Source organism: Myotis nattereri (genome assembly GCF_964212035.1).
Source record: "Myotis nattereri genome assembly, contig: HAP1_SCAFFOLD_119, whole genome shotgun sequence".
NCBI lineage: Eukaryota > Metazoa > Chordata > Mammalia > Chiroptera > Vespertilionidae > Myotis > Myotis nattereri.
In genome coordinates this window covers 63,589-132,260 of record NW_027669660.1, presented here as the reverse complement: position 1 = coordinate 132,260, position 68,672 = coordinate 63,589, and the positions used below count along the sequence as shown (strand labels likewise).

General features: G+C 61.4%; 3 protein-coding genes across 3 annotated transcripts in view; 1 reads left to right on the top strand and 2 right to left on the bottom strand.

Annotated features, from left to right (window-relative positions):
• SHISAL1 (shisa like 1) overlaps window positions 1-8,071 on the top strand; it is a gene marked incomplete at both ends in the record, with an annotated part of 11,406 nt that extends 3,335 nt beyond the window's left edge. The window contains one exon of the mRNA XM_081115489.1: window positions 7,753-8,071. Coding sequence (XP_080971615.1) covers window positions 7,753-8,071 — 319 coding nt within the window. The remainder of the gene's footprint in view (window positions 1-7,752) is intronic.
• Window positions 8,072-37,398: 29,327 nt separating this feature from the next.
• Window positions 37,399-60,613, bottom strand: PARVG (parvin gamma). The gene is made up of 13 exons (XM_081115488.1): window positions 60,293-60,613; window positions 58,518-58,597; window positions 55,708-55,772; window positions 54,521-54,623; window positions 53,604-53,738; window positions 52,523-52,638; window positions 50,641-50,696; window positions 48,635-48,657; window positions 46,547-46,605; window positions 46,269-46,337; window positions 45,321-45,422; window positions 40,035-40,107; window positions 37,399-39,585 (listed from the first exon to the last, which is right to left on the bottom strand). The coding sequence occupies exons 2-13, from the start codon at window positions 58,582-58,584 to the stop codon at window positions 39,476-39,478; spliced, it is 978 nt and encodes a 325-aa protein (XP_080971614.1). The 5' UTR covers window positions 58,585-58,597; window positions 60,293-60,613; the 3' UTR covers window positions 37,399-39,475.
• A 4,819-nt stretch (window positions 60,614-65,432) lies between these two features.
• The window catches only part of PARVB (parvin beta), a 65,957-nt gene continuing 62,717 nt past the window's right edge, over window positions 65,433-68,672 (bottom strand). The window contains exon 13 of the mRNA XM_081115487.1: window positions 65,433-68,040. Coding sequence (XP_080971613.1) covers window positions 67,964-68,040 — 77 coding nt within the window. The 3' untranslated portion in view covers window positions 65,433-67,963. The remainder of the gene's footprint in view (window positions 68,041-68,672) is intronic.

The window sequence follows — 68,672 nt, the reverse complement described above, 5'->3', positions numbered from 1 at the left end:
GAAGGAAATATGCATTATAAATATTTTCTCAATGTGTCTGACTTTGTGATGTTTTTTTTTTCTTCTTGACTAATTTTTAATTGTTATGTAATCAAATTGTATCTAATTTTGTTTTCTTTTTTTTATGTCTTCTGGGTTTTATGTTGTACTGAGAAAGGCTTTCTCTACTCTGAGATTATTAAAATTTTTCTTTTTTACTTCTTTTATGTTTTACTTTTTTGCCTTCAAATCTTTTTTCTGTTTGTTTTGTTAATTCTCACCAGAGGATATTTTTTTCCATTGCTTTTCAGAGAGAGTGGAGGGAGGGAGGGACAGAGAGAGAGAGAGAGAGAGAGAGAGAGAGAGAGAGAGAGAGAGAAACATCGATGTGAGAGAGACACATTGACTGGTTGCCTCCCGCACACACTCCAACTGGAACTTGAACCTGCAATGTAGGTATGTGCCCTGACCGGGAATTGAACTCGTAGCCTTTTGGTGTGCGGGCTGATGCTCCAACCAACTGAGCCACCCAGCCAGGGCCCATTAATACGTTTTAAAGTCTTCCTGGTTTACTTCCCATGGCTCTTTTGTTACGGGAACTCTAGGATTAGCTTGTGTAGTACCCCTGACCGCCCCCCAAAAAATTCAGTTAGTATTTTTTACTGAGATTGTATTGAATTCATAGATTAATTCAAGGAGAATTGACTTTTCATGATGCTGAATATGCTTATCCAAGAACATGGTATGTTTCCCCATTTGTTCAAATTTTCTTTCATAGTGTTTTGGAATTTTCTTCATATAGATAATATATATAGGGTGTCTCAAAATTCATGCAAGAAGTAATTTTGATAGAAAACACAGGTTTATAATTAAAAATTGTAAATTTTTTATTGATTCATAAAGTATACAGTATAGGGTTATGTATAGAGTAGCATATCGGATAAATGACCTCCACGGCTTTACTGGCACATACACAAAGCCATGGTCTTCATTGGTCTTCATTGTCCCTGCTCCTGGGCCATAATTGGTACTTGGTAATGCTTATCAAATTGAAGGGATTGAAACCAAAGGGCAACAGATATTAGAATCTGATTCAATAAACCAAGTAAAATTAGGCTTTTATTTTTTGTTGTTGTTGTTGTTAATGCTCATGCAAAATTCAGATCTTACGTGAATTTTGGGACACTATATATATATATATATATATATATATATATATATATATATATATCTTTTGCATTTATTCCTACATATTTCTTCTTATGCTATTATAAATGGGGTCTTTACTTCCACGACATCTTGTAAGCGACTGCTGTTTCGATGAAAAGACCTAAGGATTACTATATGTGAGCTTTATACTCAGCCACCTTACTAAAGTTCCTTGACTGTGTAATACTTTTCCAGTTCTTTCTCTGAGGTTTAACTATGACGTTTACAAACAATGGTAACTGTTTCCTGCTTGCCCATTTTGGTGCCTCACTTCTTTTTTCTTGCGCAGTCGTGTTGGCGAGTATCTCTAAAACAGTCTTTGAAATTGTCAGGCATTTTTGTCATCTTTCTCAGTTTAATGGGGATGCTTCACATATTTTCCTAATAACTCTGAGGCTGATTCTCGGGGTGGATATATATGTTTTCATGGTAAGGGAACATCCACTTGGAAGGAGTGTTCATTGAGGGACCCTTGAAGACATTAGTGGCTCCATTGGGAAGTGGTGGGAGAGAGGTGTGAGTCCCACTCTCTCTGTGTGCTGTTGGGGCCTGAAGGCTTTGCCACCACACCATGCCTACTCGGGGAAGCCGCCCGTCCCCTTTGGTCAGGCAGGAGATTTAACGCTCTTCCATCCTCCCCTCCTCCCACGGTAGCCAGCCCCCCAACCCTCCTTCCTCGAATGCAGGGTGCATACCTTCCCATCTGCTCAGGCCTTAGAATAATCCCGTGTGTGACGTCACTCAGCAAGGCCTGCCTGTCCCTAGGGCTGGAATCAGGCCGGGAATCTGACCAACGGCTGAGTCCCTGAGGGAAGAGGGCCCGGCCAGGATAGCGGTGAGGACCCCGAAGTGTTGCAGTTGCCGGCCACCCGCCAGACAGAGGACAGGCGCTTGGCCAGGCAGCCAGACTGCTCCGAGGTTCTGGCAACCCGGCCTGGGATCCGCTGCAAAGCCCCCAGGTCTCTGTAATCCGCGCATTCACGCGGGCTGCACGTGGAGCACTTTCTCGTCTCGGCGCAGGGGGCCCTGGCTGCCCCATGCAGAGCTGACCACAAACCTGCAGCCTTCCCCCGGGGGAAGGGCAATGCCAAGGGCAGAAGTTGAGCTCAGTTCTTAAGCTTGACGTGCGGCCGGCATTGCGGAGCGTGCAGCGAGGAGGAGGCTCGGAGAGGCTGAGTAACTTGCCTGATCGAGGCAGCCGGTCAGTGGGGGGCCAGGAGCCAGCTGAGGTCTGGAGGAGGCGGGTTTCAGCAGGAGAGGCCAAGGGTGGGGATCCCCACCGCAGCCGCATGGACGTCTGGGCTGAGCCCGCCCTGGGGGCTGCCTGTACATTCCGGGCCCGCCGCACCCTATGTGACAACCAAGCATGTCTCCTGGTGATGCCAAGTGTGGGTGCAGGATCACCCCAGGGGGAGGGCCTCCGCTCTGGAGGGACTCCTCCTTCCTGGTGCTCCACCGAGCCCCCCACTACCTCCCTCACCACGGAGGATGGAAGCCCAGTGGCGTGCACTGCCCTGTGGTGTGGTGAGTCCACTCCTCACCCGCTCGTCCTGTCACCAGGGCCCCCGTGCCCCAAGAGGGAGGCGTGTGCCCGACCCCATGCACACTGGAGTGCCTCCGAGGCTGAGCATGTCCAGGCGGAGAGGGTGAGGGGGACTATGGGGACAGGCAGTGGGGTCTGGGAGGGAGTGGGGCGAGCCGGGCCAGGCGCTTGGACTTTCTCCAGTGGGTGGCAAGGGGGCCTGAGGGCATGGGAGCCCTGAGGGCTTTAGGCTGGGATTGTGTCCGTGAACAGTGCATGGGACAAGGGCCTAGGACACCGCAGAAGCCATGATGACTTGGGCAAGATGGGGCCCTGCTGAGCGGGGGCAGGCTCACCCCGAGATGACCAGTCCAGAGTCCAGATCCGGCCCTGGAAGCCCCCACCCCGCTGCCTCATCTCGGGGACCCCGGGGAGAAGGCCCGAGCCCAGCGCCGGACCAGGGCCTGGTGTCCAGGTGGAGCACGAGGCACGGAGGGCAACGAGATGAGCAGTGGGGTGGGACACAGGGCCGAGTGGGTCAGTGAACCGGGCGCGACGGGGCCTGCAGGCTGGGAGGTCCAGGTGGCCCTGGGTGTGCGAGGGGCCAGGCAGAGGCCACCTCTGGACGGTGCGGCCCTTTGCGCCTCTGGATTGGTCATCTCCCAGGTGAGACACCTGCGTGTGTGGCTCATTCTCACAGCTGCTCTGAGGGAGAAGGAAGGGTGGGCCCAGGCTGGTGTGGTCACCTGTCCCAGCTCCGGCCAAGCCCCGAGGGCCATGGGGCCCTGCCTCCGGCCACTGGCTCTGCCACCCCCGTTGCATCTAGAGAGCCAGGCTTGGCCTGATGCCGGGGAACGCACCAGATCTCAGCCAAGAGGCCAGAGGTTCTGACATCGCAGACAGGGCAGCGCCCGCTGGCTGCCCACCTGGATGGACCAGCGCAGCCTGACCTGGTCGGCACTCTCTGAAGATGCGTGGGGTCCATTAGCAGCTAGGACCCCCCATCGGCCAGGAGGTGGCCTGGAGGCGGGAAAGGGGCCTCTGATGCGGAGTTAGCTGTGTTCCTGGAGGAGCAGAGGGTGTGTTTCGGCTCTGGCTGCTGGCGGGAGGCAGGGCGGGAGGGAAGCAGCCCGTCCAGCCCACTGCGGGCGAGGCGCCTGCCACCGGCACACCTAGGGGCCTGGTGCTCAGTCCGGTGTGCACGCGCCTCCCAGGCCGGCTCGGGCGGGAGGCGGGCAACGGCCCCCCCAGGGCCCTGCCCAAGCGTGGGAGTGTCTGTGCTGGGCTCGGGTGTGACGGGTGATGAGCCGGAGGGGTCTGCGGTCAGCGGCCCTGGGGACAGGGGTGTCTGGCACAGGTGGCATGGCGAGGGGTGTTTGCAGTGCGTGGGAGTTCCTGCACCGGGCAGATGGGGTGGGCGCGTGGGAGAGGGGCTAGGACGACAGAGAGCCCTCAGAGGGCAGGTGGATGGGTGGTCACTCCCCCGTCTGCACATGTCACCTCGTCCCTAAAGCCGTCCTTTCCCAGGCCCAGAGGCATTCCAGCCATGGGGTGGCCAGCGAGTGCAGTCGGCTGGGCCTGGGACCTGAGGACCGGGTGCTCCGGGCTCCCCCACCGGGCGGTCCTGCGGGCCTATCGTCCCCACCCAGCTCGCCCCAAGCTCCAGTCCAGCCGCTGAGCGGCTCCCTCCCATCGAGCCCTGTCAGGCACAGAACCTTCCGGAATCCATGTCGCCTACTCTGAATCCGCCCCCAGGTGTGGGGACGGGAGACAGTGGACAGTTGCGAGCACTTAGGGTGGCGTGAGGGGCCTCCCACCAACGCCATTCGTCCGAGTAGCGCTGTTGCCTGTAAAGGAGGTTCCGCTGGGACAGTGACGGCGAACCTTCTGAGCATTTTGAAAAGCCCTAACTTAACTCTGGTGCCGTGCCACAGATAGAAATTTTTTGGTATTTGCAACCGTCGTAAAACAAAGATTTATATTTTTGATATTTATTTTGTATATTTAAATGCCATTTAACAAAGAAAAATCAACCAAAAAAATGAGTTCGCGTGTCCCCTCTGACCCGCGTGTCCTAGGTTCGCCATCACTGCGCTAGGACCACCTCGCCGGGGCTGAGGCTCAGAGAGGGCGAGAGCCTGCGTGTGCTCACGCCGCACAGAGCCGGGCTGGAGCCGGGCTGGAGCCGGGCTGGTGCGACTGCTCTGGCCTTGGTGCTCCGCCTGCAGCTGGGAGGGTCAGGGGGCACGGGAGTGGGGTGCGGGGCGATGGCCGTAACGCCCCTCACGGTCTGAGTGTTGAGATGTGTGAGCCTTCAGAGCAATGCCCACCCGCGGCTGCTTTCATTCCTGTCACTGCTTCTCGGTCCTGGAGGCTCCAGGCCCAGCATGGCCCAGCGCCCCCCTGGCCCCTCCCCGCCCGCCCCCCACCGGTGTCACAGACTCCCTCTCTGCAGGGCCTGTCTGCAAACAGCTGCTCCTGCCTCCCCTCCCTGCTCGCCTCCCTCGGCCCCCGGGCTGCTGCCATGGGAACCGCTGAGGAAAGCTTGATGCTGAGAGCAACTCTGGGGGCCCATGGGCAGCTGGGAGAGGGTGCTGGGCAGAGCAGTGGTGCCAGGGCGGCGGCAGGCCCCCTCTGTCCTCGGATGTCCACCCCAGGACACCTGCCTCAGCGGCCAGGGCTATAGCTTGTGCCCTGGAGGAATTCCACACCCAGGTGCCAGGCGCATGGAGCTTCCCCGTGAAATGAGGCTGCTGGTGTTCATACTTCGGCCTGAACCAGCCCTGGGACCTGTGCCGGCCTCATGGAGGTGGGGGCGCAGGCGGGGCGCAGGAGGGCGGCTGTGATAGAGGCTGCCTGGCTGCTCCGTCCTCAAGCAGAGGCCCTGCCCCGAGCACCGGCAGTGCCCGCTCCACGCTGTGCCCCGCACATGCAGAGGCCGCTCCCTCCAGCCGGGGCCACCAGTGAGGGGAAGGAAGGCATTCCGGGCTGAGGGCACGTGAGCCACAGAGCATCCCTGGCCGGGGCCCCACCCCTGCAGGGGCCGGAGGAGGTAGAGGGGAGCAGCCCGTCTCACTGCCGAGGCCGAGGCTGGGCCGGGTGTGAACCGAGCCGGGAAGATCCGAGTCTGGAAACGGAGCCCAGGACGGGCGTCCCATCATCTCCAGGCCCAGAGACGTGCAGGGATTCTCCCAGGCCACACAGCAAAGCCGGGCCAGCAAGGAACCAGAGCCAGGCCTCCTGGCTCCTGGGCTCCAGAGGGACCTGCTGTGGGGACCAGGGCACGGAGGGTCCCCTCTGGCGAGAGCCGGGGTGGGTCCCTCCCTGTGGGGGGCGGGGCCACGAGGCCTCCTCTCTGTCGCCCACCAGCGCACACCCCCCTGACGGAGGCCGAGGCAGGAGCGGGTGGGGCAGCATTTGGGTGACCGGTACATCGGTTCCTTTAAACAGCCCGGCCCTGGCCAGCTCTGCCCGGCACAGCAGCCGAGCCGCAGCGGCAAGCCCGGCACCGGCCCTCCGGGCACAGGGACACTGGCCTGGCCTGGGCGGGGGGACAGACTCCACAGTCAGGCAGTGGGGGCTGGGCTCGAGGCCGGAGGAGGGGCCGACCCACCCCTGTAGGGGGAGCAGCAGGTCTGGTCTCAAAGAGAAGGTAGGAGCCAGGCCGGGGAGGAAGGAGGTGGGACAGAAGGCACAGCCCGTGCAAAGGCCGTGTGGGAGCGAGCGGGGCCTTCCGCGGTGAGGGGGAGCCAGGCTGCACAGAGGGGCTGCGCTCCTGCAGCGGAAAACCTCCCACCGCCCTGGCCGCGGGCTCCGAGGCGTCCGGCTCCATCCCCGGGAGGGGGCTTGCGGGAGGCGGTCTGTGTTTCTCTCTCATTGATGTTTCTCTCTCTTCCCTCCCTTCCTCTCTCTCTCAAATCAATAAATACATATATTTTTTTAAACCCAAACAAACAAAAAATTTTGAGGCGATAACTGCCTTTCTACAATAGAGTAGCATCTGGGCCACTTTCCTTCTGAAAAACAAACCAACACCCTCCGTCATTCTGCGTCTGGAGGGCGGAGCAGCCCTGGGGCGGGGGGAGGGGGTTGTTGGTGAATAAATAAGAAAAATGATGGAGGGACCCCAAGACCCCGGGCAGAACACAGTCTGGCGTTGCCCGGTGACAGGGGCCAAGTGAGGAGGGAATAGAGGGCGGGTCTGAGGGGCAGGTGCCAGGGAACAGCCAGGACCCGTGGCTGCTGCGTGGGGCATGGGGCGGTGGGGGGGGGGGGGGGGGGGACGTGAGACGTGGAGTGTGGGGAGGGCGGCCGAGCGGATGCCCTGTTTCCTGGGCTTCTGAGAAGCGGGGAGACCTGGGGCAGGCTGGAAGGGGGCTGGCCCAGGTGGGTGCCCGGCGAGTTCCAGGGCACGTGGGGGTGTGAGGTGGCCCAGTGTGGGTGCTGAGGGGCAGGGGGCACAGCTCTGGAACTTGGGTCGGTTTGTCCTAAGACAACAGATTTCCTGCACTTGCCCTGGGCCCAGTAAGATGGGGAGGAGCTGGTATCCCAGGTGGCGGGGATGGCATGAGCCAAGGCCCTGGGGTGGGCAAGCAAGGGGCACCCACAGAGACCGCTGGCAGGTCTGTGAGTGGCACCCATGTGGGGGCATGAGGGTGAAGGCAGGGGCCACCCCATCCTGGGAGCCCCAAATGGCAACTGAGGATTCCTTCCAAAGGGAAAATCAGACGGCCTCCCGGGTTTCCACACCCTGGTGGAAGGCTTCACAGTGCCTCTCCCCCCCGCTAAGGACTTGGGGTGTGGGGGGCTGTTCTGGCTGGGACAGGGCCCGGGGCAGAGGACCAGCATCTGGGAGGAGGCAGACAGGGCCGGTGGTGGAGAGGAGGTGGAGGGTGGGCATAAGGAGAGGAGCCAGGACGCCTCACGGCCCCTCCGCTCTGGGACCCCGAGATGGCCCCGTGCCGTGTTCTCTCACCAGCGCGGCCGATCACCTGGCCGAGCGACGGCCAGCTCCCCTCTCATCTCTCTCCGTCTCTCCCCAGCAACTACACCGCCCTCCTGGGCGTCTGGATCTACGGCTTCTTCGTGCTGACGCTGCTGGTCCTGGATCTCCTGTATTACTCGGCGATGAACTACGACATTTGCAAGGTTTACCTGACGCGGTGGGGCGTCCACGGACGGTGGATGAAACAGGACCCGCAGCGGTGGGGGAACCCTGCCCCGCCCCGGCCAGGGCAGCCGGCCCCGCAGCCCCCGCCTCCCCCCGGCCCCCTGCCACCAGCCCCCCAGGCCGTGCACACGCTGCAGGGAGACCCCCACAGCCCGCCGCTGGTGACCTTCCAGAGTTCGTCTGCCTGGTGAGTGCTTGCGATCGGGTCCCAGGCTGCCCTGGCTCACTTGTCTTTGGCCAGCGAGCTTGGGAAATGCCAGACCGTTGTTGCCACCCTGTTTGCCTTGTCAATTAATTACCTGATTATCTGCCAAGAAAGAGTTGAGGTTGTCCATGGCGGCCAGGTGTGCCTGCGCAGGAGAGTCCACGTGAGAGGTGGAGACGGAGTTTAGAAGCATCGCTTGCAGGTTTATCGCACTGAGAGCTGGTGTGAGAGTCATTGCTGCTGAGCGCTAAATGGTGTGGTGAGCTTCCTGGCTGCCAAGGCAAAAGGGGAAATTGGGTGGCTTTCCAACGTTTCACCATCTGGCCGAAGGAAGCAGATCAGTCTGTGATGGGCCAGGGGGGCGGTTTTCTCGGAATGAAGTTGGACTGTGAGCCTATCGGGGGCTCCGTGGTGCACAGGCTGAGTCACAGAAAGGCGTCTGAGGCAGGCCGAGCAGGCGGCTGCGCAGGAGGGAAGGGAGCCAACAGGAGGGGGGTCCCAGGGACCAGCGTTGTGGGGCGGCTGCCCCTGCAGCACCTGTCCATCCCGCTGAGCAGTGTGTTCCCATCCATCACCTCCACTGCGACTCTCGTGTCTGTGCAGCCCAGCGGGTGGAGGTAGGGAGTGAGCGCCGGGTCCCGGGCAGTGCAGGGTTGGGAGGAGGGCGGAGGTCTGTGCCTTTTGGAGCAGGGAGCCACCGCGCCGCTGGCCAGAGCCAGCCCCTGGCCGGAGCCAGGCTGCGTGCAGGTGCCCCAGTTCAGGGGTGGGGTGAGGGGTTCGACGCTCGGTGGGGGCTGAGCTGCAGCCGTGGGCTCAGTATCCCAGGACATCACCATGCTGAACCTCGGGTACAAGATTGAGGTGCAGCCCTAGCGGGCGTGGCTCGGGGGTGGGGCGTCGTCCCAGGCACTGGAGGTTGCTGGTCTGATTCCGGTCGGGGCGCGTCCTGGGTTGCGGGCTTGATCCCCGGCTGGGAGCATGCAGGAGGCAACTGATCGGAGTTTCTCTCTTCTCTCTTTCTAAAATATCACTAAGAATGTGAAAAACATGGAGGCGCAAAAACATACAGCACAGTGGTCACTGCCAAGTCCATACGTTTTCCAAGCAACCCGACCCGGGTTCAAGGCCCAGCTCTGCCGTTTCCCAGCCCGAAGCTTCAGGCAGGTCACTTCCCCCATAACCTCCCCACCCTTCTGCCCCGAGCTTGTTCTCAGGGTTAAGCGCCCGGCACATACTAGGTACTCAGTTCACCGGGGCTGCGTCCTCACAGGAGATGCCACCAAGCTAGTAGTGACCATTTAAGTGGTTAACCGGTAGCGACCTTTCAATAAGGAGTGACTTAAATAATTAATAAGGTGCGACTTAAATCAGCTTGTGCTTATTGATCCAATAATGGCCCCATCGATCACGCAGGAGACAAAGTCCTGGCCTTGCTCAGCCAAGTCTGACAAATGTCCGCGGAGCAGGGCCCCTGGGTGGGGGTCCCCTGCCGGCTCCCGGGGACGCGGAGATGGTGGCGGGAAGATGCACAGCCGGCCCAAAGCTGCAGACAACGAGAGGCCTGCTGCCTGGCCCCGGGGCGGGGGGGGGGGGGGGCAGGGGAGGGCATGTCTGAAACGTGGGCCTTAGGCAGCAACACGCTGGGCTGTTGGCCACCGAGAGCGAGCGTGTCACAGCCTCACAGTCAGGCCGGGAAAGGCCAAGGCGAGGCCAGGACGCTCACCAGGCACCGCGACGGGCTTCTGTCCCGCTGTGTCCCTTCAGGAGCCTCCCTCGACAGCGCTGCATCCTGGCCCCCTCTCTCACTTCCCTCTTCAGCCTCACGGCCTCTCTCTTCCCTCCCGTCCTGTCCTGCTCCGTGGTATGTGGGTGAGCCCAGCTTGTCCAGCTCCTGGAGGCCTCCCACCCCCCACCCCACCCCACCCCTGTACCCCATTTCCCTGTACAGAGGGAGCAGGGCACGAGAAAAGACCACGTGGCCCTTGAAGTCACATGACCCTTGCAGATTTCATGAGGCCCAAGAAAGAACCAGGCCTTGGCCCGGCTGTTCGCCCCCCCGCCCCCCCCCCCGCCCCCCGCCTTGTGGAGAACACCCTCCAGCTCTTTGCAGAACTCACCCGTGCCTCCCGCGGGCGCCTGAGTTCACCCCAGAACCCCCCTCCTGGTGGAACGCGGGCCCCTGTCTCCCCGGCAGTGGGCCAGGCCGGGGGCTGCTTTCTGCAGGGGGACACCCGCCAATAGCGAGGGAGTCCGGGGAGTTAGCAGACGTGCCCCCCAGAGAGTCTCCAGGTTAAAGCCTTCTCTCCTTTCTGTTCTGTCCCTGCCCCGAGGGCCCCCCTCACCTGACAGAGACCCCCTTTCCTTCGGGGCTGGGTGCCCAGGACACGCCCGTCCCCGGGGCCAAAGGAAAGGACCAGGTGCCCGGCCAGTGTTCTCCGTGTTCGAGGTCGGCCTGGAATGAAGGGTTTGCAGGCTCCATTCTGGCCCAGGGCGCGGTCCTCATCGCAGGCTCCATCCCCTGCCTGGTCAGGGCACATGCGGGAGGAAAACCAATCGGTATGTCTCTGTCACATCGATGTCTCTCTCTCTCTCTCTCTCTCTCTCTCTCTCTCTCTCTCTCTCTCTCTCCTTCCCTCCCTTCCACTCGCTCTAAAAATCCACGGGGAAAAATATCCTCAGGGGAGGATTAACCAAAAACAGGCAGGGCCCGGTGGCTTCCGGGGTGACCCAGGTCTGTGTCGGTGGATGTGCCCACTTGTACCTCGGAGTGACGGAGACCCTGGCAGAAGGAGCCCGGGCACCCGGAGTCTGAATCCCGCCAGAGTCCTTTGACCTGAGCAGGCCCTGCAGCATCTCAGCCCCTCCCCGCCCCAGAGGTTCAGGGTTCGGCGGGCGGGGCCGGAAGATGCGCCCAGAGAGGCCGGGAGGGGCCCGGCGCCTGGCGCCCCAGCTCAGAGGTCCTGATCGCTCGTCTTAATTACTCTCTCCCCGTCTTAGCTGCCTCCTCCCCGCAGCCGTCCACCAAGGAACAGTCACCGTTCCTTCTTCTTATGCCCAATTGTTCACCACAAAGTACCTGGCTCACCGAGGACCAGGAGAGCAGACACAGGCGGCCTCAGCTGAGCGCAGCTCCCGCCCTCCAGCTTCGTGCCGTTGGCTCCTTCCTTCACTTACAGCTGTTCCATCTGCACATAAATCGTGTGTCTGGGCTTTTAATTCAACATCACATCCTGGAGAGCTTCCGCACGACCAGGACGCTCCTGTGACCACTGCTCTCCTGGCTGGCTGCTGTCCCAGGGAGATGATGGACGGGTGTCCCTCAGTGACCCAGTGTCCTGGCTCGGCCACCTGGAGGCCTCTGCCCCCCACCTGCCCTGGTCCCCCTTCCGCCTCTCAGAGCATCGCCGGGTCCGGGACAGGGGGGTTTCCAGCTATCGGCCTTGAAACCCCCCATCCCTGGCCAGGCCAGGGCCGCCCAGTGGCCCCCCCTCGTCTTCCCCGAAGCCGAGCACCCGCCCTGGGACCACCCCGCCTGCCCCGTAGCTCTGTTTGTTCACAGGCAGGAGCAGAGGGGCAGGTGCAAAGGCTCTCAGAGGCTGAGCAGCCGGGGTTCAAGCCGCCCCCCTGGGGCTGGCAGCCAGAGGACCTCCAGCAGGCGGCTGAGCCGACCCCTCCCCCGGGGCGGGCAGGAGGCGGGAGGTGCTGTCTGGTTAGAGGAGAGGAGACGCGGGAAGACCTGGCAGGTGGGAACGGCTCCGCAGACGTCCCTCATCTCCCTGGGCCGAGGACCGTCTGGCCAGGGAACAGTCAGCGCCTGAAAAGGGTTTCCATGGGTGAGTAGGAGTTTTCTGGAAACGGGCAGTCTAGGCTGAGAGCAGCTCCGGCTCCCTCCTTCCAGCCCCCGCGGTGCCGGCCCGGGTGTCAGCAGATCAGAGGGGCCTTCCCGCCGAGGCTGTAAAGTAGCAACAGCCCCCACGCCCACCCCGCCCACTCCCCCATTCCCTGGTTTCCTCACGTGCTCACCGCCTGCAGTTGCGTTCGCTCTGTGGTCTGCTGTCTTCTCTGCGAGGCACCGGAGAGAGGGGTGGGTCTGTCTTGTGCTCCCCGCCCCCCCCCCCCCGCCCCCCGTACGCTCAGTGACGGCGTGTGGAGTGACCGTGTCCTCATGTGCCTGTGCCTGGCGCCTGTCAGCTTTAGGCGAGCTCCCCCCACGACACAACCCCCCACCCCAGGGAAGTGTCTATACAGCTGCCGGTTTGTTACGGTGACACACGATCTGCAGGGACACACTAAGGCGGCCACCAGCACCTGTGCTGGGCTGGGTGTCCTGGGCGAGTGGTTGCCTGGATAGATCCCAGGTGGGGGATTACTGAGTCAAGGGGCGGGCAGCTTCATGGCTCTGCCGCCAGCACCGCCCTGTGATCGCGCTTCCTCTGACTGTCGCACCCCTTCCCATCCATCTGGTAACTCCCGTGTCTCCTCTCCTGTGCGCTGCCCATTCATCTCACTGTGCCCCTGAGACAGGCGGGAACCGAGTCGTTTCCGCACAGCCCCGCGCACTTCCCGGACTCCGGCTCCCGGCGTTCCTCTCGGCTGCACAGCTCTCGCCCCCGCCGTTTGCTTAATACATTTTTAATGGACTTTCCATCGCGTCTCCTTCCGAGAGGACTGCGACTCGAGTTACGCCTTCGCTTCTCAGGTTGGAGAGTTAAACGCTCCCCAATGCCCGTGGAAACGGGGCCAGGAGCGGACTCGAGGGGTGCGGGGGCCACCTCGCCCCGGCCCCCAGGACCTGCGGGCTGGATTTGCAGGAATTTGGGGAGCCCGTTGTTAAACACAGCCACCGACAAAAATGAAATGATACCAACTTACAGTTAAATAAACTGTATAAACGCACAAGTAATAGACACGGAGACCCTTCCCTTCCTCAGCATGTTGCCACCTTTGCCACTCTCTCTGCGCCTGAGTGTGCACAACTATTGTGTCCGCGCGGTGAAAGCCTGGTGCGGTGGCTGCCCCGCATCCCCTCCCGACTCCCAGCCCAGTGACATCGCGGTGGCAGCATTTACACCAGCGAAATGGGCAGCAAGTGCTACAGATTAGGGCTTGTTTCCCGCTGGAGAACTGGTTGTCAAATGTTTGCCGCCAGCCACCCAACTGCCCATTCCGGCTCCAGCGCTCACATCTTCAGCCCCGTGAGAGGCCTGCCCGCTGTGGTGTGTGCACCCCGCTGTGGAGGAGCCCGCGTGCTTCATGCCCCTGTGAGAGCAGGAGCCAGTGTTCCAGGGACACACACAGGCGGGCAGCGGGCAGCGGGCAGCAGTAGCCGGGACAGTGGGCAAGGTGGTTCTGGAAGGGAGGGTTGTCCACCCTGTGCAGCTCCGGGTCCTTCTGAGCAAAGAGAGCAGGGGAGACAGAACGCGTGGTCAGACCTCCCTGCCACACCCCTGCCCGGGCCCCGTGGGCACGGCCGGCGTCAGCCCCTTTGCAGACCTCCAGCTCCATCCTGCTTCTCCTCCTCAGAAACTGTCCATTGCGAGGAAGCAGCTGGGCCGGCTGTGAATTCGCTGTCTTCACCAAGCACTTAGCAAGCATTGGCCATATCGTGTGGGTAAATGCTGAGAATAAAAGATAAGAAAAAATCAATGTATCAGCCACGGGCGAATGAATATACCTTAGAGAAGGTGTTGGAAAAGTCGCTTCGAAGATGCACTTCCAGGATCAACTAGACTGAGCGTGGCCGTCCCAGCCCCTTCCAGCCCAGGTGCCACTCTATCTGGGCTGGGGGGGTGGGGGGGGGAGCCAGGCCAGGGCCCTGGGTCCCGCCAGCCAGATCCGCAGGCCCTGTGACCGTGGGCCCGTCATTCACTCCTCTGAAGCCTGTTTGCTTGTCTGTGAAAGGTGGGGTGGGGGGGAGGTGGATGGAGAGGATGGAGTGTCCTGTTAGGAGCCTGGCACAGAGTCGGGGCTCAGCCACGTGGCACCCCTATTCCCAGGGACACGCGCCATCCTGCTCTCGCACCTGCCCACCCAGCCGGGGGAGACCCCCACTGCCCACCCCGCGCGCCAGCGTGGAACTTAGTGGAGATTTCCTAACGGGGTGACTGCAGCCGGGTTCGTGTAAACCAAGGCGCCAGCTGGCCCAGCAGTTAGAGGGGCTGTTTCCGGAAGGCCTGGCGACTCGGGCTCACACGAGGAAAGGAGGCTGCTCCTCTCTCCCATTGGACAGGGGTTCCGTGTCATCGCCCAGGGCTGCGGCCAGGGGACCGTGGGGAAGCGGGGTCACCGGGAAGGGGCACCGTGGCTGGGCGGTGGCTGTTACGTCCCCCAAACCATGTAGTTCAGAGGCTTACAAGGCCAGCTGGCAGCCCGGGCGCCGCGGGGCGGGAGGAATTCCTCCCCTCCTCGTGGGCCAGGAGGACACGGCATCTTGCCTTCATTATCTCCCCATCATTCGCGCTCCAGCCTTAACTGCTAAAATATTTGCTTCTAAGAATAGATGCTGGTTGCGCAGCAAATGTGTCCCCACGCGGGCTTCGCTGCTGTCAGGATGATGGAAACCAACCTTGCCCGGGGCCGAGAGGGGCGCTTATCCGAACAGCCCGCCTGTTCCCCAGGGGAGGGGTGCGGGGCCAGGTGGCTTTGGCCTGGAACTCCGTCCGGCATGCCCGTCGCTGGACGCTGCAGCCCATGCGTGGCAAGAATAAGGGCTCGGGGCCCCCTGGGCTGGTCGCCAGGCTCCGTGCTGCCCAGCTGTGTGTCCTTGGGCAAGCTGCTTGCCCTCTCTGAGCTGGACACGGGTGGGAGCAAGTCATCCTGCAGGTGGACCACGGGGAAGACCCACTCACAGGACCCACTCACAGGAAGGACCCCCAGTCCCCCTTCCCCGCCTGTCCACTCTGTCAGTGGGGAGAGGGTCCCCGGCTAGCACTTGCTGTCCTCTCCCCCTCGCCCAGTGTGTTTGCTGAGGCCTCAGGCCACAGCTCCTCCCACCAGACAGGAAAAGGGGGCTATGGTCCTCCTGTCAGTTTGGTTCCCCCAGGGCCTCCCTGTCCCAGAATCCACTCCCTGGTGAGGCGGCAGGTGTCTGGGATCGATGGGCTCTGGTCCCTGAGCCCCCTGAGCCGGGGAGGCTCGGCCACAGAGACCAGGGCCCAGGAGTTACGCTCTCCTTCCCCACTGGGGGCCCCCTGACCGTCCCAGGCAAGAGCCTTCCTGGACGCCAGCCTCCTCCTCCCACCTCAGCGGCCAGACCCCGCCCCTCCGGCAAACAGGCCCCCCCTCCCGCCCAGGCCGCCCCTCCCTGGGACCTTCCAGACGCCTCCCCCGCTGACACCCCTTCCTGCACCTTCCCGAGTTCCTAGAATAAATGCCGCCCAGAGCTGTGTCCCTGCCTGGACCCTGATGGACACACCACCTACATGACCCTCAGGGGACGTCTGTGTGTCTCCGACCGTGCACGAGTGACGGAGGGCTGCTTGCTTGTCCCAAAAGCCATTGCTCAGGCCGCGGCGCACCCCACGGCTGGTGACCGGGGAAGGGGACACACAGCTTCATGAAGCAGCCGTCCGATGGGGACAGTGCCCACTAGTTTGAGGAGCGCGTGGGGCCGGCCAGCGCTCTGAGCAGCCTGTGAGTTGGTCGGGTGGAGTTTTGGTGGGAGCTCCCTGAGCGGGGAGGGCCCCTGGGAGGAGGGGGAGGCCTTGTAGGGCCCCAGGGAAGAAGCTGTAGGCTGTTGTGGGAGGGATGGGAGGAAATGATTTGCAAAGATTTCAGAGGTGGAGGAGGCAAGACCTACAGAGGGATGGATGGATGTGGGGGTGAAGGGCGCTCCAAGGCACCGTAGGGTGACGTGTGGTGTTACCACAGGGCGGAAGGATCAGGCTGGAGGAGAGGTGGGGCAGGGGTGTGGGCAGAGCATGGTGGGTGCACTAGCACCAACTTGGGGGGGGGGTGTTGGGCTGTGGCACAGGGAGAGGAGGTGTAAAGCGAAGATGTGTATCCTGAGGGTGAGGGGAGGAGAGGTGCCCGAAGGGACAGGTGTGTGCCGGGTGGGCAGAGGGGGCCAGGTGGGGTGGTGGTCCTGGGACACAGTGCCCATGGTGGACGGCCGCCTTCTGTCCGAGGTGCCAGCCAGGATAGGCAAAGACTAGGTGCGCGTGCGTGTGCGTGTGCGTGTGCGTGTGTGTGTGTGTGTGTGTGCATGAGTGTGGTATATGTAGTGAGTGTAGTGTGAGTGTGTGTGTAGCCTTGTGTGCGTGGTGGTTGTGTGCACGAATGTGTGCTGTGTGCATACTCACATGCTGGGCTGTCCTGGCTCCAGGCTCGCCTCACCTGCTGCCCCTGTCCTGACCCGAGGCCCTGCGATGTGTGGGGAGGGCCAGGGCATCTGAGGCCGACCAGGCTGCAGGATCATAAAATCAGGACCAGGTCTGCACCCACACTCAGCGGACAGAGGTCCGGACGGTGCTGGGCCAGGAGAGCAGGGGCCGTGGCGGGGCCAGGGCAGGGGCACACCCCCAAGAGCAAGGAGGCACATTAGTGTCACAGGGTTTACAAGACATGGACCCGAGCCTGGGCCCCCGGCTGAGGCTGGGGACACAATGGACCAGGCCCAGCCTCTGCCCTGGAGATGCTCACGCAAGCCTGGTCTCCTCGGTGGGCTCCCCACCCCGGCGCCCCATGGGCTCCTACTCATCCATCAGAACCTCACTCAGGTCACTCTGCTCCCCCAGGCCTCCCTCCGGCCCCTGGAGGACTCCTCTCCCAGCTCCCCACGCCAGCGGGGCCTGCTGTCACCTCTGGGTGCGGCAGGGGCAGTCTGAGAGCCCCCGGGGTCCCAGTGCTACAGCCGAGCCCTGGGCAGGGTCACGGCTGCTTGTGGACGCCTCCCCCGCTGGCTTTGCTGCGTGACCGAGGTGGAGGGAAGGGGCGAGATGAGTCCACAAGCCTTTCAGCCGGACCCTCTGCCCTGCTCTGGCCGAGGGGAGCCCATGGGGCCGGAATGGATGTGGAAAGTGCTTTGAAAACTCTCAGCGGGAGGCGAGGACAGAGAGTCTGGAGCCCGCGGGGCTGTGGACAGAGGCTGCGAGGAAAAGGGCAGGGCCTAGCACTTTGTGCCATTTACTGTTGACTCGCGGCTCCCAGAAAGGCCAGGACATCAAATATTTACCAACGCGGCAGGAAACATTAACCTTCAGGCGCACACGCTTAACGACCTGAGGCCAGGAGGGGAGAGGGGGGAAGGAGGCACATGCAGGGCGCGAAGAATGGAGCCCCGGCGCCAGGGACAGCTCCCCCCGAGCCCCTCCCCCTGCCAGAGCCAGAGAGCCACGGCCCTGTTCCCTCTCCCTCACTCGACCCTGTCTGCCTTCCCACCCGCTGGTGCGTCCCCAGGGCAGGGCTCTGTGGGGGTGCTTTAGCTGCTCTATCCCGGCCCTGAGAACTTGGGGGGCATGCACCTTCTCTGGCTGAGCCTGCTGACTGTCTTGTAAGGACCCCTGTGATTACACTCGGCCCATCCGGCTAAGCCAGGACAGTCTCTCCCCCCAGCCCCCCAAGGCCCACAGATTCACACCACACAATCTCTTCTGCCATCTGAGGCCACATTCAAGGTTCTGGGACCAGGACAGGGACCTGGCTGGGGGCGTTAATCGTGCCTACATGGAGGGCCACGGGATAGGCTGACGGCCCCCTTTAGTGCGTGCAGTCAGCCGGTTCCCACAGTGGCCAAACGTTCTACATGCCCCAGGAATCGGTGAGAGTTCCCATGGCCCCTGACCCTCCCAGCATGCAGTGTGGTCAATCTTTTTCATCTCAGCCATTTCAGGGGGCCTGTAGGAGCAGCTTATCGTAGTTGTATGAGCCTTTTACCCAATGCGTGCGTTTCACTTTCTGTCATCATTACGCAAGCCCACCTCCTCCATGCAGCCTCCCGGGACTGCACCTTTTGTAGCTAAGAGCTCTGTCTGGGGGATTCCGATGGGATTGCCATCTCCTTGCCCCGACGTGCTCTCATCCCTGTGCTGGCTGCTCCTTTGTAAGACGTGGGAGTCGCGCCTTCTCTCAGTGTTGCTGTGAGGTGCTATAAGCGCTAAATAACTGCCAGCTGTCACCATCGCCGGGCGCCTGGCCTGCCTTCCCCTGCAGTCAGTCCTGTGGTGCCTGTGACTGTGCTTGTCCCGTGTCAGGGACTCTCAGCGGCTGGGAGCGATCACTGCTATTCAGACTGCCAGGTGCTCTCTCTGAACCCCCCTCCCTGCCCCCACCCAGGCCGCTGCCCTGCCTCAGGGGGGGGCCTTGCGGCCCCTGCAGCTGGCAGCCCAGGCTGGACTCCCAGCGCCACCACCACCTCGACACGGCGTGACCCTGGGAAGGTGGCGTTACCTCCCTGAGCCTCAGTTTCCTCACCTGTAAGTGGGGGAGCGCTGCAAGCGCCCAGTACAAGCAGCCCCCACTCTGCCTCCGTTAGAATCAGGAAGGACCCTCCGCGTCCGCTCCCCAGAGCCCTTGGTCGTCCAATGCCCTCACCTGCAGTGGAAGCGCCTGGTGGCCGCCTCTCCCGGCTCCGCCCTGCCCGCAGCACCGGGTGTGCCCGCTGGGCTCCTCCGAACGGCCTGGCTCAGGCTGCGCCCTCCTCCTGGGGTGCCTTCCCAGCTCTCTGACTCACCCTGCTCATGAATGGGGGTGTCTGAGGAAGGCACCCCGGGACAGCCGACAGACGGGCCCCGGGACGGCTGCCCGGCCCGTTTGCACGTCGGCGGCGTTTGGACCAGTGCCCTGCTGACGGGCATCTCGCTGATCCGAATCTCCATCTCACCCACATGGCTGCAATAAGTGGGCTCGACCATATGGCCCTGGGGACCCCACTAGTAGGCTGATCGCTGAGTGGGATTGCTGGGTCAGAGGGCGTGCGCATCTGTCGCTTTGCTCCGGGTCACACTGCCCAGAAGTGACCCCCGCGTCCCTCCCACCAGCCGAGCGGCCGACAGCCCAGGCTTCCCCCGCAGCACACGGCGCAGGCTGTTTGATCTTTGCCGAGGGAAGAGTGGGAGCATGGGAGTTCCCTCCCGGCGCCCGGACTGTCTCGTTACGGCTTTCATGTGCACGTCTCTTATTTCAGACTTTGAATGTGCAATTTGCCAGTTTCTCTCTTTCTTCTTGGCAGTTACTCTGTGTCGCTTCTCGGGTCCTCTGAGTCATTCCCTTTCCCTGGAAATCCACCCATTTCATCGAGGCTCTGATCTGGTTGGACAGAGTTGAGTGGTAGGCCCCTGGGTCCTCTCGTTAATGTCTGTTCTCCCTTTACTGCACGGCGGCTCTGTGCCGGCACCATCACAGCCCTGGGGACATAGCAGGGGGCCCAAACCGATGGAAGCCCCATGTTTCTGGAGCCTACAGACAATTGGAAAAGGACCTGCGTAAAATAAACGGACTGCTGGATGGGGATCGTGCTGGGGAGAGAGACGGTGTGGGCAGCAGGGAGTTACACGGGGCTGCGTCCTGAGTAGGGCTCAGAGCGGGTCTCCGGGTCGGGTGACTTGGAGATGAGGGGGACGCTGGTGTGCATCTGGGAGCGGAGCAGGAGCTGCTGGTGCGGGCTGTGGGCCGGCCCAGCTTCTCTGGGGAACCAGAACCAGTCAGATGGAAGTGTGTAAGGGATTTGCTGTGAGGGCCCGGCTCCTGCAGGGATGGGGGCGGGACGTGCCAAGGGCCCCCATTGGCCCATCCCAGGCCCAGGAGAGCCACGGCGTACGTTTTGGTTGGAGTGTGAAGGCCAGAGAACCAGGGGAAACCATCGTGTAAGCTCCAGCCCAAGTCCAAGTGTGAAGGCAGGAGAGACCGACGGCCCAGCTCCAAGACAGTCATGCAGCCCGGCCGGCATGGCTCTGAGGTTGCAGGTCGACCTATGAACCAGATCATGGTTGCGGGCTCAATCCTCAGCGGAGGGCATGCAGGAGGCAGCCAGTCAATGACTCTCTCTCTCTCTCTCTCTCTCTCTCTCTCTCTCTCTCTCCATCTCCCTTCCTGTCTCTCTAAAAAAAAATCAATAAAAACATTTAAAAAGAAAAAGACAGTCATGCAGAGGGCACACTGCTCCCTCCGCCTACTAGTCCTATTCCATCTGCCCTCAGTGGACGGGAGGCGGCCCACCCACATGGGGAGTCCATCTGCTGGACCCAGTCTACCTATTCGAATAGGAACCCATCCAGAAACGCCCTCCCGGGCCCAGGAACAATGTTTAGCCAGGTATCTGGGCGCCCGTGTCCCGGTCAAGTTGACCTGTGAAATGAGGAGTGACCAGAGGGAGGTCAGGGATGTGACGGGAGAGGATGGAGAGGAAGGGTTTGGCTTCTCCTCTGAGTGAGCTGGGAGCCGCTGAGGGTTTGCGTGTCAGCCTCTGAGGCAGGTTTGCACAGGGTCCCCGTGGCAGCTGCGTGGAGAGCGGGCCGAGGGGCTGCCGTGAGGAGCCGGGTGAGAATCCTGCTGGCTTGGCCCAGGGAGGCCAACGCGGTGGCAGGAAGTGCAGGGTTTATGGGTTTATCTGAAGGGAAGGGGGCAACGGGATTTGCTGATGGATTGGTGTGGGGTGTGAGGGAGGGAGAGGGGCCCCAGCTGCTCTGGGACTCCCGTGTGAGCACCTGGCAGGATGGAGTGGCACTTGCTGAGCTCAGGAAAACTGCGGGAAAAGCAGGTCTGGGGAGCACAATCTGGGTTGTAGTTTGGGGCGTGTCCAGTTTGGGGATGTCAGGTAGGCAGGACAGAGCCTGGAGCCCAGGTGGGAGCTTGAGACCCGAGAGCGCTCCGTGTGCAGTGCTTAGATCCTGGGCACGAGATGAAGGCCTCAGGAGAGAGGCTGGAGTGTCCCGGACGCAGGAGGAGCGAGCAGCCGGGCCAGTTCTGCCAAAGGATGGCCGAGAGAATGACCACTGGATGCAGCGACACGGAGGCCTCTGGGACCGTGCAGCACAGCTGGGGCAGAGGCCCCTCTGGAGAGTTAAGGGCAGGGGGGGAGCGGAATTGCGCAGCAACAGTGAGATAACTTACCCGTGGTCACTTCCTCCCTCTGCTGTAGCAGGTTCTCCAACAGTTAGTAAGTTTCATTGGTTTTCAAAAAGGACCAGACGTTGGATTTATATCTTCCTTCCTTCCTTTTACTGTTTTTACCTTCATTTCCGTCTTAATTTAGCAGTTTGCTCGTTGATGCCTTCTTTGGGTCTATCTTGCCTTTCTTTTCAAGCTCTTGGAGTGGGATGGCTAATTCCTGTTCTCTTGTTTATTGATAGCAATGTGTAAAGCCGTAGATTTTCCTCTGAGCATTGCCTTGGCTGCATCCTCCAAGCTCTGAACCCTAAATGCTTTTATTTTTATAATTGTCTAGATATCCTTGATTTTTTTTCTTTTTCTTTTCTTTTCTTTTTTTTTTTTTTTTTTTTTTTTTTTTGCTCTCTCTTTGATTCAAGCGTTAGTTTTAAAGAGCTTTTAAACTGAGTGGTAGAGTTTTTTGGTTTGTGGTTTTGTTATTAGATATTTTCAAAATTGTGATCAGAGAATGTTGGCTTTTGGAATTTACTTTCTTTTTGGCCTAATTGTCATTTTATATGTAAGCATTTTTAAGGGTATTTGAACAGAAGGTAGATTCTGTTTCTCTCTCTCTCTCTCTCTCTCTCTCTCTCTCTCACACACACACACACACACACACACACACACGTCATTAATTTGACTATTTGGTTCCATATATCCTTACGCATGTTTTTGCCACCTTTATCTGTAATGGACTGAGAAAGGTGAATTAAAATGCACGGATACTAGAATATTCTGTGTTTTTATTTCTACGTTTCCATTAGTTCTTGCTTGATGACTGTTGAAGCTATGTTACTTGGTGCACAGATACTCATTACTTTAGATCAGGGGTCCTCAAACTTTTTAAACAGGGGGCCAGTTCACTGTCCCTCAGACCGTTGGAGGGCCCGACTATAGTTTAAAAAAAAAAACCTATGAACAAATTCCTATGCACACTGCACATATCTTATTTTGAAGTAAAACAACAAAACAGGAACAAATACAATATTTGTATTTGCATGTGGCCCGCGGGCCGTAGTTTGAGGACCCCTGCTTTAGATCCTTGATCCCTGCACAGCACCCCCCTTTTTTCCTCTTTCAGCATTTGTTGCCCTGACTTCAGCTTTCTCTACTGCTCAGATGAAGACCCCTGGCTTCTCCTGGTTTGCATTTGTTTGTTATGTTCCTGCCCATCCTTCTCTCCCCTCCCACCACGGTGTTTCTGTTGTTTATTTATCCAGAGGAACTATTCCTCGGCTAAAATATTCAGGAACACGGGTCAGTGACAAACATCTGTGGATTCAACCCAAAGACATTCTTTTTTAAAAAAATATATTTTATTGATTTTTTACAGAGAGGAAGGGAGAGGGGTAGAGAGCTAGAAACATCGATCAGCTGCCTCCTGCACACACCCCACTGGGGATGTGCCCGCAACCAAGGTACAAGCCCTTGACTGGAATTGAACCTGGGACCTTTCAGTCCTCAGGCTGATGCTCTATCCACTGAGCCACACCGGTTAGGGCCCAAAGACATTCTTAACATCCCAAGGTCACTCTGCCCTCGGAAAGCGCCCCGCCTCAGCCTCCATGGGAGTTACTCGCTGTGGGTCCTGCGACGCCTCCTTTCAGGCTCAGCCACGGCAGGCGAGAGGAGCTGCAACCCCGGAACACGACGATGGCCCCACCCACACGCAGTCGGGATGGAGGACTGGGCGGCCCCATTTTCTAAATTTCATCAAATACATAACATAAGTTTACCATTGAGCCGTTCGCGTGCACTGTTCCGTGGCCTTCAGCCTGTGTACTTGTGGCGCAGCCATCGCTGGAACGCCCTGTCCTCTGTCCATTCTTTTAGAGCAGTGGTTCTCAACCTTGGCTGCACATTACAATCACCTGGGAATCTTGTTAAAATCCTGATTTCTGGGCCTCATCCTCTGGAAATTCTGTTTCTTTGTTACTAATGATGGGGCCCAGAAATAAGGATTTTAACAAGATTCCCAGGTGATTCTAATGTGCAGCCAAGGTTGAGAACCGCTGTTTCAGAGCAAACCTTTCGGAATCCTTCTCCCTTCCCTGGGTTTTGTTTGGAATCTGGTCTGAGAGTCTTTTTTTCTTTTTCTTCAGCAAGTGTGTGCGGCTCATTCCCATTTCCCGAGATGGCAGGCACAGTTGGTCTCGGTTCTGTCACCATAGTTTTGATACGCTTTCTGCTTTTATAGTTTTTGTGGGGGTTGTCAATTTTCACCATATGGTCTGTGTTTTCTTTTTTATGTATATGTCTCTGACAATATGGAAAGCTGTGTTTTTATCCCCTGGATATCTTCATAATTATACTGTGATATTCTACCCTTAATCATCTATTTCTAGACAATGTTTATTTTCTCCCTATTATGAACAGCGTCCAAATAAAGATATTCTACTTTCCCTTTCTTCCTCCAAATGGTATTAGTTGATTATATTATTTTCCTATTTGCCTTTGTACCTCTGTTACTTACACATCTAGAGGATGCTTTAGGCCCAGCCAGTGTGGCTCAGTGATTGAGCATTGATCTATGAACCAGGGGGTCACGGTTCGATTCCCAGTCAGGACACATGCCTGGGTTGTGGGCTGGCTCACCAGTAGGGGGCGTGCAGGAGGCAACTGATGAATGATTCTCATCATTGAGGTTTCTATCTCTGTCTCTCCCTCTCCCTTCCTCTCTGAAAGCAATAAAAATATATTTAAATGAGCCTTTAGACCTCCAACCATAAATGAGTAAGACATAGTTTATCTCTCCTTCTCGCCTCTACATTTCTTATTTATATCAGCTCTCTGTTTTTCTCTTTCATTCTTTTCTGTCACAGTCACAGCCCTTACGTTGGATTCAGACATAGATTCTTACTGCCGGCGCTCTTGCCAGAGTGACTCCCTCTACCCTAAGTCTGTTCTCTAGTAGTTACATAAGAAGGGACCCTGGGAACTATAATTCACAAATATTGTTCAAAAAGTTTTTCTGTTGACTTTATACGTAAAGGATGGTTCATCTGGGCTTTAGCTTCTTCGTTCATTCATTCATCCATCCACTTAAATATTGATTAAGCCTCTACTAGATGCCAGTTACTGTTCTAAACCCTGGCAATACAAAAATAACCGCAGCACACAGGCACCATGGACTCCCTGTAGCTGGTAAGGGAGGGGCGAGCAGTCTGCTAGGCCCGTCAGTAAAGCAGCAGACGTGCCGGACAGATGTGCTGGGAGAAGGAGAAGGAGAAAGCGGGGGGCACTGGGACCTGGCTGTGCTCTGTGCAGCAGAGGGAGGCTCCGTGGAATCTTCTCCCCTGCGTTGTGCACAGAGTTGGGGGTTGGCTCAGCCCCGTGAAGTAGGACTCATTCCAGAAAGATGGGCTGTGTGGCCTGTCAGAGCCCCTCCCTCCGCCTCCCCCTCCCCCGCGGATAGCATGCACTGGCGCTTGGAGCAAGACGGGTCATCATGAGGAGCTTGAATAAGATGCAAGTGGCCCTCCCCGGCCAGGGCAGCTCGGGGGGCTGGACGACGTCCTGTGTACCAGAAGGTGCCAGTTCAACCCCCAGTCAGGGCACAGGGCCGGGCAGCGGGCCCGATACCCTGTAGGGACGGTGCAGGAGGCAGCCAATCAATGCTTCGCTCTCATATCAGTGTTTCTCCCTCTCCCTTCCTCTCTCTCTAAAAAGTACTAAGAAATTCTTTTTAAGAAAGAAAACATATGCAAGTAGCAGCAAACCAGCTGCACTGGTGTGGCGCTGGGGAGCCAGTGGGCACCACCGGAACCAGGTGTCTCCCTGCTTTCAATTCCACTTGCGTTAGTGAGGGCTCTTCATTCTCCTGCTCCCCTAGGTTAGTGTCCCCCTCCCAGGGGACTTCCACTTGCATGGCATTGGCCATGCTGGGTCATGTGATCACCCCTATCTGCAAGGGAGTCTGGGAAGGTGAGTTTCGTGACTGGGTAATTGCCCTACCCATGGATATAAGACAGGGAATTCGCAGTGCCTCCCGCAGATGGAGTCTGTGCTCCTGTTCCTCGCTGCCCTGGTGTGGAGGTCATTTTGACGGGGAGAAAGGACCAAAGCCGCTCAGCTCTGCCAATCAAAGCTGTAACCGCCCGTCCCTGTGCCAGGAGTCCCTGGCTGCCTCTCCATGACTTCGCGTGATATGGTCATATCCAGTGGCGTGATTGCACGATTCATAATGGCTCTTATTGTAATTCTGAATGATATCAGGATCTGTCCTCAATAATTTTTAGTTTGTTACAGCAAAGGTGACCATGTAGCTTATCATCAGAATCAGAAAACTGTTGCGTGTGAAAGGGGAGCAATATTAAAAATTATGCCAGAACAACAGCCGCTAACTGGGACTGTCCCAAGCCAGGACGTATTATTGAGGTAGATGAACGCTATTGGCTTTGTAAGTTGACCTGAAGTCTCACAGATTAAAAATGTCTGTGCTCTCTAATCTAATCATTAGCCTGTTGATTCCTTGGATTTTCTGTGTATTACTGGCAAATAGTTGGTTTTGGGAATCTCTGACATGCTAAGCTTTTTTCTTGTCTTATTGCATGGGACAGGGTTGCTAGTACTATATGGAACCACTAGAGGCCCGGTGCACGAATTCGTGCATGGGTGGGGTCCAGCCAGCCCGTACCCGATCAGGATGGGGGGGCAACCGGGGGTGGGGCTGGTGGGGGGAAAGGGGCCATGGGTGGTTGGCCAGCCAGCCCCTCCCCCTGGTCGAACTCCCGGTGGAGGGGACAATTTGCATATTAGCCTGTTGTTATATAGGATCGTCAACAGGCTTGCTTGTCTTGCTTCCAGTTTTCAAGTCAAACATTCCTCAATTCCCCGAAGACAAAGGCAGGTCACGGGCTTAGAGAAAAACTGGCTCCTCCTGGCACTGAGGCCGAGAGAAAGGTCCCCATGTGTCCCCATGGAGGGGACACCCCTGACACTTTGTTTCCTTCTGCCCCCCCAGAAAACCCTTTCGCCGTGCCTCAGGACTGGGAGCTGAGGCCGAAGTGCCCGGCACAGCCTCCACGGAGAACAACTTCCACAGAGACGCCAGGGAGAGCGGAGGCGGCCGCGGCGGTGGCAGCGGAGAGAGGACCGCCTGTACCCCGAACCCCGTTCTGCAGACTTCTAAGACTAGGAGCAAACTCAGGAGTGGGGGTCCCGGGGTGCAGGGAGGGGGTTCGGAGCCACCCGTCCACAAGCAATAGTCCCATTTTGGGCTGGTGGCTTCTGAGAGGTGATGCCACTGTGGACTCGAGGTGACCAGCGCAGAGCGGCCCTGGCCAGCTCCGGCCGGAAGGATGGAGGCCTGTGCGCCATGCCCACGGTTCCCTCGCCTCCGTTCCCCCCGATAGCGGCTCGTGGGCCTGTGCCTGTCATAATACCGAGTGTGTGTGCGCGTGTGCGTGCGTGTGCGTGTGTGCGCATGTGTGACTTGGGTGTTCTTTTTGTTCGTTTGGTTTTTACTGGGTCCTTCCACGTTCTCGGGTGGGCGCGTGCCGCCATGTGGGGGGGTCCTCACTGGCACCCGGGTCCCAGGGTTTTGCTGCAACTGGCAGCTGTGGGCCGGACGGCGTCAGCAAGCTCAGGGCCCGGCCCTGCTGTGTCTTGGGGGGACGCCGGGACTTGAAACCTCCAGGGAGGGTTCATTGTCACGGGAGTCGGTCCCATAACAACAGTGACAACAAGGGACGTGTCTCTGACTGTCCGAGGGGCAGGCACCAGGTCGGTGTGTGCACAGCTTCCCCCTCCACCCGTGAGGGAGTGCGGGGGGCCGCCTGCAGAAACCACGCCGGGCAAGGAGGGTGCCAGGGTCACACACACAGTGATGGGGGCCAGCCTCTCGGTTTGTTGTCGGGGGTGTAGGAACCCAGAGTCCAAGCTTCCAGCCCAGAGCACCCCCAGCATAGTCCGGGGACACCTCCCGGTCGCTTCCCAGTGGACGAGCCACCCCCCAAGTTCTCCACCACCACGGCCCAGACCCCGGTTCACGCAGCACGCTCTGTGAGCGCCTGCTGTGCCAGGCCCACGCTGGGCGGTGCTGGGGCGAGAGAGGAGTCCCGCGGTCCTCACTCCTGCCCCGGGGAGCTGCCACCGGGAGACGGCGGGGGGAGGAGGGGAGAGACAGACACACAGCTCTTTTCCAGACGGGGCGACGAGCAGTATGGAAACCCAGAGGGGAAGGTTCTAGAAACCCTTCCATTTTCAGGTGGGACTGTCACACAGTCCTGGATGCCCGTAACGTTCACCCACAGAGCTCACCACGGCCACTGCCCACCTGTGCCCGGGCACACAGGCGGGTGTCACCCGGGAAGGGATCACGTCAGCCCCGAGGGCCACGCTGCCAGTGTAGACACACGCGCCCACGGGTGTCAGGGATGCTGACAGCGCCCTGGGCCTGCTCAGTAAACCACGTTCCCCTCGGGTCGCGTGTTCTCGCTTAGCCAGACCCAGTGCTCCTGCACCCAGACTCCATCACACAGCGTGAGCAGGCGGGGCCCTGCCAGCCGGGCAGAGGGGACCGAGCAGAAGGAGGAGGACCCGAGGGGGGCGGGCAGGGGGAGCGCTGTGCCGGGAATCCAGTCACAATATGTGCGTGGGGGCCGCGTGGAGCAGGGGCCACCTGGGAAGGCCTTTCTAAGTGGGTGCAAGCCCAGGTCTGAGCGCTAAGCAGCAGCCAGCCATGGGGCAGGCGATGAGCATCGCAGGCCGAGGGAATAGCCAGTGCCAGGCCCTGAGGCAGCAGCAGGCTCTGCGGTTCCGGGAATCAGAAGAAATCTGGGGGCTGGGCCCCGCGGGAGTGCGGGGCGGTGAGGGTGAGGGTGAGGGTGAGGGTGCGAGAGCCCAGGCCAGTTTGCTGTGCCTTGGCTCCATGCAGGGACGAAGCAGAAAGGACTTGCTGGGTGCGAAGTGTTTAACCTACAGCCTGGCTCTTCAGCCCCTCAACAACCCCACCGAGAAGGGACTCTCCCCATTTTATGGACTAGGAAACTGAGGCTCAGGGGGTCACGAGGCTTGCCCAAGGTCCCACGGGCAGGCTGTGGCAGACCCAGGCCATGGCTCCAGCCCCGTCTCCTCCAGCCTGTGGTGCCAGGGCCCAGGTGGACCGCTCAGCGGAGGCAAAGTGGGGGAACCTGCGCTTGGGGTCTTGACTTAGGGATGGGCACAGCTTCCCTTCCCTCGGATGCCAGTCATGCCAGGACATGGGCCGGGCCTTGTCCCGGTGGAGAAGCAATGGCCGGGGGAGGGGCGTGCTCAGCAGCCAGTCAGCCCAGCTGGATCAGCCCGCACCTGCATCCCATGTGCGGAGCCTCGGACAACAGAGGAAGCTATCCCCGGGGCTCAGGGGAGGAGGGCACAGGACCCACATTCTGACATCGGCTCTGCGTTAAGAGCAGTGTGACCCCGGCACGTCCCGTGCCCTCGCTGCCCTCCGTCTCCCTGTCGGTAAGAGGACGGAGCCAGACCAGGCACGCAGGGGGCTGGCATGGTGAGCTTCCTGTGGTTCTGGGTGAGGCTCACGCAGCTGCTCATGCCCTTTCTCTGCCAAAACGGAGCTGCTGGCCTTGCCTCCCTGCCCGGAGGCCTGGAGCCAGAGGTCACTGTCCCGTGGACCCGCTGGGGCTGGAGTCCCTGCTCTGCAGCCAGGATTGACAGCCTGCAGGAGGCGGGACAGACCCCGGGCAGCTGGCGGTACAGGGGCAGCCCCGCCCCGTCCCCGCGGTGGCCTTGGGCAGGCCCCCTCCTCTCTCTGAGCCTCAGTTTCTCACCTGGCAAGTGTGCGGGGTGGGGCGCGGGGGAAGGTCACAGCGCTCGCTGCCGCGTGCTGAGGTGAGGGGGTGAGGGCAGTGTGAGGGGGGTGAGGAGCCCTGCAGCTGTCGAGGGTTCCCCCAAACCCTGCGGGACCCCGGTCATCCCCACAAAAGCCTGTCCCCATCCTACTGTGGCGGGCGGACATGAGGAGACGGGGCGGGGCAGTGACGGTTGGAGGAGAGATGGCGAGGGCTAGCGATTTTCAGCGACTCCAGACCTGACTGTTCAAGTTGCCTCTGTTTCCTTCTGTGAGCTTCTGGCCGTCACCACGTCGTTTGTGACAGTAACAACAGCAATGGCACAGAAGGGAAAAGCAGGGAAGGACACCCCCCAGGAGCGGGTCCCGGCTTCGGGTGACCCCCGTGTCCGCAAGCACTTCTCCCACGGGAGCCGTCAGTCCCCAGCGCCCCACTTCCCTCGCGCCCGGATCGGGGTCGCTGTGTGCGCTCGGCACGCGGGCCGCGCCCTCCCCGCTCTGAGCTCGCGCTGCCCCAGCAGCCGGGCCCGGGACCGCCTGAGCTCCGGCTGCTCGGAGCTGAGCAGGACCCATATGAAACAGGCCTTAACTGAAAACACGCACACGCACACGCGCACACACACACACTCACAGGCGCGGTGCACGCACACACGCATGCACCCGTCACACACGCGATTCTGCAGGTAGATCCCGTCTCTCTTGCGGTCTCTGTGGCTTTAGGAAAAGAGCTGGCGGGCAGCTAGCGGGCCGAGTGGCATTTCCCCTCACCATACGGACACCTCTGCAGGCCAGTGTGGGCCCCAGGACCGGGAAGACGGACTTGGGGGATTCGGGGGAACGTGGACAGAAATGGAGGTGCAGACACTGCTGAGAAGCTTGCGGCTCACCAGCAGGTCCCAGCTCCACGTAGGTCCCTTCAGGCTTGAGGCTGTGGGGGTGGCCGTGCCCAGCATTGTCCCCATCCCCCCAGCAGAGCCCACGAACCCCTGTCCACGCCAGGAAGGTGTCCCGGCCCCTGGCCCAGTGCCTCCCCGTCCCCATGTCTACAGGAAGTTGTGCCGTAAGACACGCTCCCCAGGGCCACAGACTTTTAAAAACCCTGTTGGCTTTTGTTAATGTTTTTCAACCCGGCTGGCTGGTCTCTGGCAGGAAGGGAGCCCTGGGCGCCTGCAGGGTGGCGTGGCGAGGTCTCAGCACGAGCCCCACGCGGAGGTCGGGCATTGCCTGTGGGCTGAGAGGCAGCCAGGTCATCGCTCAGCCGCCTCTGGGGCCCTCGCCCGCCATGCCCGTCGGGTTGGAATAGTGGCGGCGACTCCCAGGGGTTCTTGGTCTTACTGCTCACCTGGCGGGCATCAGAGGGGGTCTGCCTGGTCCCCACGGACATCTGAAAGGTCAGGGGGAGCCAAGCCCCCAGGGAGGGGTGGCACTGTGGCCACTGCCATCTGCAGCCCTGGAACGCCACCAGGCGGGGTGATGCCTGTGCCCGCAGACAGCAGACGCTGACCACCTCCTGCAGCCAGGTGCACACCACGCAGGCTCCCAGGCCCTCCTCAGCGCAGGTGCCGGTGAGAGGATGTTCACAACTCGGGGTCAGAGCCTGAACACTCACACGCTGGAGGGCAGCCAGGGGAGATGCCAGGTCCCAGGAAACCAGGGTTCACCCGCATTCCTTCATCCATTCAACAGGTCCCCGCCCCAGCGCTCACCCCTCACCGGGAGCAGGTCCTGCCGTAGGCGGAGGCGTCAGGACACACCCTGTCGGGGTGAGGCTGGGTCACCTGTGCCGGGACTAGCTGTGCCTAGGGTCAGGAATGCTTAGATTCACACAGCGAGCAGGGAGCACTTACCTCGCCGTCCACAGGAGTGACTCGGAGGTGCCCTCCCCCATGCCCCCCCTCGCCCCCCCCCCCCCGTCTCTAGTCCAAGACCCTGCCAGGCAGCTGGTGCTAGAATGATGCGTGTGAGTGAGTGGCTGTGGCCATTAGTCCACGTACCTAAAACTCCTATCTTCACATCAGAGCCCGGCCCCATTTGCCCTCGACAGACTGAAATCCAGGACTGCAGCGCCCGCCTCAGGGCACCATTCCCAGGCTGTCGCATCAATGAGCTGGGCTCCCCCCGCACCGTTTCTGCAGGTGGTGCCGGGAGCAGTGGCTCCTGGGCTTGTGCAGTGAGGGGCCCACCCACCCTGACCCCCCCTCTCAACGCACGGGATCCAGACGCACCGAGGCAGGCTGGCCCAAGTGCGTGGTGGAAAGTCACAGGTTGTGCGGCCGCCGCGGGCACACAGTGTGGCCATGCTGGGACCAAACCGGCGACTCGAGAGGACCGCTTCTCAGAGCCGCACCTGTTTCTCACGTGCAGTCCCCCCCCGCCCCATCCTTTCCCCGTTTCCTGTGTCGGAGGCGGTGGGAGCCTCGCCATCCAGCAACTGAAGGGGCAGGGCCTGGGGCTGTGCAATAACTCAGTGGGGACCCCGAGGGGGGCTCGGCCACCCGAGCAAGGCAGGACCCCCAGGGTCAGCGGGACAGGGGCCCGCGGCTCCGGGTGGGGCAGACGCGTTCCTCTCCCCCCTGAACCCCGGCGTCACGTGAACAGGCAGGGGGGCTCTGAGAGTCGATAACCGGGAAAACCAAAAACCAGTACTATTCCTAATACTATTACCGATACTCCGTGTACACGACGCCGTTTCACACTGACGCTGTTGCACTGCTTTTGTCTTTCTATCCAGTAGTTTTTATAAAATGTCCTTGGTTTTAATAAAGGAGTGTATGTCCGCTCGGCCCCGCTTGGACAGTTGCTCTCCTGGTGCCGCACGCGCTCCGGGCAGGGCACCGGCGCCCTGTTCTCGGTCACTGTCGGGGAGGGGAGGGCACGTCACCGTCCCACGCGGGCCTCGCCCTGGGGCTGGTGGGGGTGAGCCCTCCCCCGGGGGGCGGCGGGGGGGTGGGTGGTATACTAGTATCTCAGGAGCTGTCTCAGACCATGGCTGGGCGCCAACTCCAGCCGCTGAGGTTGCAGGGAGGACCGGGCCCCCAGCATCCAAGAGGAACCAGCACTGAGCAAATGGGACCTTGTGCCTCCAAGAGCCGCCACCCCCCGGGCCCGCGTCGGGTCCACATGGGCCCACTTGCCCCCCAGGCCTCAGCCTCCAACAGTTCGGCCCGAGCTGTCACTCCAACAGCAAAGGGCCAGGCCCAGTTCCGTGCAGTTTCAGCATCACATGCTGTTCACAGCTCTCCCCGCTCCCAGTGGACTCGAGCCCCCCCCCGATGGCCGAGTGGGTGGTGGGGGCTCAACCACGGAGCCACACCGGCCGGGCAATGCTCATGTTTCTTCGGCCCAGACAACCGACAAAACCACGTCCCTGATCGCCACGGCCACCTGCCCCGTGATGTGTGTGTGACACGTCCGGTCACAGACTCGGCGGGAGAGGCGGAGGCCGTTACACAGCACGCTGGGGGGCGCCTTACCCCCGTTTTTAATGCACTTAGTTATCTGTTTATAGGATTTCGGTCTTCACGGGCTGCATTTAGTAACTGGCTCACAAAATTAACACAGGCTGTCACATCCCCGTGCACGCTGCCTCCAGCAGGCCCCTGGGAACAGACGACCAGCAGGAAACGCCACTGTGGGAATATATGCAGCCACTCAGAATGAATTGGAGCTCTGCAGGGGACCCAGGGGGATTGTCAAATCAGAAACGCAAAGCACAGGCAAGAGAATATAGTTTTGATCGCATTTATATGACATATGGTTCCTCCCTCAACAAAACCTCTCTGTGTACAGTAATCCACCGTCGCATGAATGTTCAGAACAATCAGGTGACATGATCTGGGGGTGTAGGGTGTGTCTGTGGGAAGGAGAAAAGGTAGACAAGCAAAAGAGGAAAACGGAACACAAGAACGCCAATAGAACAAACCGCCCTACGTAACAGTGTCATCAGCGTACACGTCTGTGCCTGTGTGTCTTCATGTCATTAGAATATATTTTAAATATACTTTTATTGATTTCAGAGAGGAAGGGAGAGGGAGAGATAGAAACATCCATGATGAGAGAGAATCATTGATCGACTGGCCTCCTGCATGTCCCACACTGGGGATCGAGCCCACAACCCGGGCATGTGCCCTGACCAGGAATCAAACCCTGAGGTCCTGATTCATACAAAGGCCAGCGCTCAACCACTGAGCCACACCAGCCAGGCAAAAATACATCTTAAAGCAAGTCCTCAGTTGGGCAGTTGTTTAGGTTACTTATTGTTGTGTAACAAACCACCCCAAAACTTAGCAGCTTAGAACAGCTGCAGCGATGAGAATTCTGTGGGGTGACCGTCTGGGTTCTCCACTTCACGGGCTGTGGGCGGGGCACTGGGATGGCTGGGGGGTCGCATGACCTGCCTCACACGGCTGGCAGTTGATGCTGGCGACGAGCTGGGAGCTGAGCGGGGCTCTAGGGTGGAGACCTCGGGTCTCCCCTGGGTGGGCCTCTCCACAGAGCTGCTTGGGCTTCCTCACAGCATGGCCACCGGAGTGAGCAAGGGGGTGAGCAGAGGGGGTGAGGGGAGAGGAGGTACAAGAGTCAAATTATAATGGGCCTTGTAGACCCCGGTAGGACCGTGGCTGGTATTCCGGTGAAGCGTGGGAGCCTTTGCGAGGTTTTGAGCAGAGGAGCCACGGAACCTGGCTTAGTGTTACCAAAGGCTCACGCTGGTGGCTGTGCGGAGAACAGACTTTAGGGCGAGGATGAAGGGGCTTCTTCCCCGGACAGAAGCGGGGCGGGGGGGCGGGAGGGGGGGAAGGGAGAGACAAGGTCGGAGTCTGGAATCATTTTGCAGGTAGAGCCTACTCGATTTCCTGACAGATCTGACAGGGGAGGGGGAGACAGAGGGGCACCACGGTGAACCCAGGCCCTGGGCGGAGCAAGTGGAAGACCAGGCTGCAGCCAGCAGGACGGGGAGGCTTGGAGGCGGTCGGGAGCTCAGTGGTGGACACAGAGCTTCAGAAAATGCAGATTTGACACCCCAGGGGACTGTCATGGAGGTCCCTAGCTAGGAATAGGAACAGGTGCCCAGGATAGAGGTATGAAATGGGCGTCACTGGCATCTCCACGGTGTTTAAAGCCTCTAGACAGTATCACTAAGGGAGCAACTGGTTAATGTAAGGAGTCACAGAGCAGATATGGGTTCTCACTAACCCTAACCCTAACCCTAACCCTGACCCTAACCCTAACCCTAACCCTAACTCTAACCCTAACTCAACCCTAACCCTAACCCTAGCCCTAGCCCTAACTCTAACCCTAACCATAGCCCTAACCCTAACCCTAGCCCTAGCCCTAACCCTAGCCCTAGCCCTAACCATAGCCCTAACCCTAACCCTAGCCCTAGCCCTAGCCCTCCAACATGTTCAAGGTCAAGGGGATAGGCAGAACCAGCAGGAGTAGGAGGCACTGGCAGATGGGCGCAGGGTCCTGGGCGCAGGTGTGGCGAGGGCGGCCAGGAGGGCTGGGCCGAGTGGCATGCTGCTGGCTCCGGGAGGCCAGGAAGCTGGGCTCTGGCCCAGGACTGTGCATTTCAGGTTGCGGGCCAGTCCTCATTCAGGGCAGTGGTAGGGAATCCATGGGGCAGAGAACTTGCCTGGGGGTCAGGAGAAGTAAAAAAATGGGGAGTTTTGCTTTTTCAAGAGGGGAAAGGGACAGGGCCAGAGGGCCAAAGAAGTGGGAGACGAAGGCTTTCATGGCAAGGGGACTACTGGACACTCGAACGCTGTGCTAAGAGCTGCCGACAGGGGAGCTGGCCGAACACCTATCCTGAGCCTGCATGATGGGCGGGGCCAGGCGCCCAACAGGGCCCCAAACAGACTGCCCCGCCCCACGCCGCCTGGGCTCTGATGGGCCTCACCCACGTGTCCTGGCTCTGCCCTGCACCCCCACCTTGAGAGGAGTGGGAGCCCCTGAGCCGGCAGAGGCCCCGCGCTGTGATGGGCGTGGTCCGGGGCAGCAGGCACCCTTCTAAAGGAGCACCCTGATGCTGTCAGTCACCCCCTTTTCATGAACTTTCTCAGAAAATAACCGAGCAGCTGGCAGATATTCAAGCCAAAGCCCAGAGCGGGAGGGGAGGCAGCGAGACGTGACGTCGCGGGAACTTGCAGCCTGAGTGAGCAGGGATGTCTGCGGCCCCGGCTGGCTTCTGAACACGACGGTGAATAAATATTGGTCTCCCTTCTGCAGCCTTTTCCATCTGGCGGTTCAACCAAGCAGGTGCTGCCGCCTCTGGTTTTCTAGAACCGGGGAGAGGGGCCCAGAGAGGGAGGGCGGCACCTGTGTGTTCAGAGGCTGCTGTTTCTTAGACGTCATTGTGTTCTTATCAGAGGCAGCGAGGGCAATGTGTGCTAAGTGAGCTGAAAGGGTTTGACGTTCATGGAACATTTTTCCTAAACACACATCCACACATGGGGGCAGGGGGCGGGGGGGGGGGGCGGGTGAGGGACGTCTTCGTCAGACCAGGTCCTGGCAGGGCAGCCCCAGGCCCTCGCCCGCACACCTGCCAGCTGTGCCCGGAGGAGGAGGAGGAGCCCAGAGCCCCGCCAGCCAGCACCTGGCCGTCTCCCTGTCCGGCTCCACTCCACCTGCCAAGCTGGCCCTGGAAGCCGTGCTGCCAAGGGAAGAGGCGTTCCAAACTTTGTCTGCACCAGGAGGGGCCTGGGGCGCCCACCCCCGGGGAGCAGCCTGACGGGGCCAGCTGTCGGCGGGGCCTGGGGCTCCTTCCCCTGCCGGGCTGCCCGGCCTGTGCGTCTGGGCAGGACCCTCCTGTGGCCGCAGTGGCCCAGCTCCTCGGGGCCTGGCTCTGCTCTCTTAGAGGCAGCACCTGCTCCTTGCCTCTCCGCTCTCCAAGGCCAAGTCTGCACCTCCTGTGACTGCCAGCCGGAGCCCAGTGAAGCCTGCCGTGTGACTTCCGGTTGGGTCACCAAAGGCCAGCAGCTTCCTCTGGGGGCACGCAGAGCCCGGCTGTCCTGCTGGGAGAAGCTCGAGGGCGCAGAGCAGCCCCGGCACCGGCATTAGCAGGGCCAAGCCCAGCGTGGACCAGACGGATGTGTAAGCCGAGCTGCCTCGGGGGGACCCCCCCACTTACCAGGAGGAAGCAACTCCAGTTCCCCTGTACTGGGGGGGGAGTGGGGGCGCGGGGAGTGATGGGCGTGATTCGTGACTCGCTGTGCGGAACCTGGGCTAGGAAGGCTGGGAAAGGTCAGAAGAGGGAAGAGGGAGCCAAGGGCTCCACGGGGAGGAAGTTGCAGCCCAGCAGGCGTGGCTCAGTGGTTGAGCATTGACCTATGAACCAGGAGGTCACTGTTCGATTCCGGTCGGGGCACATGCCCGGGTTGTGGGCTCGATCCCCAGTGTGGGGCGGGCAGGAGGCCGCGGAGCCATGATTCTCTCTCAGCACTGATGTTTCTCTCTCTCCCTCTCCCGTCCTCTCTGAAATCAATAAAAATAAATTTTAAAAAAGAAGAAGTTGCAGAATGTTCCAGCCCTGGGGTCCCGAGACTCGGCTTCCCGCGCAGCCTCGCTTTACTCACTCTGGTTCCGGCGTTTCGGGCCCAAAGCGGCTCCAGTTTCTACACCTGGACCAGGCCCCGGGCGCTCGGCGGGCGCAGGCCCATCGCATATGGCGCTCTGGGGACTCAGCAGACGCGCTCTCAGGGAAAGGCAGCCTCTCGCCCAGGACCGTGCAGCTGCGCGGGGCCGGTGGGCTCGGAGCGCAGGCCTTCCCGCGAGGCCGCACGGCTCCTGTGGCTCCAGGCGGCGAGGGAAGGCGGGCCTGGAGCTGCAGGTCCTCCCTTGGCCTCTGTGCTTCCAGCGGAGCTGCTGACCCGCTGGCCTCGCTCCGTGGCCGAGGGCACCGGCCAGAGGTCAGAGCAGCGAGCCCGAGCTGAGCGCAGCCGTAACGCTGGTGTGCGGGTGTGTGTGTGCGGGTGTGTGTGTGTGTGGAGGGGGGGGGGGGGGGGTCAGCCCGCTGGTGGGCTCAAGTCCCTGAGGAGAGGCTCGTGCACAGGGCTTATGTGGAGTTAAAAGCCCGTGCTGGGGTCCAACCCCAGCAGGTCCAGGGGTCCCCAAAGGTGTGGACGGAGTCGGCGAAGAAGGAATGACACGGAGACAGCGTTCAGTTGATCAGCAGCCTAGCCAGGATCTCTAGCCAAGTTCTGGTCTGGATCTCCAGCGAAGTTCTGGTTAGGATCTCCAGCCAGGTTCTGTCCAGGATCTCCAGCCAGGTTCAGTCACCAGGTTCTAGTCAGGTTCTCTTGCCATGTTCTATCCAGGTTCTGTAGCCAGGTTCTGTGTCTAGGTTCTTCAGCCAGGTTCTCTCGCTAGGTTCTGTCTCTAGATTCTGTCTCCAGTTTCTGTCCAGGATCTTTTGCCATGTTCTTTCCAGCGAAGTTCTTCTGTCTCTAGGTTCTGTGTCTAGGTTCTGTGTAGGTTCTGTGTCTAGGTTCTGTGTCCTGTTGTCTTGTTGCATCTGTATTTATACCAGTTGATTCCAATCCTATCAATCTCTATTCCAAAGGTTAGGGCGTTTCTTATCTCCATTCCAGGGAGTAAAGATTATGTAGCTTAAGCATGATTGTTCGTAGTTAAAGTGATTAATTACCCACCTGGCACTTAGTTAAGGGGTTTTATTCCCTCCCTAACTTCAGGGGAAAATCCCTACCTGGGGAAACAACCTTTCTCAGAGAGGTGACCTTGGTTAAAACACATAGTGCCAAGAAGGTGAGCAAACATATTAAGAACAGTATGCCATATATGCCAGGTCCCTTGAAACAGCAAGGATGGACCAGCTCCCGGCAAGCCCGCCTGTGCCTCGAGGCCCTCCCGGGCACTAATGTGCCAGCTGATCTGAAACACTCGTGGATAAGTGAACAAAGTTGCGCACTGTTGGTCTGCCCGGGTCACTTGGCCGCTCTCTCTGGAAGAATCATTTCTGGAACATCCCACTGTTCCTTTCCCACCACCCAGGCCCCCAGAGTCTGCTGCCCGAGCTCAGCCCGGAACCCAGGAGCCGAGGGGCCCGGGTGCCCCTGGGGCAAATCGGCCAGTGGTGAGGGCCGTGAGCGCTGAGGTGAGAGAGGCTGGAGTGCCCTCTGCCCGGCCGCCCAGGTCTCACCAGGAGGAGCCGTGGGGGCAGGGCCTGGGGGGAGGCGGGGGCTTTGAACTGTAACCACAGAGAGGGGGGAGGCACACGTCTGCAGACAAGCTGTTCCCTCCCAGCTGACTTTGGTGAAAGAAAAAATATTCCTCGTGCCATCTGTTCCCAGAGTGGCGCTGGTGCGGCCCGGGGCTCCCGCAGCCCAGCCCGGCAGCCAGACCCAGTTTCAGGCCGAGGCAGCTGCCCCGGGGTTATTTTGGGAAGCGGCTCAACTCCTGCAGCTCAACTCCTGCACCTCCGCCTTCGAGGCATTTCCCGTCACTCACTCCGAGCTGCTGGACACCCAGCCCAGCCGCCCGCTCCTCCGCCCTGGGCGCGTCCTGCGGCCTCTAGAAGACCCCGCTTCCAACTCTGCGGTGACGTCGGCTGGAGTCCGATTTCGTGGGATGGAGGGGAGGGAGGCAGGGAGAGCCAGGGTGCTGGGTGGCGGGCTACACAAGGGAGGGGCTCCGTGGGAGCCACTCCTTCTACCCACCCCCAGGCACCGGACCCCCCAGGCGTCCACCCTGTCCCAGGGCCCATCCTTCCTCCATTCTCTCCTCAAGGATGTCCCGTCCTCTTATGAGTGACATGTGCTAGGTCGTTGGGATGAGGGCATCTCAGGCTGACAGCGTTCAGCGTGGAGAGGCTGGGGTGGGCAGGGGACAGACGGGGGTCAGTGGGGAGGTCAGAAGCCAGCAGTGCCAGGAGGACCCAGAGCCTCCGGCACCTCCTGGGGACAGACTGGGAGACTCTGAGCCCCCATCCACCGCAAGGACTTCTTCCCTGTGACGTGGGCATGGCTCACGATTTTAGCCACGGGGTGGGCCTGGGCCTCGGTGCCTCGGGCAATAACTGGGTTAACTTCCCCGAGTGGCTCAGGAATGTGGGCTTGGAGTCACGTGGGGCTCCTGCCGCTGGATGGTGATCCTGGGACCGTCACCCCGGCGGCAGCAGCTGCGCGAGGGCAGGCCGGGCCCCTGGCCATCAGCCCTGACCCCTGAGAGGCCCTGCTGCCCTCCCAGCCAGACCTCAGGCCCGAGGGCCGGTCACGTGGCCGGGCTCCGGCTGCCCCGGGGGGGACAGGAGCACCTCCATAACAGCCCATGGGGACAAGGCTGCGCCTGGGTCACCTCGTGTTTATGCATATTAACGCCCTCCCAGGGCCCTGGCCGGCTCCCCAAATCCCTCCCGGAAACATTTCTGTTAAAATGAACCGAGCAAGGCCAAAGGTTGTCTCAAAACGGATCCCCGTCTAGTGGTTCAGAGGTTCTCAAGCAGGAGGAACGGAGTGGGCGGGCCTGGGCGGGGAGGCGGCTGAGCAGCAGCTGGGGTGGTGACGGTTAACTCGGGGGTCCCCGGGGCCCCCTGTCCGGGCCGTCCTTCAGCTTGTGCCTGCAGAAGAGGCTGTAGAGGACCCGCAGCGTGCTCTTGCTGTCCTTGTTCACGATGTCTGTGCCAGGGAGAGCAGGGCGGCCGGTCAGGAAGGGCCGGGGGTGACCGTCCCAGTGCCGGGACCCAGGGGTGGCCTGGGACTTGGGGCTTCAGTGCTAACTCAACTCCCCAAACGCCGGGCAGGCCTGGCAGCTGGGCACGCCCAGCCTGAGTCCCAGGCAGGACCCGTCGCACGGCCCTGCCCCTCCTCCCACCGTCCTCCCCGGCACCCCTCTTCCGGTGCAGAAAGTCCTCAGGGTCTCCCCTCTCCGGCAGCCCATCACCAGGGACTCGTCCCCCATCTCCTCTCCCCGGATCCTCCCCCGCGGGGTGAAGCCACAGTGTCCCCCACAGCATCCCCCACAGCAGCAAGAGGCTGGAGCGCACCTACCAGCACTGCCCTCCCCCGTCCCCGCCCCCCTCTCTGCGTACCCGCCCGAGGCTGAGGCCCCCGTGGCCGCCGCTCACCTTCGGGGCTGACAGGGTAGTCGAGCAGGCCTTCGTCCTTCAGCAGCTCCAGGGCCAGGGTGACATTGTGCAGCTACAACAACAAGACCCCCCAGACGTTGGCCAAACAAGGCAGCCCCAACCCAGGCCGGGGCCCCCATGGCAGGCCCACCCTCATCCATGACGTCCAACGCGCACCAAGGAGGCCACCTCTAGTGGGAATGCAGCCACCGAGGAGAGCACCCAGCCCGCCAGTCAGGGAAGGCTTCCTGGTGGAGGCGGCCTGGAGGTAAGTCCTCCAGGGGAGGGGACTTAGCCAGGGGTAGGAGCACCAGTCCCTCCTGGCCTCTTCTGAGGTGGCCCCTGACCCTGTGGGTGACACATGCCCTCAGAACCAGCTGCGTTCCATAGGCAAAGCATAGATGAGGAGACCGGGGCTCCCAGTGGCCATGGGGATTACCTAAACTCACAAGATGGGAAGGGCTGGAACCAGGTCTGTCTCGCTCTGACGCCCATGCAAGGCAGGCTGGAGGCTGGCAGAGCCGCCCGGCCCAGGCCCCCCGGGGCCCTAATTCCGGCTTGGTCACTAGATGACCTGAGCCGGGGAGCAGGTCGCTTGGTCCCAGGCCTCCCCTTGTTCACCTGCGGGGTGGGGTCACCACCCCTCCCCCGTGCCTTGATAGGGGACACTGGGTGGGGAGCCCTGTCAGCCCGGGGCTCAGAGCAGACCCTGGGTCGGGGGTTACCTCCCTTTCACATCTAGTCTCACCCCTGGGCCTCAGGTCCAATCCGATAGAGCCCACCCTTCTGTGTGGCAGCAGAGAGAGGGGGTGAAGTGGGACAGCGAGCCCTAAAGCTGGCTGAACCCCTGATTCCCTGGGACCTCCAGCAGGTCCTTCCTCCCATGGTCTCAGGCACCCAATGGTCCACTGGGGGCTGGACATTCCAGACTGGTGGCAGCCTTTCCAGCCCCGCCCACAGCGGGCATCACACATGCCAGGCAGTTCCCATGGCAACCCAGCCAGGCCTGGAGGCAGGGCTGGGAGGGGGCGGGGGGGGGTGGGGGGAGTCCAGCCTTGCCCAGGCTGCCTCCTGTCACCTGGGAGTCTGGGCAGGTCTAGTCTTGAGATCTAGGCTGTATGTCTGTGGATCACCCCAGCAGGTCAAAGGTCACAGGTCAGACAAGTCACGGGGCCTGGCTGGGCTCAGTCCCTCATCTGTGCCGTGGAAAAGCCCACCTTCCCGCCTGCCGCTCCCAGGCTGCGTGCAGGTCCAAGGTGACGATGGACAGGAATGGGTGGCACCCTGTGAGCTCTAACCGCCTGCCGACGCCCGTATCTGGGACGCGTGGGAGGGCTGCAAGGCCCCTGAGAAAGGACTCTCCCCGAGGGAGTAGGGGTGTGGGTCGCAGTCCTGGCCCAAGGGCACTGGGCAGGGTGGGGGAGTGTCTTCTGCCTGCCCCCACGGACTCCTGCTGTGCCCGGGGGCCAGGGACTGGCGTCCTCCGGGCAGCTGGCTCCCCGGGGCTGCGCGTGGCCGCGGGCCCTGCCTCGGGGTCTGAAAGGTGGGTGAGCAGTTGGTGTTGGAGCGTCGGACGGACAGAGGGGTTGAGCCGGCGCAGGTCCAGGATGCAAGAGAGAGTGGGAGCGGGGCCGGCGGCCGCAGGGCTGTCCTCTCTCAGTCAGCCAAGGCGAAGACACAAGAGCCGCCCCCGGCCCCCAGCAGGCCACGCCTCGGGGCTGGAGGGCACCTCGGAGGGAGCGGGTCCGAGCCCACCACGCGTCCCGTCACTGTGTCCCCAAGTCTTCTCCCCAGACTGGAATATTCTGGACAATGAGGGTTGGATGGCTGCTGTTGTCCACATTCTCAGGAACACGATTCCCGGGCTGCACAGAGTCACCGTGGGAGCGAGGAGCCCAGCGCTCCCGCCTCGCAGCCCTGCCTCTGATCCGGGGTAGAGACGGAGGCGAGTCCGTGACCAAACCGTCTGGGGAAATGCTGGCTGAGCACAGGGATAAGAAACCCTTTGCTGCTCTGACTGGTGTGGCTCAGTGGATAGAGTGTCGGCCTGCAGACTGGAGGGTCCCAGGTTCGATTCCGGTCAAGGGCATGTACCTTGGTTGCATGCAGGTACCCAGTGGGGAGTGCAGGAGGCAGCTGATCGATGTTTCTAACTCTCTGTCCCTCTCCCTTCCTCTCTGTAAAAAATCAATAAAACATATTAAAAAAAAAAAAAAAGAAAGAAGCCCTTTGCTGAGTGTGTCCTGGTGTCGTGAACCTGAAGACTACGCGTGTTTTCCCAAGTGATCTGACCACAGGGTCCCTGAGACCAGTGTTTTGGAAACACTTCCTTCGTTCACTTATTTCTCGCTCTGAGCCAGGAGCTGCCCGGCCCCAGATGCCTCTCCGCGCTCTGCCCAGGGCATCACGTTCCTTCCATGCGGCTTGGCCACGATGAAGGTGAAACGTGGTTTTCCGCGGAGCCGAGGGGAGGCTGCGACCGGGAGGACGCGCTCAGACCCTCCGAGGAGCCCTGTTGAATGTGGGCGGAAGGACGGAGCTGTCCCCGGGGCTGTGAGTCCCAGGACAGACGCTCTCTCCCGTCTCCCACCATCCCTGCGGCAATCTCGTGCAAACACCGCTGTCGAGGAAGGTCGGGTCGCTCTGCCAGGGTGGCAAGTCCCCGGGTGCCCCCCCCCAAAGGGCTGCTGTTCTGTCCTCGCTGCGTAATGCCCCTCGGCGTGTCCTGCATCCGTTCCTGCAGCCGAGGGCTCCAGTCACCGCCTATACAACTCACTCCCGGCTGAGCAAGGAGGCTGCCTCTCCCCACATTTCCGGTGGCTCGTCCTCGGCAGCCGGCTCTCAGATCCGTGGTGCGGGCGTGTGTCCCTGGCTTGTCACCGGGGTTTGGAGGTGAGCAAGATAATGAGCGTGAGCCATGACGTCCCCCCAGCACCGAGTCACAGAGGGCTGTGCTGCTCTGGGGCCCAGCCTGCGTGTGTCCCGCCCGCGCCTCCCCCGCACTGTTCACATGTCAGAGTCCTGTCTCCGGGACACGGGCAGCACCCCGGCCTCGGCCCCAGCCCTGACCCTCCAGAGCCCGGCGCCATCCCAGCAGCTTGGGGCCAGCCTCCTTCTGGCCGTCTCCCTTGGGGCTCACAGTGACTCCCCAGGAAGGAAGCGAACTGGGAGGCAGCGCTGGCTTTGGAGACAGGTGAGCCTGCTGCCTAGTGACTGGTAAGAACCTGCGTGTGTTGCCCTTGTTCCCACGCCCCCAGGCCCACGAGTGAGGGAGCTACACTGCTCCCCGCTGCTGGGATCTTCCTTGGAGTGGGGATCAGCCCTGCTCCTGGGATGGTGAAGACCACGCCCACTGAAGGCAGGGACCACGCCCACTGAAGGCAGAGGACACACCCACTGGAGGCAGGGACCATGCCCACTAAAGGCAGATACCACGCCCACTGGAGGCAGGGACCACGCCCACTGGAGGCAGGGACCACGCCCACTGGAGGCAGGGACCACGCCCACTGAAGGCAGGGACCACGCCCACTGAAGGCAGGTCCCCAAGGTGCAGAGGGATGAACAGCAGGCCCAGATGTGAGGAGAGGGGCTGAGGAAGGGACCCGGAGCAAGGCCAGGTGGGGGCCTGGAACTGGGCCAGAAACAAGGGTGTGAGCCTCGCGCCCCCCAGGCAGGCCCAGGGACACTCGGGGACATCAAAGGAGACAGGAACCTTCCGTCCTCCCAGAAGTGCCCCCAGGAAGAGCTGCTGGCACGGAGAGAGAAGGGGTTGCCCTCCTGCGCTGGTTGGCGCTGAGCGGGCCAGGGGACCCTGTGTGACACAGATGAGCTGGCCGCCTGGGGTGGTGGGAGGCCACCAGCCCCCTGGTTCCCACAGACCACACCTCCACGCCCCTCCTGCCAGGTGTTCATTCACGAGGACTCGCTGAGCCCCGGTGGGCGGGGACCAGGGCCACATGCCCGTCAGTGCTCCCCCTCCTGGGTCCCCAAACTCTTATTATCTGCATGACTGGGGGTCACTGGGGGTTTGTGAGCCCATTTTAGAGACAAGAAGCCTGAGGTGCAGGCAGTGAGTGGCAGGGAGGGAGGCCAGAGCCCTCTGCCAGGTCCTCCTGCCACGGGCCGGCGACCAGCTGCTGCCCGTGTGGGCCCCAGTCCCCTCCCGGGGGTCACAGGATGCTCTCGCTGGCAGGAGGTCCATGTGGGAAGGGCGTTTCTGTCAGGGGAACAGCCTGCGCAGACGCCCAGAGGTGGGGGAGCGGCACAGGTGCCAGGAACTGCGAAGGCGCGTGCGACGGGGCCTGGCGGCTGGGGGCGGCCGCGGGGCAGGGGGCGGAGCAGGGGCCCACGAGGCACCAAGGCTGTGGGGCTGTTTTCTGAGGTTCCTCCTGTCACTTCCCCCAGCAGCATCATTCTCTCCATCCGCCCCCAGGCCAGGCCACAGACCCCTGCCCGGACTAAGGCGGCCATCTCCCACCAGCCTGCCAGCCTCCAGGGCCCACGGGGGACTCCTGACGCCCACGGGGCCAGGCCCCTGCCGCCCCGGCAGCCCCAGCCGCCCTGAAATCTCTGCTGTGTCCACAGCGGAGCCTCTGTTGGCACCGTTCCCCACTGTTAGGGTTAGACTCCGCAGACCAAGCCCTAACCAACTCCACGGTCCCCTCTAGGCAATGTCTCTCCTGATTTCCTCTGGTTCTACTGACCACTCACCCCTTCAGATCCCCCGACCCACCCACAGGAGCCCTGGAAGACTGTGCATCGCTGAGAGCACAGGGGAAGGGGGGGGGGCGTGGACTGGGGGCTCCCAAAGCAGGAGCTGTGCTGGGCTGTCTTTCTGGCCCACACGGCACAGGGCCGGCCCCCTAAGGAATGAGGGGCCAGGTGCACGGTGGATGGGCGGGTGGGTGGATGGGTGGCTGGGTGGACAGGCAGATGAATGAATAGATGGAGGGTGGATGGGTGGACAGGCCGATGAGTGAATGGATGGATGGATGGGCGGCTGGGTGGATGGGCAGCTGGGTGGACGGGCAGATGAATGAATAGATGGATGGATGGATGGGCGGCAAGTGAAGGGTTTAAGTAATTGGGTGAATGAGTGAATGGGCAAGTCAACAGACAGATGTACGGGTGGGTGGGAGGGTGGGTGGATGAGAGGACATACGGGCAAACAAACGTCCTCTCCACCCTTCACGTCACTGGAGGTGAGTAAGGAAAGATGGGCCGTGCCGATTGCACAGACCAGTCCACTCAGAGGCAGACCCGCAGGGAATGTCCCTGGACACTCACCATCTCCGCGGGGGAGTTGGGCGTGAGGTAGAATTCCTTCAGGTGCAGGAAGAAGCCCTCCAGTTGTCCAATCAGCAGGAGTAAGATGACGCCATCTGCAAACTACAGAGGGGGGCGCTGGGGGCACATGGCCTGGGCACTGGGGGCATATGGCCTGGGCGCTGGGCACATGGCCTGGGCGCTGGGGGCACATGGCCTGGGCGCTGGGGGCACATGGCCTGGCACTGGGGGCACAGGGCCTGGGGGTCCCACTCTCCTTTCCCAGGCCGAGGGGCCCTCCCGAGGTCACACAGCCTCTCTGGGCCTCAGCTTCCCTGTCTGAGACATGGGCCGGCGTCCCTGGCCTTGAAGCATTGCTGTAAACGCAGCCACAGCAGGTACAGAGCGGCTGTTGGCTGCCAGCACCTCGTACGTGCTGAGAGAAGCGCTGTCCTACATTTCCAGGGAAAGACCTCATCGCTCTTTAAACCACACACTGTCCAGGGGCTCCAGGAGCACAGGAGAGAACGGAGCTAAGAGGGAAATTATTCCATCGGGAAAAGGCAGCAACCGGTGCACGGCTCCCTGGGCCGGCGGCCGCATTAATATTTCTGCCAGTTCCGCCTGTGTGCACAGAGATAAAGCCGTCGTCCTGGCACCGGCGCGGCATATGCTAACACAACCCAATTCCGCCTCTTCAGAGAGACAAAACACCAGTCTGAGGAAAACCACCCTCCAAAGACCTCCATGGAGATGCCCCGTGTTAGGGCCTCTCTGAGTGGCTGGCTCGGCCTGGACTCTCTCCGGCTGGCATATCCTGGTGATACCACCCAAATACCAGGCCTTCAGGACCCGCTCTGCCCACCCGCCTCTAGCACCGGCCTCATCCAGGCCGTCTCTCTCCGGACACCATCGCGTTCCCAGGGGAGAGGGGGAGCAGGTGGGATGCGAACCCGAGAAACCGCCTACCTGGGCGTCCAGGTTCTGCACGGACAGGCCCAGGCGCTCCACCTTCTGGTTGACGAAGGTCACGATGGCCTACCCAGGGAAGAGCAAGGACCCAGCCGGGGCTCAGGGTGCCACCTTCCCCCTCGGGGGACAGACAGCCCCCCTTGGCCCCACAGCACCCGGCGCACAGCAGGTGTGGACCAGGGCCCCGTTTCCTCCCCTTTGTCCCCCAGGCATGGCCCAGGCGTGGGGGGTGGGGGGGCGGGGGGAACAGAGCTGCGGGGACTCGGGTCTCTCACCTCCTTCACGGCGCCCACCTTCTCGGGAGCCAGACTGAATAACTCATCGAAGACGTCCTCTGCAGACAGACCCACAAAGTGCTCGTCACAATGATGTTATCTCTGAGCCAAACAGGGACTTCCACCCCAGGCCAGGGGGAGCTGGCGTTTTAGCTCTAGCTCCTGGAATGTAAAATTGGGCCTGGGGCCAAGCCACTGCCTCCCTGGTTGTGTGGCTCGGGGGGCTGGCCGCCGCTCTCTGTGCCTTGGTTTCCTCGCCTGTAAAGTATGGCTGATAATACCTTCTAGCTAGGGTCATTGCAAAGATTGAATTTGGTAGCAAAGATCAAATTTGGCGTGCTGGCTGGGCCACCATGAACTTCAGTAACCGTCATCCCTCTGCAGGGGACGCCGGGGATGGTGTCTGCACCACCCCTCCCCCCGATCCCTTCCTCTGGAAACTTGCCCGTCTCCCCCAGTTCCCTGCTCCACCCACAGGCCCACGGAGCAGGTGGCTGAGCAGGGGGCCAGCCCCGGACGGACACGGGCCCCCAGGTCTCCTCGCGGGCCTTTGTGGACTGGCAGAATGAGGGCATCGAGCCCTCCCAGAGGCCTGAGCCTGAGCGTGCACAGGGCCAGCAGAGGCAGCTGAGACACGCCACGGGGTCTGGGGACAGAGCATCTCAGCAGCTCAGGCTCCTGGTCCAGCCTCAGACACCTGAGTCCTCAGACTGACGCCCTTTGTCCACAGCCTGCCTTTTCACTCTCGGCAGCTAACACCCTCCCCCAGGGAGACTGGTCCTCAGCTCTGAGTACACAGACTGAGTAGAAGTGACCTTTGGATTCTGCCACTCAGCCGCTGTGTGACCCCAGGCAAGTCACTTGGCCTCTCTGTGCCTGTGGTTCCTTCATTAGTGAAGGGAAAGAGTGGCACCAGATAGTGCCGTGTGCACCGAAAAGCCCCGTAAGCCAATGACCACAGTGCAAACACCGGGTCCCTACCAGGCCTCTTGGCCAGCGGCCAGGCAAGTGTCCCCGGAGGAGCCAGGAATAGAGGCAGACATGTGCTCAGCTGACGAGGCCAGCGCAGCACGAATATGCTAGAAACGGGGTGAGGAGGCCCTGGTCTGTGGCCCTGCCCCTTACCGTGTGACCCATCATGCTGCCCCCTAACAAACACTGCTCCCTGGGCAACCCCAGTGTCCTCATGCTGGCCCCCCACATACACACACACTCTCTCTCTCATCCGGCCTTGCACCTCCCTCTCCTCCCTGCCCCCAGTCAGCCTCCCTCCGCTCCCCTTCACAGAAGCCCTGGCAGGTCATTATTTCTTTCTCCAGGTGAGGTGCCCCTTGGAGAAGTCCCTGCCCATATAGCTCTGTGTTCTGTACAGGTGGGGAAAAAATGTTAGGATGGTGGATGGATGGATTGGTAGATTGATGGGTGGATGGTGAATTAATAGATTGGTGGATGATGGATGGATGGATGATGGATAGATGGGTTGGTAGATAGATGGATGATAGATGGATGGGTGGATGGATGGATGGATTGGTGGGTGGATGGATGATGGATGGATGGTGGATGAATGGATTGGTGGGTGGGTGGATGGATGGATTGGTAGATAGATGGGTGGGTAAGTGAATGGATGAATAGATGAACAGCTGGCCATTCCAGTTGCCCAAGGAACGAATGAGTGAGTGAGTGAATAAATGAATGAATGGATAGAGGTGTGTGCCATTATTCATCCCATTTTACAGATGAGGAAACTGAGGCACCGGTGGGTTGAGAGACTTTCCCAAACTCATGTGACTAATAAATGGGAGGTTTTGCGTGTGAACCCAGGCCACCGGCTCCCGAGCCCACACTTAACAGCTCCGTCCTCACCACCCATGGGGATGAAACATCGCTCCCCCTATGTGAGCCATAGCGTGAGAAGCAACAGCCATGCCAGGCAAGGACAGACAGAAAGGGACAAAGGGACCAGAAGAAAGCGCGAGTCCACAGGCAGGCCACGAAGGGAGGGGCACCAGAAGCCAGCCCTCCGTGGCCGCATGGCCGGTGCCACACGCGCGACAGAAACAGACTCCCTCGCGGTCCGACAGTACTCACTTGCAGCTCGGTCCTTGTCTGCGCTAAGGGGGGGATAGGGGGAGAAAATGCAGATAAATGGTTAAAAACCTTGAGGCCGACAGCTTTTCACCATGACAAGGGTTGGCCCCGGCAAGGCTGACAAAGAAGCCGGCGTCTTTTATCCCTGACAGCTTCGTACGGGGAAGGGCCCTGTGGACCTACAGCGAGAGAGCTCAGGCCCCGCCCTGGAGGTTTCCACACCCGCAGATGCCCGGATCTTGTTGTTTTGGGGGTCTCTCTTCTAGTTCAGGGGAGGGAAGTGTATTATACCGACAATAAAATGCACCAATCCTTCGTTTATAGCTTCCAGATGTTTACGCACTTGTGTGATCCCCACCCTCATCAAGGCATGGAACCGTCCCAGCACCCACAGCGTGCCCCCCGCCCCCCACTCTGCCCCACACACGGCCCCCTGCTTTGGCCTCTCCGGCCCGGCCCTGGCTTCTGCCTGTTCAGAAGTCCGGGCAAATGAGGTCACACAGGGGGCCCGCCGCTGGCTCCTTTCACTCCATTTTTACTGTTTTGACTTTTTGTTCACTTTCTTGTTAAATTTCCCACCCCGCCCCTGTCCCCGAGAAGCAAGGCTCTGAGCTCGAAGAAGGCCACGCTCTGGGGAGCCAGGGGCCCCCTCTGCAGGGAGCCGGGTCAGGGTTCGGGGGCCGCTGGAGCAGAGAGCCAGCTCTCAGCATAAAGGCAGAGGCGCCCCGTGGGGTCCAGGACACAGCTGGGAGCCAGAGGTGGCCCTCGCGCCATGTCTGAACTCACGGGGCAGAGAGGGGCGGTTTGAGGGTCACGAAGGGTGAAGGAACGTGGTGTCATGGGCTCCAACGGCACCGTCCCACTCCAGGTCCCCACATCATTCTCCCCTGGAACTCAGGCCTGGCTGGGGCGGCTCAGAGCGGCTCACGGGAGGTCGCTCGGCCTCACTGGGTCGAGGGGACAGCCCCCCCCCCCAGAGGTGTCCTGGGGCCACAGAACCTGCCAGCAGGAAGGGCCTTGGCTTCACTCCGCTCACAGGCTTGGGGCCCGGCCATCCCATACCCTGCGGCGCTGGAGGCCCCCCCCGCCCCACGCTCCACAGGAAACCAGGAGCCACAGACTGGAGGGACCTCAGGATTGGGGGGGACAGGGGTGGAGGAAGGTCGCCTCACATGCATCATCTATGACCCTCACCACAGCCCCAACAGGGAGGAACGCATCCCCACTCTTCAGAGGAGCTAGAGGCTCAGAGAGGGGAGGCGACTAGCCCAGGGTCACACAGCTCACACGGCACAGCCAGGGTGAAGGCCAGGCGGAGCTGACTGCCAGGCCTCTGAGCCGAAGCGGACTGAACGCTCCCAGCCGGTCTTCGTAGGGGCCGTGGGCCAGGCGCCCTGCGCAGAGGGGCCCCCAGCAAAGGTTAACGGGAAGAGGGAGCCGAGGACGCTTCTGCAAGCAGCCGCCTCTCAGACCCACCCAGAGAGCCCCGCCAGGACCGGGGCGGCCCTGCCTCTAGGAGGGCAGAGCTCGCTGGGCCCGCTGCTCGCCGGACAGACAACAGACTGAGCGGGCGGAGCTGGGCACTCAGGACCGAGCTCGCGCCCTGTGTGCAGAAGGCGCTCCGTAGGTGCTGGTGGTGTGAGTGAGCGCCTGGCGCCCTTGCCTCCCTGCACCAGGAGGCCCGCGGGCTCTGCCATCGATGTCAGGGTCGCTCGGCGGCAGCACCTCCCGCCCCGTGGTGGCTTCCCGGGAGGGCCGGGCCCCAGGGTCCTCCTGGCCCCGCGGCTGTGGGTGACCTCATGGCTGAGGGCCAGGGCCCTCTGATCCCAGCTCTGCCTGCTGCTGCTGGTAGTGAGGGTGAAGTGAGCTGCAGGAGGCGGGCATGTCTGGGAGGGCCAGCAAGATGGAGGGGCCCCGGGTGTCCCCACAGGCCTGAGCGGACAGCAGAGTGTGAGGGCCCCTCCAATCCCACCAAACCCCGGCCCCGGCCCTGCTCCCTCCCCCACCTGCACTCGGTGAGCTGCTCCACGGACTTCTCCGACTTCAGGCCGCCCTTGGTGCTCTGAGAAAGGAGAGGAGGGACTGCGTCACCCGGCGAACGCAGGGGCCAGGCCTGCTGCTCGGTCTAGAGGCCAAAGCCGCCCGCGGAGCCCCAATCCTCTGGGTGGCCTCCTGGCGGCCTCATCACTTGGTCCCCTAATTGTCCTTCCCATGAGCCTGGAGGCCCACAAGGACTAGGACCAAGTCGGCCTCGTTCCCCAGGAACCCCCAGAGTCTCACCAGAGCCTGGTTCACTGAGGTCAGTAGTGAATGAATGGCGAGTGGATGGATGAATGGATGGATAGATAAATGGATGGATAGATGAATGGGTGGGTGGGTGGGTGGGTGGATGGATGGATGGATGGATAGATGAATGGGTGGGTGGATGGGTGGATGGGTGGATGGATGGATGGATGGATGGATGGATGGATGGATGGATGAATGGATGGATAGATGAATGGGTGGGTGGGTGGGTGGGTGGATGGATGGATGGATGAATGGATGGATAGATGAATGGATGGATAGATGAATGGGTGGGTGGATGGGTGGGTGGGTGGATGGATGGATGAATGGATGGATAGATGAATGGGTGGGTGGGTGGGTGGGTGGATGGGTGGATGGATGGATGGATGGATAGATGAATGGGTGGGTGGGTGGGTGGGTGGATGGGTGGATGGATGGATGGATGGATAGATGAATGGGTGGGTGGGTGGGTGGGTGGGTGGGTGGATGGGTGGATGGATGGATGGATGGATAGATGAATGGATGGATAGATGAATGGGTGGGTGGATGGGTGGGTGGGTGGATGGATGGATGAATGGATGGATAGATGAATGGGTGGGTGGGTGGGTGGGTGGATGGGTGGATGGGTGGGTGGATGGATGGATGGATGGATGGATGGATGGATGGATAGATGAATGGATGGAGAGATGAATGGGTGGGTGGGTGGGTGGATGGGTGGATGGGTGGGTGGATGGATGGATGGATGGATGGGTCAATGAATGGATGGGTGGATGGGTGGATAGGTGGATAGATGGATGGATGGATGGATAGATGAATGGGTGGGTGGATGGGTGGATGGATGGATGGATGGATGGATGGATGGATGGATGGATAAATGAATGGGTGGGTGGATGGGTGGATAGGTGGATAGATGGATGGGTAAATGGATAGATGGATAGATGGATGGAGGGGTCGATGAATGGATGGGTGGATGGATAAGTGAATGAGTGAAGAAATGGAGTCCCTCTGATTTATATAAGAAGTGTAAACAGAAGCCATGACGCTGCTCAGTGGGTAAGTTGAAGTAACGGTTTGAGACAGTAAGAATAATTCACTGAGCTAGGCTGGGCTTGCCCTACTCTGTTGGGTCAGGTTAAAGGTGAGCCCCAGGATGGGACGCCCACTACTCACGGGTACCCAGAAGCTGGGGTACAAGGGGAAGCAGGCGGGGCCCCAGCTGTGGTGCTGAGTGTGAGAGCGAGTACCCCTCGGGGTGAGAAAACTGGGGCCATCGTCATAGCTGTCGGCTAGGGAGTGAGAGACGGCACCCAGGACAGGCCGTGACTCAGGGTGGGACGTGGCCCACCAGCAGGACCTGCATAACACCAGGCAGGTCCCCACCTCCGGGTGGCCTCGCTGGGTCCCTGCTGCTCTGCTGGACTCTCGGCATCTCCCGCCCACAGCTCGAGCCCCGCTGTCCCGGCAGGATCTCCCATTCTCACGGCTCCCCGGCTCCCCGGGCTGACACTGGGCTCGGCCCCGCCCCCTGCCGCATCCGCCAATCCAGGGCGTGAATGTGGACCCAAGCCGCTCACCCATGCGACGGAGCCCAGGCCCAGCTCTCACCTCCATGGTGATCACCTCCACCTGCACGTTGGGTGGGAGGGGCAGGTCGGCCTGGAAGCGCTTGGCCAGGGCCAGGAGGAGATGCAAGGTGGCCAGCAGGTCCTTGTTAAAGATGGCTGGGGGGAGGGACACAGGTCAGAGCGGGGCCACGACACCCGGGGCCATGTGGGGCCTCCTTATCCTCACAGCAACCCTCTTCGACCAGCGAGACCTGTGTCCACCCCTGGGAAGCAGAGGCCTGGAGATCTGCATTCAGACCTCACAACAGGCTCCCACCTCGGCGAACGCGGCCCAGGGCACAGCCGCGTGGGGCCGGGGACTGGGCGCGGGGATGTTCTCCAAGGCGCTGTCTACACCTGAAACCACCACGTGTCCTGTCCTAGCGTCGGTCACTGGTTGGACCAATTGTCAGGTTTAAGCTGAATGTGACTTAAGTCCGGGCCAAGGTCAGCATTATAAACACCAGCTGCTGGACGTGAGGCAGGAAGCAAAGCGGTGAGGGCAGTGGCGTGCGGCCCAACCAACACAAAGCGAGTCTGAAAACTGTTACATCATCGCCACCCAACCTCATTACTTCCCTTCAGCCTCAGTTTCCTCATCTGGGAAGTGGGGAGAACGTAGAGCTTGGAATGACGGGACGTTCATAGCGAACCGCTACCCAGGAGGGCGGACCGGCTGCTTTGCACACCGTCATTTCCTACGAGCAGGCACCGCAGACAAAATAGAAATAAACTCCGAGGCTGGGCCGCCGGCCCCCTGACGGGTAGACGGGCCCGTCACGGCACTTGGCTCTCAGGCAGCAGGGGCTGCGCTGTGGCCAGGACTGTGTGCATCGTCCTCGTGGGGGCTTCCCTGCAGTGACGCCTCGGGGACAGGAGTGCCCAGGGCTGTTTGTCCTCACTGACCGGCCTTTGTGCCCACTGTGCACCTGCCTGAGGCTTCTGCCTCCTTCCAAGCCCCCAGGTTGCACCCAGACCCGAGGCGACCGAGCCGTGCCCCGTGGGTGAGAGAAGCCGTCCCCACGCAAAGGGACCCAGGCTCCGGGCCCGCCCCGGACTCCAGCCGGCTGAGGCCCGCGTACCGTCCACGCTCCACTTGGGCTGCTCCACCTGCAGGCAGCGGTCGGTGGCCTCCAGGACCACCTCGAGCTTGCGCCTCTGGCTCATGGCGGTCAAGGCGATCTCCTCCACGTCCAGCTTGGTCCCCGCCAGCTTCTCTGAGGGCAGGAGCGGGGGGGGGGGGGGTGGAGAAAGGAGGGGGTGACACATGTGGGCTCCTGCCGGGGACCCACGGCCAGCGCGCTTCCCCCAGGAGGCTGAGCCAGGCCAGCATTCAGGTAGTAAGAGCGCCCGCCCCTCGCCCCTCCACAGGGGGGCAGGTGGGCTGTGGGGCTGAGCAAGCCCACCCCTCATCGGGACCCCCGCTGTGCCCGCCCCGCCCCACCCCCACCTCTCTATGAGCCTTTTAGCCGGGCAGTGTGGTCAGCGGTGAAAGCCCCACTCCCCCGCTTCCCTCACTGCGAGGCCCTGGACAGGTTACCAGGCCCTGCAGCGCCTCAGGGTGCTCACCTGTGAAACGGGATGGGAGCGGCACAGAGCTGACCCAGGACCAGAACCAGACCCGCCCGCCCCGCGGGGCCTCCCAGCTGAGTGCAGAGACAGGCCTTAGACCAGGCCGAGCTCGCACCAGCAGAGGGAGAGGGTGGGGAAGGCCCGAGGGCCCGGAGGCAGCCCTGAGGGGGCTTTGTGGGCTGAGAAGGGAGCAGCGGGGAGCAGCACCCCTCCAGGCCTGCTTCCCGCAGCGGCAGGAGCCCTGGCGGGCGGGCCGTGGGGGGTTTGCTGTCCCCGCAGCCCACTCACAGCAAGCGCTCCACACACGCTCAGGAGGCAGGTGCCGGGGGGAGAGCCCAAGGCTTAGCAGCGTTCAGCGGGTGGGAGGGTAAGGACGGGTGAGGAGCCCACCTACAGGGGCAGGTGGTGGTGGGGGGCAGCCACTTACGGTAAAGGTGGTGCAGGATGAGCCCGTCGAACATGTCCTCCTCCAGGCTCCGGACCACAATGTGCTCGGGGAGGAGCTCGGCGTTGATCCACTCCATCAGCACCTGCCGGGCCCAGAGGACGGCTGAGCGACGCCACCTCTCACCTGGCCCCTCACCTGGCTCAGTGCTGCCCCTCATCCCGGAGTGCCCCCTCCCACCTGCCAACCCCCACCCGTCCTTCAAAGCCAGGTCACACACCACCTCCTCCAGGAAGCCCTCCCTGATCTTCCAGACTGAGTTAGGGGCCTGGTCTCGGCTCCCGAAGACCCTCTGCCTCTCTCCACCACAGACCTAGGCCCTGGGAGGCTGTGGTTTGTCCAATGCAAGGGGCTGCTGGTGTCCCGTCCCAAACCCTAAACTTGACCAAGTGCTGCATAAAGGCTGCTCCCTCTGCAGCTCTGCTGGAGGCGGGGCTGCCCACCCTGCCTGTGCTCCAGGGGCCAGAAGCAGCAGAGAATTACCGCCTGGTCTCTTTAAGGAAGAGGCCCGAGCCAACCAGGACTTGGTGTATAAACCAGGCTTTCCCGAAGGGACCATCCTGGGCCCCCTCTGTGTCCCAGGGCCCGACAGTGGGAAAGTGGGTGGAGGGAGCAAGAGAACGGGAGGGAGGGAGGGGAGGAGGGACGCTGGGCCGCAGGTCTCCGGGAGCGGAAGGTGGTGCAGCCAGGAAGCCCTGGGAGGAGGCGGCAGAAAGGCCACGCGGAGACCAGAGGAAGGCGAAGGCCTGAGCCCGTGCCCAGCGGGTCCTGCAGCCACGGACAGGCTGTGACCTGGGAGACACGCCCACTCCCACCCGTTCACAGCTGCCCGTGGCCCTGGGCCGCCGAGCGCATGAAGGAGCGCGGGCTTCGGGGCTGATGCTGGGTCAACCCGGCTCTGTCACTGCCCGCCCTGTGCCCCGACAGGCCAGGCCATCTCTCTCTTGAGCATCGCCGTGCCCTCCCTGGGGGACAACGGGTCCCTCTCGATCTGCTGAGGCTGGCTGGGAGCGTGCATAGACAGGCATACAGTCAGTGCTCAACCAATGCTCCTTCACGCAGCCACTCAACAGGTGTCCGGGGGCCTGTGGAGTCGCCACCTGCCAGCCTGAGGTCAGGGAGACGGGAAGCTGCCTCCAGAGAAGTCAGGGTGGGAGAAGCTGCCTCACCTTCTGCAGTTCTTCAAATTTGGGGTCCTTCCGGGACGCGGGGGGCAGGAATTTCTTCTTCTCCCCTGGAAGCAGAGGCGAGCATGACACGCTGCAGGGCCCTGGTCACCTGGAGAGCTGTCACCGTGGCCGCAAGGGGAAGTTGGTCTTGCTGCTTCACACACACACCCACGCACACATGCACACACACAAACACAAATGTACTCACACACAGTCACACACACACACAGATGCACAGGCACCTACAGTCACACAGACACACAAACACATCAACACACACTTGCACACATATGCACACACACAGACACACACACAGACACACACTCTCAGATGCACAGGCATATGCACTCACACATATAGACACACACAGACTCAGACACACACTTGCACACACAGATACACAGACACATACCTGCGCACACAGACACGTAGTCATAGACACATACATGCACCAACTACACACAGACACAGAAACAGACGCCCCTGAGCACCAAACACCCAGCGTGGCGGGTTTTCACTCATGCCTGGTCCTCCCCCCGCTTCCTTTGCCGCCGTTTTCCGCAAACCCCTAGCTCCTCCCAGGGCGGCCCTCGTGAGCGCGGCTCATTCCCACGCACGGCGCGTTGTGTGCGGGGAACACACTCAAAACGGCCGCGTGTCTCTGAAGCTCGCAGTGAACTGGGTTCTGTCCCATCGGACGTCTGCCTGTCCCCCCGCTGTGGACACGGGCCACCTGGTCACTCTCTGAGCCCCGGGACCCTGGTCCGCAGCTTCCCCACGGCCTAGATTCACGGGACCTACCGCGTGTCAGGGCTGCAGGGACCCCAGTGATCAGCTAGCCCTAATGGACACGGGGAAACTGAGTCACCAGGCGGGGACAGCCTCACCCAAGTCAACTAAGTGCATCTCCTGAGTCTTCACGTGACCCAGCCAAGACGACCCCCAGATGCTCCAAAACCCGCGAGTACCACCCACGTCTCTTAGGACAGAGGCTGCCACTGTGCGGGTGCTGGGCGGGTCTCAGCAAACACCGGGAGCAGGCGGCCAGCGAGAGAGGGACCGATGAATGGCTGCGGTGATGCAGTCCCGGTCCCTCTGTCCTCGTCCCTCCATCCTGGTCCCTCCGTCCTGGTCCCTCCATCCTGGTCCCTCCGTCCTGATTCCTCCATCCCGGTCCCTCCGTCCTGGTCCCACCATCCTGGTCCCTCCATCTGGATCCCTCCATCCTGGTCCCTCCGTCCCGGTCCCTCCGTCCCAGTCCCTCCATCCCTGTCCCTCCATCCCGGTCCCTCCGTCCCAGTCCCTCTGTCCTGGTCCCTCCATCCCTGTTCCTCCATCCCGGTCCCTCCGTCCCGGTCCCTCCGTCCCAGTCCCTCCATCCCTGTTCCTCCATCCCTGTCCCTCCATCCCTGTCCCTCCGTCCCGGTCCCTCCATCCCTGTCCCTCCGTCCCTGTCCCTCCATCCCTGTCCCTCCGTCCCTGTCCCTCCATCCCTGTCCCTCCGTCCCTGTCCCTCCGTCCCTGTCCCTCCATCCCTGTCCCTCCGTCCCAGTCCCTCCATCCCTGTCCCTCCATCCCTGTCCCTCCGTCCCTGTCCCTCCATCCCTGTCCCTCCATCCCTGTCCCTCCGTCCCTGTCCCTCCATCCCTGTCCCTCCATCCCTGTCCCTCCATCCCTGTCCCTCCATCCCTGTCCCTCCATCCCTGTCCCTCCGTCCCGGTCCCTCCATCCCTGTCCCTCCGTCCCTGTCCCTCCATCCCTGTCCCTCCGTCCCGGTCCCTGCATCCCGGTCCCTCTGGGCCAGGTCTCGGGCCACTGGGCCATCCTGGTCCTGCTCTGCTTTCCCTGTCCCTGAATCGGCCATAGAACAAGAACAAATAGTTTTTCTAACCGCGGAGCCTTCCGCTGAGAGCAGCTTTCCTGGCGGTGCTTCCAACCCCAAACCAGCAATGAGCAGAGCCCGCTGTGCACGCAGCCAGCCCGAGACCCTGCCCCCAGCCCGACACCCTGCCCCCGGCCCAAGACCCTGCCCCCGGCCCGACACCCTGCCCCCGGCCCGACACCCTGCCCCCGGCCCGAGACCCTGCACACGGCCCGAGACCCTGCCCCCAGCCCGACACCCTGCACACGGCCCGAGACCCTGCACACGGCCCGAGACCCTGCCCCCGGCCCGACACCCTGCTCCCCGCCTCTGCCCCGCCCCGCCCCCGCCCTGCAGAGACCAGCCCCCCAGATGTCAGGCCTGCGCAGAATCCGCCTGGACCGCCTGGGGGTGTGCAGCCCGAGGCCTGGAGCCGCCCCTCGGGCTCAGCTCACTCACGGAGTTACCCTCCACCCCGCGAGGGGGCCGCTGTGCCTGTGTCCCCGTTCAACCAAAGGCGGCAAGAGCACCCCCCCTCAGAGCCACGCATGAGACGCTGTGGACAGAGGTGCTCAGCTCCGCACAGCACACAGTAGGCACGCACGGCAAGTGGCATCCTCCCCCTCCACGTCACCATTAACCCGGAGATGTGGGCTGCGAGGGGGTGGGGATAACTGCGGAAGGTTCCAGAAGCGGGAGGGGGTGTCGGGTACAAAGCCAAAGGCGGACATTCTGACAGAACTGGTGCCCAGTGGCAACCTGTACGGATGCCTGTTCCCGGGCGCAGCCCGTTTGGCTCTGGGATGCAGAACCCCCTTCACCCTCCACCCCCATCCACACCCCACCCCTCCCCGCCCGGACCCCCACCCCCATCCACACCCCACCCCACCCACCCCGCCCGGACCCCCACCCCCACCCCACCCCGCCCCACCCCGCCAGGTCCCGGCACCTTGTGGGAGCTCCTCCTCCGCCGGCCTGGGCGCCTGCAGCAGGTTGTAGAGGGATTCAGGCTCCATCCTCCCGCCAGCCCTGGGGTGCAGGGACAGAGGGTGTCATTTCTTCCAGGCCAGGAGATGCGGGGACAGGGTGGGAGCTGGCTCTGGGGGGTGAGCCACTTGCTGTCTAGGCAGGGGGCAGGGTCCCTGACGGAGGCCGCAGGAAGAGCTCCTGGACTCCGGGTGGAGCAGGGCACAGGGCGAGGACACAGGGTGAGGGCACAGGGTGGGGGCACAGGGAGAGGACACAGGGTGAGGACACAGGGTGAGGGCACAGGGTTGGGGCACAGGGTGAGGACACAGGGTGGGGGCACAGAGCGGGGGCACAGGGCGAGGGCACATGGCGAGGGCATAGGGCCGGGGCACAGGGCTGAGGGCACCGCCTGTGCACAGGCTCCACAGGAACGGGGCATCCCCAGCCGGGCACAGTGTCCAGCCCACCAGGTTCCTGTAGCACAGGAAGCCCCCAACATACCCCACTGCACCCCACAGTCAGGACAAAGGGGTGGCCACTCCTCAGAGCTTCTTCCATCCAGAAGCCCTGAGCTCAAGGGGAATCGGGGGGCTGATGTGTGTTATCTACAGGCCCTGAGCTCCTGGGGGGCAGGGGGGCAGGACCCTGAGCCTGGTCAGCTGGGCGCAGCGCACCTCCAGCCTTTGAGTGAGGGGCTGGAGCTGGGGGGCCACTGTCACCTGGACTGGTCCCCACTCCCTGAGGCTTGGCTCTCAGGGGTGGCCTGGCCCTGCTGGCCCCCAATCCTGGACAGGGCTCTCTGCAGGGGGCTCTGTCTCGGGCGGTTTGGGGGCCTCGCGCTCCTCAGCGCGGGAGAGGCCGCACCCACGGCGTGTACAGGAGCTCACTGTGGGGGGACCCAGCTCGCCCCCCGCCTGCGGCGAGCCAGCTGAGCCTTCTTCCTGTTCCCCTGGCGACTTCCTCTCCTGCTCGCGGGCAGCCGTGCCCCCGCGTTCCTCTCCGCAGCCCCTGGCCCTCCCCAGCGGCACCAGCCCTAATGGCACCTGGGCCCAGTGTCGGCAGCGCAAACCCTCCGGGGTCAGCCCCACGGCAGGGCCAGAGCTGCACTGAGCAGCGGCCTGCACGGGCCGGAGCCCCCCACACCAGCAGCCAGCCTGGGACACGCGGGACCGTCCTGCCCTGAAGCAGGGGGGGCGGGGGGGGCTGGGGGACACAGCTGCAGGGCTCCCCGGGTCCCCAGCCTCTTCTTGGACACGGGTTCAGTGAAGATGTGTCCAGAGAGGAGGGCAGGGACTCGGTTCCGGCGGCTCTTCCTCATTCTGGCTGTGACTTCGGCCGAGCCCCGGCTCTCTCTGTCCTGCCGCTTCTTGGCACAGAGGGCCGGGCCTCATGCTGCCAAGGCAGCTGCCTCAGCCACAGCAGCCGGCAGGCCCTTCTGGCCCCAGGCCTCAGCGCCTCCCTCTGACGGCTGGGGGTGGCCTTTCCCAGGGGAGGTGACCTGGAGCCGGAATCTGCTCACCTGGCTCCACAGAGGCAGGGCCGGCCCCTGGGGACAGGGGACAGGGGACAGGGGACAGGGGACAGGAGCTCCAGGGCCACTAGGCCCAGCCCCCTCAACTAAGACTGCGCCCGCTGCCCTCACTTTCCCTGTCCCCCAGAGCCCTCCACGTGTGAGCTGGGACGCGCAAGACTGCGGACGGACGGACAGACAGCCAGCCCAGGCCTCCCTCGGGCAGGGATGCCGGGAGGACTCACCCGGCGGCTTCCTCCACGTGAGAAAACGAGGGTCACGGAGCTCCGATGGTGGCCCCGGCTTCACCCAGAAGCAGGTTCCGGGCTCCCCAGGTCAGAGGGGCTGCAGGCCCGGGAGGCAGGGGCCAGCCGCCCACTTCCTCTGCTTGGGCTGGGGCTGGGGCCGGGGCTGGGGCTGGGGCTGGGCGCGGGCTGGGGTGTCTGCAGGCTGCTCCCTCCCCCGCGCGGAGGCCCGGTGCTCCCAGATGCCACTGCAGTCCCACCGGAAAGCTCTGCCGGGCCGACCCAGCCCCACCTCCCGGCCCGATGCCTCGCAGGCAACTCGAGTTTAACGTTTCGACTTCCTCTCCTCTCCCTCCCACTGAGCAAACCCAGCCGGTTCCTCCCCAGGTTTCTAGTCGCCACCGAGGCTACAGGGGGAAGTCGGCTTCCCCTGAGGCCCCCACCCCAGCGGCCAGGCCCCCTCCCTCTCGCCTGGACCACACAGAGCCTCCTGCGGACCCCCATCCTGGCGGCCGGCTTCTCCCAACTCCAACCAGGCCCTGGCTCTCTCCACAAGCAACCGGAGGCCCCGCTTCACACCCCCACCCACCCACAGCCCATCGATGGTGTCCAATCGCTCTGTCTCAGCACAACAGACATACATCGGGGCCGGGACTCGGCTGGGGGGAGAGGAACGTGCCCTGTGGGTTGTAGGATGCTTATCAGCAGCCCAGGGACACCCCCTCCCCCGGCACGACAACCCACTGACTCCAGACATCGCCAACTACCCTGGTTTAAGGGAGGGGGGTCAGGGAGGGCCCCTCTGGAGAGTGTGGGTTCCCTTAGGCACCAGCAGGCCCCCCGGAGCAGAGCCTGGGTCCTCCCAGCAGGTTGTAATTTAGTATTTTTTAGGTGGCGCAGCTGCCCAGCTCCCAGGCGGCCATTCTCCATGGTTGGGGTTTTAACATCCCAGGGGCGGTGATGCCTCCGTGACTTCCGCTGGGGAGGGTGGCAGCAGGGCCAGGTGAGCGTGAAGGTGTGGCCGCCATCAGGGTCACCTCGGCGTCCCCTGCCCTCCTCCCCGCAGCCGCCTCTCCCCGGCCTGTGCCACTGGCCGCCAGCCACTCCTGTCCTGGTTTGGAACTAAGGATGGGGGTTGGGGGTGGGGTGTTGGGGGGCCTACCCCGCTCCGTTCCTCACGATCACTCATCCACAGCTGTGACTGCCCCGTTCCCAGCGGCTCCCGCCCATGAAATCCCGGGCCTCAGCCCAGCCCCACACAGTGCTGTGTGCGGGCTCCTCACCATCTCCTGTCCCACTGCGGACGCCGGGTGCCAGGTGAGCAGCACCGGGTGGGGATCGTGCGGCCCGGTGCCAGCATTGCCGCCCAACAGAGGCAGCGACAGCAGTGATAGGGTTCTTTCTTGGAAAAAATCCCAGCGGCCTGTTCCCACCACAGGACATTCTCCTAGAATCCCAGCGGCTGTTCCCACCACAGACATTCTCCTAGAATCCCAGCGGCCTGTTCCCACCACAGGGCATTCTCCTAGAATCCCAGCGGCTGTTCCCACCACAGGGCATTCTCCTAGAATCCCAGCGGCTGTTCCCACCACAGGGCATTCTCCTAGAATCCCAGCGGCCTGTTCCCACCACAGGACATTCTCCTAGAATCCCAGCGGCTGTTCCCACCACAGGGCATTCTCCTAGAATCCCAGCGGCTGTTCCCACCACAGGGCATTCTCCTAGAATCCCAGCGGCTGTTCCCACCACAGGACATTCTCCTAGAATCCCAGCGGCCTGTTCCCACCACAGACATTCTCCTAGAATCCCAGCGGCCTGTTCCCACCACACGGCATTCTCCTAGAATCCCAGCGGCCTGTTCCCACCACAGACATTCTCCTAGAATCCCAGCGGCCTGTTCCCACCACAGGACATTCTCCTAGAATCCCAGCGGCTGTTCCCACCACACAACATTCTCCTAGAATCCCAGCGGCCTGTTCCCACCACAGACATTCTCCTAGAATCCCAGCGGCCTGTTCCCACCACACGGCATTCTCCTAGAATCCCAGCGGCCTGTTCCCACCACAGACATTCTCCTAGAATCCCAGCGGCCTGTTCCCACCACAGACATTCTCCTAGAATCCCAGCGGCTGTTCCCACCACAGGACATTCTCCTAGAATCCCAGCGGCTGTTCCCACCACACGACATTCTCCTAGAATCCCAGCGGCTGTTCCCACCACACGACATTCTCCTAGAATCCCAGCGGCTGTTCACACCACAGACATTCTCCTAGAATCCCAGCGGCCTGTTCCCACCACAGACATTCTCCTAGAATCCCAGCGGCCTGTTCCCACCACAGGACATTCTCCTAGAATCCCAGCGGCCTGTTCCCACCACACGGCATTCTCCTAGAATCCCAGCTGCCTGTTCCCACCACAGGACATTCTCCTAGAATCCCAGCGGCCTGTTCCCACCACAGGACATTCTCCTAGAATCCCAGCGGCTGTTCCCACCACACAACATTCTCCTAGAATCCCAGCGGCCTGTTCCCACCACACAACATTCTCCTAGAATCCCAGCAGCCTGTTCCCACCACAGAGCATTCTCCTAGAATCCCAGCGGCCTGTTCCCACCACACGGCATTCTCCTAGAATACCAGCAGCTGTTCCCACCACAGGACATTCTCCTAGAATCCCAGCTGCCTGTTCCCACCACAGGACATTCTCCTAGAATCCCAGCGGCTGTTCCCACCACAGGACATTCTCCTAGAATCCCAGCTGCCTGTTCCCACCACACGACATTCTCCTAGAATCCCAGCGGCCTGTTCCCACCACACGACATTCTCCTAGAATCCCAGCTGCCTGTTCCCACCACAGGACATTCTCCTAGAATCCCAGCGGCCTGTTCCCACCACAGGACATTCTCCTAGAATCCCAGCGGCCTGTTCCCACCACAGGACATTCTCCTAGAATCCCAGCGGCTGTTCCCACCACAGGACATTCTCCTAGAATCCCAGCGGCTGTTCCCACCACAGGACATTCTCCTAGAATCCCAGCGGCTGTTCCCACCACACGACATTCTCCTAGAATCCCAGCGGCTGTTCCCACCACACGACATTCTCCTAGAATCCCAGCGGCTGTTCCCACCACAGACATTCTCCTAGAATCCCAGTGGCCTGTTCCCACCACAGACATTCTCCTAGAATCCCAGCGGCCTGTTCCCACCACAGGACATTCTCCTAGAATCCCAGCGGCCTGTTCCCACCACACGGCATTCTCCTAGAATCCCAGCTGCCTGTTCCCACCACAGGACATTCTCCTAGAATCCCAGCGGCTGTTCCCACCACACAACATTCTCCTAGAATCCCAGCGGCTGTTCCCACCACACAACATTCTCCTAGAATCCCAGCGGCCTGTTCCCACCACACAACATTCTCCTAGAATCCCAGCGGCCTGTTCCCACCACACGGCATTCTCCTAGAATCCCAGCGGCCTGTTCCCACCACACGGCATTCTCCTAGAATACCAGCAGCTGTTCCCACCACAGGACATTCTCCTAGAATCCCAGCTGCCTGTTCCCACCACAGGACATTCTCCTAGAATCCCAGCGGCTGTTCCCACCACAGGACATTCTCCTAGAATCCCAGCTGCCTGTTCCCACCACAGGACATTCTCCTAGAATCCCAGCGGCCTGTTCCCACCACAGGACATTCTCCTAGAATCCCAGCGGCCTGTTCCCACCACAGGACATTCTCCTAGAATCCCAGCGGCCTGTTCCCACCACAGGACATTCTCCTAGAATCCCAGCGGCCTGTTCCCACCACAGGACATTCTCCTAGAATCCCAGCGGCTGTTCCCACCACACAACATTCTCCTAGAATCCCAGCGGCCTGTTCCCACCACACAACATTCTCCTAGAATCCCAGCGGCCTGTTTCCACCACACGGCATTCTCCTAGAATCCCAGCGGCCTGTTCCCACCACAGGACATTCTCCTAGAATCCCAGCGGCCTGTTCCCACCACACGACATTCTCCTAGAATCCCAGCGGCCTGTTCCCACCACACAACATTCTCCTAGAATCCCAGCGGCCTGTTCCCACCACACGGCATTCTCCTAGAATCCCAGCAGCTGTTCCCACCACAGGACATTCTCCTAGAATCCCAGCTGCCTGTTCCCACCACAGGACATTCTCCTAGAATCCCAGCGGCTGTTCCCACCACAGGACATTCTCCTAGAATCCCAGCGGCCTGTTCCCACCACAGGACATTCTCCTAGAATCCCAGCGGCCTGTTCCCACCACAGGACACTCTCCTAGAATCCCAGCGGCCTGTTCCCACCACAGGGCATTCTCCTAGAATCCCAGCGGCCTGTTCCCACCACAGGACATTCTCCTAGAATCCCAGCGGCTGTTCCCACCACAGGACATTCTCCTAGAATCCCAGCAGCTGTTCCCACCACAGGACAGTCTCCTAGAATCCCAGCAGCTGTTCCCACCACAGGACATTCTCCTAGAATCCCAGCAGCTGTTCCCACCACAGGACATTCTCCTAGAATCCCAGCGGCCTGTTCCCACCACAGAGCATTCTCCTAGAATCCCAGTGGCCTGTTCCCACCACAGGACATTCTCCTAGAATCCCTGCGGCTGTTCCCACCACAGGGCATTCTCCTAGAATCCCAGCGGCCTGTTCCCACCACACGGCATTCTCCTAGAATCCCAGCGGCCTGTTCCCACCACAGGGCATTCTCCTAGAATCCCAGCGGCTGTTCCCACCACAGGACATTCTCCTAGAATCCCAGCAGCTGTTCCCACCACAGGACATTCTCCTAGAATCCCAGCAGCTGTTCCCACCACAGGACATTCTCCTAGAATCCCAGCGGCTGTTCCCACCACAGACATTCTCCTAGAATCCCAGCAGCTGTTCCCACCACAGGACATTCTCCTAGAATCCCAGCGGCCTGTTCCCACCACAGAGCATTCTCCTAGAATCCCAGCGGCCTGTCCCCACCACAGGACATTCTCCTAGAATCCCAGCGGCAGTTCCCACCACAGGGCATTCTCCTAACAGCCTGGGCTTCATAGCCGTAGGGCACGCAGGCTCCCAGCACACATGGAAGGTGTCGGCTTCCAGCGGTCGCGGGCAGGCAGGTCAACAACACAGCGGGGGTTTGAGTAGCCTTTATTTAATATCCAGAAATCCAAAGTAAACAGTGCTTGAAACGGTTATAAACACAATAAAACACTGGCCCACAGAGGGGAGGAGGAGGGATCCCGTTGCTTTAGAACAGCACAGCTCTTTGTCACATTCAATTGAAACGCGGGGCAGGCGCTGGGCTCGCACTTGCATAATCCCTGTGGTTGCTAAAGGGGAAATGGAGCCTCAGGCAGGCGCCGGAGGCCAGTGGGTGGGGGGAGGGACAAAGGCGCATCCCCTGGGCCTGGAGAGCCGGCCTGGCGTTCACTGGGTTCCTGTGCTGAGAGCCCCTCGGAGAAACACAGCTCCCTGGGCATGTGCAACCCCAAAGATGCCCAGCTTCCCTGACCTGAACTCACGCCCAGACAACTACGTCCCCAAGCCAACGAGACAATGATGGGTTGATCACACGAAGGACTCATTCCCCAAGCAGAGCTCACCCTTCTTATTTTGATTGATTTTTAGGGAGAGAGGAAGGGAGAGGGAGAGGGAGAGAAACATCAATGAGAGAACAACACATCCATCAGCTGCCTCCTGCACGCCCCCTACTGGGGATTGAACCCTGATGGGGAATCAAACCTGGGGCCTTTGGGTGCACGGGACGATGCCCAAACAACCGAGCCACACGGGCCAGGGCCACCCGACTTCTGCCTGGGGCTGGCCCCCAGTGCACCCGTCCAGGCCGCGCTGTGAGTTTTGACTCACACTGGAAAGTGGAACAAGGAAAAATGAAATGGTGCGGCCAAAGGGGGCCTGGGCAGGTGTGCGTAAGGCACTCCCAACCTTTGAACCAACTCGGAAAAGTAATTCAGATGAAATGTCACACCCTCCCGGGAACCATGGGCTCAGTCAGCGCTGCGAGGCGATCGCCCGGGGAGTCCGTTCCCCATCTCACTGTTCCTTTCGCTCTCCCACCGGCCTCCATGTGGGCCGAGGAACCCGCAGAGCTGCCCACCGGGCAGGCCGCCCAAGGCTGCCTCCTCCCCGCATGGCCCCAGGGACGGGTCAGCACGCCAGGTGGGTGGGCCTCCCGCCCCAGGGGCTGTAATGAAGGCGGCACTGACTGTCCCAGCTCAGCCACGTGCCAGTACCGCCCTGCCACGCCATGCACCCCGCCGGAGACGACCTAATGCCATCTTACTTATTCCTTTCCCCCTGGCAGCCACCTCCATCTACACGCCCTGAGCCCACCCAGCCTGCACGCGGCCGGCCGAGATGGCATGCTGCCCCTTTCCCAAATCCCGAGCAGGGACAGCCCACTGAACAGCAGCCACATTCTCCACAGCCTGTGCCCTGCGGAAGGCAAACCTCGAAGAGAAAGGGGGGAGGAGGCTGATTGCAGGGGCCGCCCCGGGGTTCGCACGCACATCATAAACCCCAGCTGGGGCGCTGGGGCCGAGTTTGGGGGCTGAGCCCCAGCACAGAGCCACCGGACACCCGGCGGAGACTCCCCATCTCTCTCCTCCGCACGGTGGGCAAGGCGGTGAGCAGCATCTCCTGCAGGTGCCCAGGGGAAGTGCCAAGACTCGGGGATCGAGAGGAAAGCCTCGCTCCCCCTAGTAAGGGCTGCCGTGGCCCCCAGGACCCACGGGCTGGAGCCCTAACCCCCAGGGCCTCGGAAAGGGCAGCCTGAGGTGATGCCGGTGAAATTAGGTCACGTGGCTGGGGGTGGCCCAGCATGACTAGTGTCCTTATAAGAAGGATCGGGACACACACACACACACACACACACACACACACAGAGGGACGCCCGTGAGGACCGGGGAGGACAGGTGTCTGTAGGCCAAGGAGGGAGGCTCCGAAGGAACCGGCGCTGCCCGCCTGGCGCTCGGGCTCCCGGGCCGGGGCTGAAGGAATAAACTCTCTCGTCGGAGCTGCCCAGTCTGCGGCTCTGGCGCGGCGCCCGGAGCGAAGGGATACACCTGCTTTGGACGTTTCTGAACTGCATCCCGCCGCCCCGCTCCCACCGGCCCACCGGCAGCAGAAGCAGAGGCGTCCCCTGGGCAGGTCCCCCTCCCTGGGCGGCGGGCGGCGGGGCCTCAGAAGTTTGTGCAAACACGAGATGAACACAACACGGAGCGGAGCAGCCACGAAGCAGGAACGTGGGGGGACATTCCTGCCACAGCAAAGGCTTCTGGGACCTGAGTGGAGTTTTTAAAACTGCAAAACGCTCTTTACTAAGAAGGCCTCGCTCCCGGGAGGTCCCGCCAGGATGGCCGAGCTGCCGGGCCTCTCGGACGACGCCTGGGACCCCTAATTGTGCCGTCAGATGGAACGCGGGCGCCCCTCCCGGGGCTGAGGGGCCTGGGTTCCGGCGTTTTTCCTTTTCATCGTCTGATCCAGGCCGACAGCCGCTGACTCAGCCGGGAGCCCAGAGAAGCGAGGCCTCAGAGCCCTGCAGCTCACAGACACGGGCAGGAGGTCGGGGCAACAACCCCGGAAGGTGGGGGCAGCAGGGAGAGGGCGGGCTGGTGGGGAGCGCAGGGACGTCGCCGCGCGTCACTCTGCGTTCTTGTACTTGTTGAACAGGTTGTAGAGGACCCGCAGGGTGGACTTGAGGTCCAGGCTCACCACGTCTGCAGAGGAAGCAGGGAGGAGTGTTAGGGAGACGCACCTGGGGCCTGGCTGGCGCTGGGGCCGGGGCCTGGGCCTGGGCCTGGCGTGGCTGCAGCGGAGCACCATCCTGGCCACTCTGGGCAGTGCATCCCAGACACAGGTCTCACGCGAGCCCCCGACTGCCACCTGTGCGATGAGCCCTGGGGTGGCCAGCACGGGTGCCCCTCCATCCCCTTGGGACTCGCATGGGGACTAGTGTGACGACCGGTGACGTCTGCGTGGAGTGGGGTCTTTGGCAGCCGAGGACATTCGCTGGGGCCACACACCACGGGCTCACCGGTGCCAGGACGATGGGTGCTGCGGGGCCGGCCTCCTGGGGCGGACAGGTGGCAGCTGCCATCTCCCTCCCCCCGAAGTTGGGCACGTGGTGTGGCCTGCCCAGGACACTGGGGCATGTCAGCTCCCTCTGGGGCCCAGCAGATGCAGGTGCCTGCGGTGATGGGAAGGGCACCGGTCCTGGGACCCGGGCACCGGGTTCTGGTCCTCACATACCCTGTGACCTCAGGTGCCCTGGCCCAGGGGGCGGCGGGGCTGTGGTTCATGGGCCACGGGATGGCTTTCCTGTCCCTGGATGGGCGTCAGGAGAGGAATG

What these genes read in the sequence shown, in the direction of transcription:
- PARVG (XM_081115488.1), bottom strand. Translation starts at nt 58,584, where the DNA reads ATGGAGCCTGAATCCCTCTACAACCTGCTGCAGGCGCCCAGGCCGGCG. An exon ending in GCCCAAGTGGAGCGTGGACG is followed by an intron (nt 52,639 to 53,603) that starts GTACGCGGGCCT and finishes CCCTCCCCCCAG; the next exon opens with CCATCTTTAACAAGGACCTG. An exon ending in TGCAGAACCTGGACGCCCAG is followed by an intron (nt 45,423 to 46,268) that starts GTAGGCGGTTTC and finishes CCCCCTCTGTAG; the next exon opens with TTTGCAGATGGCGTCATCTT.